This window comes from Rhinoderma darwinii, chromosome 2 (genome assembly GCF_050947455.1).
Source record: "Rhinoderma darwinii isolate aRhiDar2 chromosome 2, aRhiDar2.hap1, whole genome shotgun sequence".
Classification (NCBI taxonomy): domain Eukaryota; kingdom Metazoa; phylum Chordata; class Amphibia; order Anura; family Rhinodermatidae; genus Rhinoderma; species Rhinoderma darwinii.
The window spans coordinates 42,993,778-43,065,866 of record NC_134688.1 but is presented as its reverse complement, the minus strand read 5'-3'; the positions used below and the strand labels follow the sequence as shown (position 1 = coordinate 43,065,866).

Sequence of the window (72,089 nt, the reverse complement as noted above, 5' to 3'; positions counted from 1 at the left end):
AAACAGACAAGGGTACACAGAAGAGGGAAAAGGGGCAGTTGCCCACGGCAACACCGTGAGCAACAAGAGTGGTGAACGAGCCGAGTCAAACCAGGAGTGTACGAGGTACCAAACGCAGAGCAGGAGAGTAGTGAACAAGCCGAGTCAAACCAGGAGTGTACGAGGTACCAAACGCAGAGCAGGAGAGTAGTCAGTAAGCCAGGGTCAATATGAAGCAGGGTCAAATAGTTCAAGAAGCTGCAGCAGGGCCAGGAAACAAAATGAGAAGAATCACAAGCAAGGAGGAACAGGAAAGGCAGGTATAAATAGACAGAGGGCGGGAGCTAGCTCCGTCTGGCAAGGCTGTGATAGGCTCTCCCACTCCTAAGCCTGCCATCCTGAGTCGTGGAAGATGGAGTCAGTCTCAGAGACGTAGATTCAGGTGCAGACTGATTACCTATGGGAGTTAACCCCGAAGCTGTGCCTGGCAGATCCTTTACAGCAATACTGAACATTCTAAGTGAATAATACATTTGCATAGACTTTAATGCCATTGTAGGCATAGTAAAAATTAGTTGAGAATTATTTTTTAGTTGCGTAGATGACTATTTAGACAGGTGTAAATATTTAAATTGTGAGCTTATTGTAGGGGCCTTGATCTGTGATACACACCATGCTTGGCTTGCACCCCTTCCCAGTAACATTAAAGAGGAACCCGATAATCACAATGTTTCGACTATCATTCAGACTTCCATCCAGTACTGATCATCACTATACAAGATAATTAGGAGTTATATTTTGAGGTATCACCCTGTAGCTGGAATATGTTAGCCACAAAAGTCAAATTGATCTTGATATTCTTATTCAGGCTACATATTTCCCTATATCCATTTCAGCATAAAAAAAAGATGCTATCCTATATACATGGATCAACCATAAATTAAAACCACTGACCGGTAAAGTGAATAACATTGATTATCTGGTCACAAGGCCTGTCAAGGGGTGGGATATAATAGGCAGCAAGTTAACAGTCTTGAAGTTCACGTATTGGAAGCTAGAAAAATAGGCAATAGTAAATTGTTATCGCTAAACAACTGTGTCAGAGCATCTCCTAAACAGCAGGTCTTGTGGGGTGTTCCCAGTATGAAGTGGTCAGCATCTACTAAAAGTGGTCCAAATTAAGACAACCTGTGAACCGGCGACTGGGACATGGGCGCCCAAGGCTCATCAATGCGCATGGGCAGCAAAGGCTACCCCATCTGGTCCAATCCCACAGAAAAGCTACTGTAGTACAAATTGCTGGAAAGGTTACTGCTGGCTATGATATAAAGGTGTCAGAACACACAGAGCATCGCAGATTGCTGCGTATGGAGATGCGTAGACGCAATGCAGTCACAGTGCCCTTGCTAACCCCTTTCCATTGTCAAAAGCAACTACAATGGGCACATGAGCATCAGAACTGGATCATGGAGCAATGGGAGGAGGTGACCTGGTCTGATGAATCAGTTTTCTTTTACATCATGTGGACGGCCGGGTGTGTGTCCATTGCTTACCTGGGGAATAGATGGCACCAGGATTCACTATGTGAAGAAGGCAAGCCGGCGGTGGCAGTGTGATGCTTTGGGCAATGTTCTGCTGGAAACCTTGGGTCCTGACATTCAAGTGGATGTTACTTTGTCATGTACCCCCTATATAAACATTATTGCAGACCCCTTTAAAGTAACGGTATACTTAATGGCAGTGGCCTCTTTCAGCAGGATAATGCATCATGCCACAGACTGCAAAAATTGCTCAAGAATGTTTTGAGGAACATGACAAAAAGCATCTGTGGGATGTGCTGGAAAAACAAGTCTGATCAATGGAGGTCGCACCTCATAGGACTTAAAGGATCTGCTGCAAACGTCTTGGCACCAGATACCACCGGATACCAGCTCTTCTGGAGGTCTTGATGGGTCAGAGCTGTTTTGGTGGCCTGAGGGGGAACTACTGTGCACAATATATAGGTAGGTGGTTTTAATGTTATGACTGATCAATGTATGCTAAACAACATGATATCCCAATGATGCCTAGTAGATATAGTATTTCTGGTTATAATTCAATTATCGTGTCATCATAAACCTGGATACCTAATGGACAGTCCTCAAAACAAAGGCCAAAGATTAAGAGTTTTTGAGCAAAAACATTTGTAATGCCTTTGAATTATTCCATTAGTATAGACCCCTAATAGACCCTTTCATGTGACCAAATCTTCTTCCGTTTCATTATATTTTTCTATTGCATGATTTCGGTGATGGCATCTATTTATCTTGTTGCTTGTCAATTTCTTCTTTTCAGAACTTCTCATCCAAATAAAATTGCATTTTCCCATGAGCTTGGTTTTCTCATAACATGCCTAAAATATATTTATTCATTGAAGCTATATATTATGTGCTTATGCAAACACACCACATAGCCAAAAGTATATGAACACCCCTTCTTGGACACTTTTTGGGTTCAAGCATACAGCCATACAATCTCCATAGACAAATATTAGTACAGTTGATGGTACTAAAGAGCTAAGTAACGTTCAAGGTGGCAAATAATAGAATGATAAGCTTGCCATAAGTTGGCTTGTCAAATATCTGTCTACTGTATGTGTTATTATTGTGAAGTTGTGGAAATATAGAAGCAGAGATGCAAAAGTTCTACCACAAAGCAGTAGGCTGTATGAGGTTACAGAAAGGCACTCACATGTTTTGTAGTGTGTAGATCATAAAGATCATAGGCAACTTCCTACTCACAATTTACAAAGTACCTCTGGAAGGATATTAAAGAATTTGTACATAAGCCTGAGATCCCCATGCAGAATGCCAAGTGTAGGCTGGAGTGTTGTAAAGTACAACACCAGTGGACTATGGAGAAGGGATAATGTTTAAAAGTGATTAATCACCCTTCTTCATCACGTAGTGTGCTAAATTATAGAAAGTGGGTGAATGCCACAAAAACACTAAACACTTCCTGCTGGTGCCAACTGTTAAGTTAGGTGGTGGAAAAATAATCGTTTTGGGCTGTTTGTCAAGGCTCCTTAGAGAAAGGGGTATGATGCAGCATACGACTGTCAAAGAATCACTACTTGAGCAATTACCCAGAGTGAAAGTTTATGGAATTGCTATACGAGCAATTCCTCAAAGGCAGATGGAGACTGTCTGGATCGACAAGTAAATCAGCTACCTCCAGTCCGTCACCATTCTGGTCAGCAGAGTCTAAGGTTACTCTATGGTCTTCACCAGAGCCCGCCGCAAGGCAGGTTGGTTTTGGCCGCATAGAACCCAGGTTGCTTTTACAGAATAAGGTATTGGACAGGAGGTGCACTTGCAGGCAATACTAGAATGGATAACCAGGAAGCCAGATGGGTAATAAACAAGCAAACCAGTTCAAACCAGGAGAGACTAAAAGTCCAAATTGAAAACAGAAGTCTACCAGGAGTTGCAGAAGTCGAAACCAGCTGTGAGCAGAATATGCAAATAAGTGAGCAGAGGGTAAATCCAAAGACAAAGCTGAAGTCCAGTTCAAAGAGTCCAAATAGTCAAGGTAATACAGGGTGTAACCAGTAGCTTGATCAGACATATGCATTCACAAGAAAATCACAAGCAAGAAACTGAACATTCTCCAATACCCCACCCTTGGCCCTGATAGGTTGGAGACAGAGAAAAAAGAGTGGCTCTGCATTTAAAAAAAGGGCCATCCAGAAGCTTGGCTAGTAGTCCTGACAACCTAAAAGTGACGGACGTTTCCTAACAATGACGCTGTAATTGGTGACTGTGTGCTTTAACAGTGTGGCGAGAAAGATCTTTGGCCTTTTAGCGCTAGAAGTGCACCCATAAAAAATAATTTGGCAAGATTATTGTGGAATAACATAACTGCTCATCCGAGTCCTGAAGACCTCTATGATGCTCTGGGTGGTTGAGTGGACCTACATTTTCTTAAACCACGGTCCAAAATCAATTGAAAAACCTTCTCAGAAGAGTGGAGATCTGTTCTTGCAGTAAAGGGGGAGCCAACTCTATATTAAAGACCACACTTTTGGGATTAGATGTTTAAAAAATGGATGTGCTGATTGGTTGTCGACATACTTTTTCGCTTGACACCTTTGCCTTTAAACCATGAACCCAAAGCAGTGTTATAACAGTAGGATTGAAGAAGTTACATCACAACCGTTGCATAAGGAAATAATTACTCTAGATGGAGCTATCTAACTGTACAAAAGAATACAGATCATCTCATCTGGCTGCACGTGAAGTAGTCGGCTGTTAAGGTTGTGGAGGTCACATACAGTATTTGCACTAGGGTCCAGGAGCATGTCAATGTGCCAAGATAATGTACAAGCCACCATTCTGTCAACACAATCCATGTAATGGTCAATGAGAGACTTTTAAACCCCGAAATAAACAATATTTTGTGACAGAGACGCATATGTAATATTAAAAGCAAGACTAGGACCAGTGTCCCTGACCTGCAAGAGACAGGGATCTGAGTTTTTGCTTTACAAAAAAAGGAACGTCGCTGCATATCGAATTTGTATTGCAAAAGTCCCGGAAAGTTTTACACAGCGGCAAACACCATTTGTGCGGAGAGATTAATTTTGGTGGAACGGTGGAATGAGTCAGTACCCATTGTAATCAGGTAGCAGTAACGTGTGACCTTCAAGAGCTGGAGAAGGAACTGGAACAGGATTAATGCTAAGTGTGTCCTGCACAGGGAGGCCACAATTATAGATTCACTGGCACTCGTTCAGACACGCACAATTTATTCTGTCATTTGTCATCCCAGGGCTGGGACGTTGTAATGTAGATTCAGGGATGTTTTCCGACAATGGAAATTCCTCAAGTGCTATTTACACAGAGCATTGGTAAACATTGTTTAATAAGCGTTTGTGGACATCCAGTCATCCTATGCTCGCTGCTAAAAAGACATTTGTCCTCATTCAGCAAACACTGTACACAGCGGCCAACTCTGGGATTTTAGAATTTGGGATATAAGTATCTTTGGCAGTGCTCGGATTTACCAGCAGTTTTTTATTCTTTTTTTTACCAACATTTTTTTTTCTAGTTTCCCAATGCTATTTAAAGGGGCCCTTTAAATTACGGCCACTATATCATGTGCTAATAAAGCTTAGCTACCGGGTGACACTATAAATTCTGAATACCCTATAAATGCTGATGAGAAACTGGCAAAATCAATCTTGCTTCATACATTAAGGACAAATTCAGACGAATGTGTGGAAACTCGGACGTGAAAAACTATCGTTTTTCACGTCTGAGTTGCCCCCGTGCGGGTCCCGTTTTCACGGATCCCCAGAGACTTGAGTCTATCGAGGGATCTATGAAAACTGAACAAAATTGGACATGTTCTATTTTTCAACGTGTGAATGGCCCCATTGAAATACATGCACGGCTGTTGTTCTGCTGTGGGGGCGCTGCAGGGAAATTGAGCACTTACTGCCAAGTTTCCCCACAGATTACAGCTGATCGCTGGGGTCAAAGCAGCCAGACCCACCTGTGATCAACCTATTGTCTGGAGGGATTGTCCAAAACAGACAAATAGTGGTCAGAGACTTCTGTTTCCGACTCCGACCACTGCATTTCTTCTGACGCCCAGAGGCAGCTGGAACAACTGATCAGTGCTGGTGTGGTTCCGGGTGTATAAAAACTCGTCCCCAGCCTGGATGACCCCTTTAAGTATTTTGGCCCGTTTAACCGAAAATTTGCATATTTACTATAACTATGTCTATGGTGACAAAAGTTTCGACCATTGGAGATGTTTTGCCAAGGTTCACAAAATTCATATGTGCTACGCATTATGGGGCAGATTTATTAGCCACTCTACGACAGATTTGTGGCGTAGAAAAGTTACTTCTAGCACAAAAACTTCTTGAAGCTGACAAGAAGGAGCAGGAGACTTGGAGCATCAGAGGAGGCAACAAAGCCCCGGAGAAGAGTTCAAAATATTTTTTTCATACATTTGAAAAGGATTTGTGAAATAAACCTTGAAATGCTAGACAACTTGAAGTAGCAGACTGCAGATAGATCTAGCCCGCTGTGCATGTACAATGTGTTCATTAACAGACCACTTCCTAAAAGACGTAGTACATTCAGTCTAAGGCCGGATTTACACGAGCGTGTGCGTTTTGCGCGCGCAAAAGGTACTTAACAGCTCCGTGTGTCATCACCATATGATGCGCAGCTGCGTGATTTTCGCGCAGCCACCATCATTATGACACTCCGTTTGGATGTTTGTAAACAGAAAAGCACGTGGTGCTTTTCTGTTTTCATTCATAGTTTTACTGCTCTTGCGCGAATCACACGCGTCACATGAAAGTGCTTCCGTGTGGTGCGCGTGATTTTCACGCACCCATTGACTTCAATGGGTGCGTGATGCGCGAACAACGCACAAATATAGAACATGTCGTGCGTTTCACGCAGCGGACACACGGACACACGCTGCATGAAAATCACGGACTGTCTACACGGCACCATAGACTATTATAGGTCCGTGCGAGGCGCATGAAAATCACGCGCGTTGCACAGACGTATTACACGTTCGTCTAAATAAGCCCTAAGGCAAATATATGGGCACCTCTTGTCAAATTACAAGCTCTATTGCTTTATGAAGGGTGTGGCAAAAACACTGCAGTTTAAAAAAAAAAAAACACGTAAACATTTTTAGCAAAATCGGCACATGTGAATACATCCTTAGTGAAAAAATTGTTAATACATCCTGTACAGGTAACAAAATAAAAGATTATATTTCTGCAAATTTGAATGTGCTGCATTACGCTTTATAGTCTTTTTTTTTTGTTAAGGTGCTTAAAGAGGTATTCCGACCACTAACAGGATACATTATAAATGTCTGATATGGGGGGTTCTACCGCTGGGTTGTGCAAAATAGGCAATGACGCTGCTTTCTCCATAATAGTTTATAACGTTACTGAAACAGCTGCGCCACAAGACTTGATATGTGGGTCCCCCATAAATGTCCCTAGTTAGATCACCCCTTCAATTTAAATTTTATGTAATTTTAAAGTATTTCCCACACAATTGAATGTCTACATTCTGTTATATCGTGCAACATATTTAATATATACCTCCAATTATATACAAAAACTTTTATAGTGCAGAATTTTTGTAAAAAATTTTCTTTATAACTTGTAAAGCAACTTCAGCTTCTAAATAGAAGCATGGACCAGCCGCGGTCAGTGCTGTGAGCTGCTCATATCTAAGAGATAGAACGTCCTGCCCTGTCTCCTAGGCTCTTGTCTCCAGTACGGAAGCCACACTGTACATACATCGCTGGCTCCCGTACTGGAGACAGAAGTCTAGGAGACGAGCAGGACGCTCTGTATTCTGCTGCACAGTTATGAGCAGCCCGAAACACGGACCACGACCAGTCTGTACTGCTATTTAAAAGCTGCATCCACTAAACAAGAAAAATAATTTTGTCAAAATTTTGCACCATAATCGTTTTTCAATATAATTGCAGGTACACTTTAAGAAAAATCACTCTCTTATGTACTAGTTATGGCGCCCCCTGGTGTTCCTTTGATTACAGTCTTAGTGCTGGTGAGAAGTAGCCGCTTCTAATGTGCTCATTCTTATTGGCTGGCACAATAGCAGGTGTCACTCTGCTGCTTTTGTACAAAAGGATCCAGGCAGTGGGACTGACCTACTGAGCATGTGTGACCACCGATGCTGAGCACTTTAGGTGGACATTCTGAGAAGGCAACACCAGGGGGTGCAATAATAAATATGTAACAGCAATACAGGAGTGTTTTTTTTCAAAAGGATTGCTATTTAAAAAAAAATATTCTTTGAGTCATTTTAAGAGAGAAATGTAATATTTAACTGAACACAGTCCCATTAAAGGAGTTGTCCCAAGGTAGACCTCTGTCACATACACTACAGTTCAAAAGTTTGTGGTCACCCAGACAATTTTGTGTTTTCCATGAAAACTCACACTTATATTTATCAAATGAGTTGCAAAATGACTAGAAAATATAGTCAAGACATTGACAAGGTTAGAAATAATGATTTTTATTTTAAATAATAATTTTCTCCTTCAAACTTTGCTTTCGTCTTGGAATGCTCCATTTGCAGCAATTACAGCATTGCAGACCTTTGGCATTCTAGCTGTTAATTTGCTGAGAAATTTCACCCCATGCTTCCAGAAGCCCCTCCCACAAGTTGGTTTGGCTTGATGGGCACTTCTTGCGTACCATACGGTCAAGCTGCTCCCACAACAGCTCTATGGGGTTGAGATCTGGTGACTGCGCTGGCCACTCCATTACAGATAGAATACCAGCTGCCTGCTTCTTCCCTAAATAGTTCTTGCATAATTTGGAGGTGTGCTTTGGGTCATTGTCCTTTTGTAGGATGAAATTTGCTCCAATCAAGCGCTGTCCACAGCGTATGGCATGGCGATGCAAAATGGAGTGATAGCCTTCCTTATTCAAAATCCCTTTTACCTTGTACAAATCCCCCACTTTACCAGCACCAAAGCAACCCCAGACCATCACATTACCTCCACCATGCTTGACAGATGGCGTCAGGCACTCTTCCAGCATCTTTTCAGTTGTTCTGCGTCTCACAAATGTTGTTCTGTGTGATCCAAACACCTCAAACTTCGATTCGTCTGTCCATAACACTTTTTTCCAATCTTCCTCTGTCCAATGTCTGTGTGCTTTTGCCCATATTAATCTTTTCCTTTTATTAGCCAGTCTCAGATATGGCTTTTTCTTTGCCACTCTGCCCTGAAGGCCAGCATCCCGGAGTCGCCTCTTCACTGTAGACGTTGACACTGGCGTTTTGCGGGTACTATTTAATGAAGCTGCCAGTTGAGGATCTGTGAGGCGTCTATTTCTCAAACTAGAGACTCTAATGTACTTGTCTTGTTGCTCAGTTGTGCAGCGGGGCCTCCCACTTCTCTTTCTACTCTGGTTAGAGCCTGTGTGTGCTGTCCTCTGAAGGGAGTAGTATACACCGTTGTAGGAAATCTTCAGTTTCTTGGCAATTTCTCGCATGGAATAGCCTTCATTTCTAAGAACAAGAATAGACTGTCGAGTTTCACATGAAAGCTCTCTTTTTCTAGCCATTTGGAGAGTTTAATCGAACCCACAAATGTAATACTCCAGATTCTCAACTAGCTCAAGGTCAGTTTTATAGCTCCTCTAAACAGCAAAACTGTTTACAGCGGTGCTAACATAATTGCAAAAGGGGTTTCAAGTGTTTTCTAATCATCCATTAGCCTTCTAGCACAGTTAGCAAACACAATGTACCATTAGAACACTGGAGTGATGGTTGCTGGAAATGGGCCTCTATACACCTATGTAGATATTGCATTAAAAACCAGACGTTTGCAGCTAGAATACTCATTTACCACATTAACAATGTATAGAGTGTATTTCTGATTAATTTTATGTTATCTTCATTGAAAAAAACTGTGATTTTCATTCAAAAATAAGGAAATTTCTAAGTGACCCTAAACTTTTGAACGGTCGTGTATATCCACAGGGCAGATAATAAATGTCCGATCGCTGAGACACTCACCACTGCTCTCTTCTCACTGCACCCCTATTAGGAGGAGCTTGAATGGAGTGGCGGTCGATCATGCATCCTGCTGCTCTATTCACTGACTATGGGGCTGACAGAAACAGCCGAGCGCTGTACCCGGCTGTCTCCATCAGTCCCATAGACTTTGAATGGAGCAGCCCGAGCTGGCTCGTCCACCGCTCCATTCAAAGTTATCCTGACTGCAGTCATGCAGTGAGGAGGAACTGAGGGGGATCAGGACCCCCATTCTAATGATCGGCGGGGGTCCCATTGATCAGAAATTTATCATCTACTCTGTGGATAGGTGATAACTATAAGACTTGGCACAACTCTTCCTTATTCACTGAAGAGTTTGTGTTAACTTTTTAACTAGAGAATTATCAGAGCATGTGTAAAGGATTTGCCAGACACAGCTTCTGTGTCGACGCCCGTGGGCAATCAGTCTGCACCTGCTCCTATGTCTGTGAGACTGACTCCATCTTCCACCACTCAGGATGGCAGGCTTAGGAGTGGGAGAGCCTATCACAGCCTGGCCAGACGGAGCTAGCTCCCACCCACTGTCTATTTATACCTGCCTTTCCTGTTCCTCCTTGCCTGTGATTCTTCTATGCTTGTTTCCTGGCTTGCTGCTGCTGCTGCTTGTACTACTCATCCTCTGCTTGTTATTGACCTTGGCTTTCTGACCACTCTCCTGCTCAGCGTTTTGTACCTCGTTCTCTCCTGATTTGACTCGGCTCGTTCACTACTCTTGTTGCTCACGGTGTATCCGTGGGTAGCTGCCCCGTTTCCCTAGCTTCTGTGTACCCTTGTCTGTTTGTCTGTCTTGCACTTACTGAGCATAGGGACCGTCGCCCAGTTGTACCCCGTCCCTTAGGACGGGTCGTTGCAAGTAGGCAGGGACTGAGTGGCGGGTAGATTAGGGCTCACCTGTCTGTCTCCCCACCCTGTCATTACATAATCACAGGCCCATATACCTAGTCTACCCTGGTCCCTGACACATCTATGGACCCCCTTGAGACCCTGGCTCAGCAGATGCAGGGCCTCTCCCTACAGGTCCAGGCCCTGGCTCAGAGAGACAACCTACGTGATGCTTCCCTGGTAGTGCCCCCCACCTCACCTCTTGAACCCCACCTCAAGTTGCCTGACCGGTTCTCAGGGGACCGGAAGACTTTTTTCTCCTTTCGGGAGAGTTGTAGGCTCTATTTTCGCTTAAAGCCCCACTCCTCAGGTTCTGAGAGCCAGCAGGTGGGTATAATTATGTCCCGGCTCCAGGACCGGCCCCAAGAATGGGCCTTCTCCTTGGCTCCTGACGCCCCTGAACTTTCCTCCGTTGATCTTTTCTTTTCTGCTCTCGGGCTCATTTATGACGAGACTGACAAGACTGCCTTTGCCGAGCGTCAGCTGGTGACCTTACGTCAGGGTAAGAGACCTGTAGAGGAGTATTGTTCTGACTTTAGGAAGTGGAGTGTAGCTTCTCGGTGGAATGACCCTGCCTTGAGGTGCCAGTTTAGATTGGGTCTGTCGAACGCCCTGAAAGACCTGCTAGTTAGCTATCCCTCTGCTGACTCCCTAGATCAGGTTATGGCTTTAGCGGTACGACTTGACCGACGTCTCAGGGAATGACGTCTTGAACGTTTTTGTGTCTTCTCCTCTGACTCCCCCATGATGCCTCCCGAGGTTCCGTTGCTTCGTTCTTCCACGGAAGACTCGGATGTACCTATGCGACTTGGGGCCTCCGTGTCCCCCCAACAACGTAGAGAGTTCCGCAGGAAGAATGGTCTCTGCTTCTACTGTGGGGATGACAAGCATCAAGTGAACAACTGTCCTAGGCATAAGAATTAGCAGCCGGAAAACTTCCGCGCCTAAGTGATCATCGGGGAGGTCACTTGGGCGCACAGGTATTTCCCGTAAAGATGAAACCTAATAAAATCTTGCTTCCCTTTCAGGTCTCTTTTGGTGGTAGGTCTGCTACCGGCAGTGCCTTCGTGGATTCAGGGTCTTCTGCTAATATTATGCCTGTGGAATTTGCTATGTCTCTAGCTATGCCATTGATTTATTTGCCTAAACCTGTCCCGGTAGTGGGTATCGACTCCACTCCCCTTGCTAATGGTTATTTTACACAGCATACCCCTGTTTTTAAACTCCTTGTTGGCTCCATGCATTTGGAGCAGTGCTCTGTACTGGTGATGCACGGATTATTGTCCGATTTGGTTTTAAGCCTTCCCTGGTTGCAATTGCATAATCCCACGTTTAACTGGAATACTGGGGATCTTACCAAATGGGGTAATGAATGCTTGACGTCATGTTTTTCTGTTAATTCTATTTCTCTCCCTGAGGAGGTGAACACTCTACCTGAGTTTGTTCAGGACTTCGCTGATGTTTTCTCTAAAGAGGCCTCCGAAGTGTTACCTCCTCATAGAGAATACGATTGCGCAATCGATTTGGTACCAGGAGCTAAGCTCCCTAAGGGTAGGATATTCAATCTCTCTTGTCCCGAACGTGAAGCCATGAGAGAGTATATCCAGGAATGCCTGGTCAAAGGTTACATTCGCCCCTCTACTTCTCCGGTAGGTGCTGGCTTCTTCTTCGTAGGGAAGAAGGATGGTAGTCTTAGGCCGTGCATCGACTACCGGAACTTGAATAAGGTCACTGTAAGGAACCAGTACCCCCTTCCTTTGATTCCTGATCTCTTCAATCAGGTTCAGGGGGCCCAATGGTTCTCTAAGTTTGATCTACGGGGGGCGTATAACCTTATCCGCATCAAAGAGGGGGATGAGTGGAAGACTGGGTTTAACATGCCCGAAGGTCATTTCGAATACCTCGTCATGCCCTTTGGGTTGTGTAATGCTCCCGCGGTCTTCCAGAATTTCATAAATGAGATTCTAAGAGACTACCTGGGGGTATTTCTTGTAGTGTACCTTGATGACATACTTGTGTTTTCCAAGGACTGGTCCTCCCACATTGAGCATGTCAGGAAGGTGCTCCAGGTCCTTCGGGAAAACAAACTGTTTGCTAAGACCGAAAAATGTGTGTTTGGGGTGCAAGAGATACAATTTTTGGGTCAAATCCTCACTCCTAATGAATTCCGCATGGACCCCGCAAAGGTCCAGGCTGTGGCGGAATTGGTCCAACCTGCCTCCCTGAAGGCGTTACAGTGCTTCCTGGGATTCACTAATTATTACAGGAGATTTATTGCTAACTTCTCGGTCATCGCTAAGCCTCCTACGGATCTCACTGGCAAAGGTGCTGATCTCCTCCACTGCCCTACTGAGGCTGTCCAGGCTTTTGAGGTCCTTAAGAAGTGCTTTATCTCGGCCCCAGTGCTGGCTCAGCCCAACCAAATGGAGCCATTCATCGTGGAGGTTGACGCCTCCGAGGTGGGAGTGGGTGCTGTCTTGTCCCAGGGTACCAGGTCCCTCACCCATCTCCGTCCCTGTGCCTACTTCTCCAGGAAGTTTTCGCCCACTGAGAGTAACTATGATATTGGCAACTGCGAACTCTTAGCCATTAAATGGGCATTTGAAGAGTGGCGCCACTTCCTGGAGGGGGCTAGGCACCAGGTAACGGTCCTTACCGACCACAAGAATCTGGTTTTCCTAGAATCTGCCCGGAGGCTAAACCCGAGACAAGCTCGATGGGCGTTATTTTTTACCAGATTCAATTTTTTGGTTACCTATAGGGCTGGGTCTAAAAATATTAAGGCTGATGCACTGTCGCGTAGCTTCATGGCCAGCCCTCCTTCGGAGGAAGATCCTGCTTGTATTTTGCCTCCAGGTATAATCATTTCCTCTATTGATTCTGATTTAGTCTCCGAAATTGCGGCTGATCAAGGTTCAGCTCCGGGAACCTTCCTGAAAACAAGCTGTTTGTTCCCCTGCAACTCCGGCTAAGGGTACTCTGCACTATCTGGCCATCCAGGCATCCTGGGTACCAAGCAACTCATTGCCAGAAACTATTGGTGGCCTGGGTTGCTTAAAGACGTTAAGGCCTACGTCGCCGCTTGTGAGGTTTGTGCTAGGTCCAAGACTCCCAGGTCCCGACCAGCGGGCTTACTATGTTCTTTGCCCATTCCCCAGAGACCTTGGACCCATATCTCCATGGATTTTATCACCGATTTGCCTCCATCTCAAGGCAAGTCGGTGGTGTGGGTTGTAGTAGACTGCTTCAGTAAGATGTGCCACTTTGTGCCCCTCAAGAAACTACCCAATGCTAAGACGTTAGCTACCTTGTTTGTCAAACACATCCTGCGTCTCCATGGGGTTCCTGTCAATATTGTTTCTGACAGAGGGGTACAATTTGTTTCATTGTTTTGGAGAGCCTTCTGTAAAAAGTTGGAGATTGATCTGTCCTTCTCCTCGGCTTTCCATCCTGAAACTAATGGCCAAACGGAGAGGACTAATCAGTCTCTAGAACAATATTTAAGGTGTTTTATCTCTGACTATCAACATGATTGGGTCTCATTCATTCCCCTCGCCGAATTTTCCCTTAATAACCGGGTCAGTAACTCGTCAGGGGTCTCCCCCTTTTTCTGTAATTTGGGGTTTAATCCACGGTTCTCCTCCGTTTCACCTGGTAGTTCCAACAATCCCGAGGTAGATGTCGTTCATCAGGAACTGTGCACAGTCTGGGCCCAGGTTCAGAAGAATCTAGAGGCGTCCCAGAGCATACAAAAGACTCAGGCAGATAGTAGACGTTCTGCTAACCCCTTGTTTGTGGTCGGGGATCTGGTGTGGCTATCTTCTAAAAATTTGCGCCTTAAAGTCCCGTCCAAGAAGTTTGCTCCCCGGTTTATAGGGCCGTACAAGTTCATAGAAGTCATTAACCCTGTCTCCTTCCGACTGGAGTTGCCCCCTACTTTTTGTGTGCACGACGTCTTTCATGCCTCCCTCCTTAAACGCTGCTCCCCGTCCTTGGCTGCCTCGAGGAAACCTCCGGTCCCTGTTCTCACCCCTGAGGGGGTAGAATTCGAGGTAGCCAAGATTGTGGACAGCAGGATGGTCCAAGGCTCCCTCCAGTACCTGGTCCATTTGGAGAGGATACAGGCCTGAGGAGAGGACTTGGGTACCCGCCTGGGATGTTCACGCTGGGGCATTGCTCAGGAGGTTCCACCTTTGTTTCCCCAATAAACCAGGTCTACCTAGAAAGGGTCCGGTGGCCCCTCATAAAAGGGGGGGTACTGTAAAGGATTTGCCAGACACAGCTTCTGTGTCGACGCCCGTGGGCAATCAGTCTGCACCTGCTCCTATGTCTGTGAGACTTACTCCATCTTCCACCACTCAGGATGGCAGGCTTAGGAGTGGGAGAGCCTATCACAGCTTGGCCAGACGGAGCTAGCTCCCGCCCACTGTCTATTTATACCTGCCTTTCCTGTTCCTCCTTGCCTGTGATTCTTCTATGCTTGTTTCCTGGCTTGCTGCTGCTGCTGCTTGTACTACTCATCCTCTGCTTGTTATTGACCTTGGCTTTCTGACCACTCTCCTGCTCAGCGTTTTGTACCTCGTTCTCTCCTGATTTGACTCGGCTCGTTCACTACTCTTGTTGCTCACGGTGTCTCCGTGGGCAGCTGCCCCGTTTCCCTAGCTTCTGTGTACCCTTGTTTGTTTGTCTGTCTTGCACTTACTGAGCGTAGGGACCATCGCCCAGTTGTACCCCGTCGCTTAGGACGGGTCGTTGCAAGTAGGCAGGGACTGAGTGGCGGGTAGATTAGGGCTCACCTGTCTGTCTCCCCACCCTGTCATTACAGCATGTCATTTTGTATAGGGGGCCCAAACTTTTACATAAAAATGTTTATCTTCTAAAGGGGTTGTCCACGAACACACAACTAATGACCTATCCACAGGATAGGTCATCAGTATATGATCAGCGGGGGTCTGACAACCGGACCCCGCACCGATCAGCTGCACCGGCTGCCTCCAGGCAACGGATGTCCATGCCAGAAGCAGCTCCTATTCAAGCTAATAGTATCAGAGTTGCTGTTCTGCAGCATGGCCGCTATACAATGTACGGAGCCATCTGCTCTCGGCTCCAACTACTGCATACCCTTCATAACATCTGGCGCCCGGAGGCAGCCGTAGCAGCTGATCAGTGCGGGGTCTGGATGTCGGACCCCCAAACATCATATACTGATGACCTATCCTGTGAATAGGTCATCAGTTGTCCGTGCATGGACAACCCCTTTAATACTAAATGCAACACTAGTGCCTACAGTCTATGTGCAGTGCTGCTGAATATGTTAGTGCCATATAAATAATGGAATACCATATCTAAAGTATACAGTGGAAGCTGATGACAGATGGCAATAGTGGCTGTAGCTACCCCATCTGAATACTTGTATGTATTGCTGGTCCTCTGCTCATAGGGGGTCGGTGGAATCCATACTTTGATGTAATTCATCTGAAGTCATAGTGTGGAATGTGGAAGGACATGCGGCATCAGTTTGTATATTTATTTTAGTTTTCGTCTGGAGTCACGCCGTGTTTAGAAAGCAGTATTTCATGCGAAGGTATAAAACATCAGATATATTCTGAATCACACAAGCAGGTGAAAGCTGCTTACAAGTAAATCCGCAGGCTCCATCTACCGACTGATTCCAGATTGTGTATTTATTCTGATTGGGCAGTATTAACACAAACATATGGATATACAGAATATTTAGTTTGAATTCTCCTTTGCTTTCTATAGTGCCAATATATTCTGCAGCGCTAAATACAAATCTATTGTTTTATTCTATTTGTGCATTAGATAAATGTGTGAGAGTTTCCTTTTACCCATGAAACAGTTTCATAAATCTGGAATCTTGCACATAAATTAACTAATACAGGTAGCTAAATGAAATGTACATACAGCCTCAGCTTTGAGGATGGCTTAGCAGGTGGAATGGAATTTTTTCCTGGTAACCAACACCCTTTTAGACCCCATCCCCTTGACTGTAAAATCGGACCCATTCATTTCTATGGCCGACGAACAACTTCCTGTATATTTACGGGAATGTGTCCGTGCCGTAGAAACCTGCCGTAAAAAAATAGGACATGTCCTATTTTTTTATTTTACGGACCGTACTCCCATACTTTATAATGGGAGCACGGACAGCAAATGCCTGTAATTACGGACCGTGACTAGGGGCACGGTCGTGTGCATGGGGCCTTCGGGTATATGGATGTCGTAGAGTAGGGTTCCCCGCTCAGGACACCCCTCTATGAGTCAGAGCAGAGAGTCGCTTTGTAAGAGCAGCTGCTACTCTGCCGGACTCCAGCCGTGAAGGTAAATTTATGGACAGTCATTCATATGAATGGCCGCCGTGCAATACTACTTTTCCCCTACAGTGGGCATTGCAGGGATATTGCCTGGCTGACTACGCCTTCCTCTGGCTGGGTGCAGTTTTTCTAATTTAGTCAATTGGCAATCAGCTGATCGCTACGGGTCCGGCTTCTGAAAGCCCCAGCGTACAGCTGATATTGCCTAGGGGAAATACAGCTAGCCATGAAAGTAGTATTACATTACAACCATGTAATACATTGACAGTTCTAGTCCGCCATAGACGCAGCTCTCTGCTCTTATCATGAGTGGATGAGTGGTAAGCAGCGGGCTCCCTCTATGATATTCATATGACCCAATAGGACATATGGAAAGGGGTTGTCATCGTAAAGCAACCCCATTATATAAATTCTGCTGTGGATTGCTCAACACTGCCCTCTGTCACATCAGTTGGTACTACATAACATACTTTCACATATGTAAAACGTAACTATAGAGGACATATCAGTCATTACTATCATTATAATTTTCGGTTGTATTCACACATTGCGGTCATATTGGGTTTTTCTCTGCAAATTCCACAAAACCGCAGCAAAAAAACGTGATATGACCATAATGTGTGAATACAGCATTGGATATAAATGGGGCTGTAGTTTTGTGTGGAGCTGCTATATAGAGATCAGTGTGTGTATGGTGATTGTGGTTCAGTTGTATAATAGTTACTATTTATACCCAATATCTTACTGCTACTAATCCGCATCGTAAGGAAGTACATGTCCGGAGGGAAACAACTTGAAGATGATCAAATGAAGCGGCGGCGTAGGTGGCCGATTAACCCAGTGTATATAATGAGAGTAGTTTACAGGTCATGAAACCTGATACACTACACCCTGTGAAAGAAATAAAGTTACGTGATATTAGGATGTTGGGGCGGATGTACGGTAGTTTATATGTATATTTCTATTACATTCTAGATAAACAGAACATTCTAGTTACATATACCCACATCTCCTACAACTTCTTTCCCCATCGCATTAAAGATAGCCGTGATGTCCGTGATGGGAAACGGTTCTATTGTCTCCCCAAGATAAGCTTCATCAGAGGTGTCTGATGGCCAATATGGCAAAAATAACTGTGGGCTCAAAAATTGTTTAGCCAAGAGTTATCTCAAGTCTGTGGCCAACCTAAAGGGGTTGTCCAGTCTAGTTGGCTTCTCAGCATGAAGCCAAGCCAGTATTTAAATAATCGCCATGTTCCCTAACTTCTGGTGACAACTTCAGCTCATAGGAGGAGATTTAAAGCAGGGACCCACCTTTATGATGTCCATTTACCCAATTAGGGCATTTAGTAAGAGGTCGCCCAGATGGGACAGCCTCTTCAAGCTGCGTTTACACACACAACGTTGGGCCCAACTTAGTCTGATTGGACCAATCCGACAAATGTCAATCTAAATTGGTTTAAAGAGGCTCTGTCACCAGATTTTGCAACTCCTATCTGCTATTGCAGCAGATCGGCGCTGCAATGTAGATAAGAGTAACGTTTTTATTTTTTTAAAACGAGCATTTTTGGCCAAGTTATGACCGTTTTTGTATTTATGCAAATGAGGCTTGCTAAAGTCCAACTGGGCGTGTTTAAAGTAAAAGTCCAACTGGGCGTGTATTATGTGTGTTACATCTGGGGGTGTTTACTACTTTTACTAGCTGGGCGTTCTGACGAGAAGTATCATCCACTTCTCTTCAGAACGCCCAGCTTCTGGCAGTGCAGACACAGAGCGTGTTCTCGAGTGATCACGCTGTGACGTCACTCACTTCCTGCCCCAGGTCCTGCATCGTGTCGGACGAGCGAGGACACATCGGCACCAGAGGCTACAGTTGATTCTGCAGCAGCATCGGCGTTTGCAGCTAAGTCGATGTAGCTACTTACCTGCAAACGCTGATGCTGCTGCAGAATCAACTGTAGCCTCTGGTGCCGATGTGTCCTCGCTCGTCCGACACGATGCAGGACCTGGAGCAGGAAGTGAGTGACGTCACAGCGTGATCTCTCGAGAACACGCTGTGTGTCTGCACTGCCAGAAGCTGGGTGTTAACGAACAGAAGTGGATGATGCTGATTCGTCAGCATCATACACTCCCATTCCTAACGCCCAGCTAGTAAAAGAAGTAAAAACGGCCGGATGTACACACATAATACACGCCCAGTTGTACTTTTACTGTAAACACGCCCAGTTGTACTTTTGCAAGCCTCATTTGCATAAATACAAAAATTGACATAACTTGGCCAAAAATGCTCGTTTTTTAAAAATAAAAACGTTACTCTTATCTACATTGCAGCGCCGATCTGCTGCAATAGCAGATAGGGGTTGCAAAATCTGGTGACAGAGCCTCTTTAAACAATCAATTAATCTTAATGATATATGTATCACCTGTCAGAAGATTTGTATGGCTTTTTGCATGACAATCTATTTTATCTTGACAAGCGTTAGGGTTTATTCAAACGTGGTGGTCATATCTCGGTCTTCCTTAATACAGTCTCTCTGTCCTCTCCTCTTGATAACTTACGGAGTATGAAATAGGGGGCAGATGGAAGGTGGCATTGACTACAGGATCAGACTACATACATGGTTTGTTTGTAGTCTGTAACCATGGAGACATATCTGTATAGGAGCTGTACACACAAAATGGTAAGATATTTTTAATCAAGACTATTTACAAAGTCGTGTATTTATTTTTTTGTTAAATAAGAGTGATCATTTTCAGCTGTGACATTTATAAAGTATGAACATATCTAACAATATAGGTTATAATGGAATGTTTCCTGAACTTCTAATGTCTTTTCCATTGAACCCTATGAGGTCTTCTGATCATGATTTGGTTGTAGGGCCCTTGTGTCTCATTGCTGTATTGCATCACACATGGGCAGATTCTCCTGTCAGAGCAATTATGTTGTTCAGGTGATAAATATTATCAGACTTAGTGCCAGACAGTCCTGCATAGCTGAATACACAAGTCACGGGAAACAATTTGTATAATATAAATAGTTACTACCACAAAACAAAATGAAAATTATATGTATCTTATAGATCTACCAACCAAAGAACAATGCCGATCTCTTCCAGGGGGTTCTTCTGAAATAAATATCATGTTAGGGCAGTATGTTTGTCTAACATTAGGTTGTTTTCTTCCTCCACGTGATCTATAAAGTAATAATGCAGAGTAACAGATTCAGTGCTAGAGCCCTGGTGTTAAAGCCATACAACCCCTAATTACTGATGACATCACTTGCTGTCATAGATGATGTCATGAAGTAGTGAGATCTACATGCACAATAATAATAATAATGAAGTATTAATGTAATGTACTCACCTTGCGGCGGTACAGCGCTGTCTCCCTGCCAGCAGCTGCCACCATTAGTCTCTTGGCAGAGCTGGCCAATAGGCGCTCTATCTAACACCCCTGCTCGCTGGCATCAGTGCCTGTTATTATTTGATTTGGCCTCGGCGCCAGTTATAAGTGTTTGTTCCCTGACCTGGTTTTGCTATATGCTGATCTTGAACTTTAATGTTGTGATCTGTTTCTGTCCCTGGCTACTCTCTTGGAAAATTCCCTGTACCCAGAGGCGTAACTTCACACTCCTGGGCCCCAATGCAAAATCTATAACAGGGCCCCCACCTACTATATATTATTTACATTACTGGTGTGTTTTTATGCGGCTTTCAAGCCCCCTTAGGCTCCAGGGCCTGGGTGCGACTGCTACCTCTGCACCCCCTACAGCTACGCCCCTGCCTGTACCGCATACTCGGCTCTACTACATCACCATTACCAAATCCTGGATTGCCTGACTAACTTCCTAACTACGGGCTACAGTACCCCGCACACCAATTCTGCTACATCACCGTTACCAAACCCTGGATTGCCTGATAACCCTCCTGACTACTGCTTCAGTACCACGTACATAGCTCTGCTACATTCCCTATACCGTGCCCCCAACTTCTTGACTCTCGGTATGCGTTATAGACTTTTAATGCTGTTACCCCAAGCAGCCAAATCTCCAACCTCCAGATTGTTTGGTTTCCTTTCTACTGACATTATTCAGAGAATCAACCACTGGACAAGTTAGGCACCAAAGTCCTGGAGCCAGCAGAGTACCTCGACCCTGACCGAGGTCATGGGGACAGGGGGGTGAATAAGGGTGAATTGTGCCACCCTGTTGGTTCTTTCGCTGAGTATCGTAGGAACCAGACTGTAAGCATTCATTTATAAAGCGGCTCTCCAAAATCCCAGCACCCCTTCACACAGTAAGGGAGTTCAATGATAAAATACTGGCTGCCTACAGTCACCACTAGGGGGAGCACACTGCATATGGATTAATACAGCTACTATTGAACTGACTGCTGGTAAAAAATACATTTTTGTGAAGAAAGTTTAGTGCCAGGCCCCCTTCCCACCATGGCAGTGGCGTGGTCTGTGTCTATGGTAGGTAAATCCTGAATTTCGATAATGAGACGACTCTGTGTATTGCGATGACATCATTGTACAATTATCACAGCAGCCGCCATTCAGTTACATTACCGAGGAACTTCAGTATCTGTAGGATTTCCTTTGTCTGTTTACGTATTTCACTGAAGGAAGGGCTAGCAAGGCTGCAAAGTTTTACTTTTATTATTTTTGAGTTTTATAATGACTTTGTTATTAGGCTATTGAAAACTGGATAGACTTGCTTAGACACGGTAATAATTGCATTGGCTTCCAGCAGAACTGGGTGTGTGCTACACTCACAAGCGACTATAAGTCAGCATGTATTGAGCCTGGTGAAAAAAATATTCATAAAAAATTTTTAATATCCCTGATTTATAAATATGTTGTGGTCACATTCATATACAGGCTGGAATGAACCTTGTTGCATATAGTAAAAACTGATACACTGTGTTATGCCAAGCGCAGGGCCTACGGGGCATCCTAGTGGGGGGCAGTGCATTACACTAGGATGTTCGTTGCACAGGGTTTTGCCCCAAGGGGTATTTCACTTTAAGGGACCCTATTTATTAGCAGAACGGGAGGCCCCTCCCCCTCATAAAAAAATATGACGTATTAAAGTTAAAAAAAACTGGTGTAAAAAAAGCTGCGCCATAGTCTAAAAGAAACGTACTACCATAAAGCAAAAATATAGTTTGTTTTTTTGTTTTTTTAAAAAAGGCAAAATCTGTGTTAATACATTTGGGTTTTGCTGCGACAGGGAGTGGCAGTTCATATAAATATTTTATGGAAAATGACATGGTGATGCCTAATAAAAATGTGGCTTTATTGGCCGTGTTCTTCCCTAATGAATCAGTGGGAAATATAACAACACAAAAACATCAGGTTTCATGCTTGTTGGGGCCTGTTCACATCACCGTCGATGTGGGCTATAGATTCCGTCCAAATGACGGAACCCTGTCACAACGGTGACAGACAGAAACCTAGCTAATGGTTTCCGTCACCATTGAAGGGAAACGGAAGTTAAGGTTTTTGTTTGACTTTCCGCTGAGGGGTTAACCCGAAGGAAACCTCTGACGGAACCCCTCAGCGGAAACGAAGGGTGATGTGAACACAGCCTTAAACTTTACAACTCGCTGCTGTAGTAAAAAAACAAAAAAACGTGGGTGCAAAACAAAAATGTAAAATATTTATCCACAAATATGCAATAGGGGCCACCGTTATGGATACATTAATATTACACATTATTTTCAGCTTAAAGAGGCTCTGTCACCAGATTTTCAAACCCCTATCTCCTATTGCAGCAGATCGGCGCTGCAATGTAGATAACAGTAACGTTTTTCTTTTTCAAAAACGAGCATTTTTGGCCAAGTTATGAGCATTTTTATATTTATGCAAATGAGCCTTTCTTATGGCCAACTGGGCGTTTTTAATCTTATTTCCAACTGGGCGTGTATTATGTGTGTACATCTGGGTGTGTTTACTTATTTTACTAGCTGGGCATTGTGAATAGAAGTGTATGATGCTGACGAATCAGCATCATCCACTTCTCTTCGTTACCAGCCAGCTTCTGGCAGTGCACAGACACACAGCGTGTTCTCGCGAGATCACGCTGTGACGTCACTCACTCCCTCCCACAGGAACTTCATCGCGTCGGACTCGTGAGGACACGCTGTGTGTCTCTGAACTGCCAGAAGCTGGGTGGTAACGAAGAGAAGTGGATGATGCTGATTCGTCAGCATCATACACTTCCATTCACAACGCCCAGCTAGTAAAACAAGTAAACACACCCAGATGTAACACACACAATACACGCCCAGTTGGAAATAAGAGAAAACACGCCCAGTTGTCCATAAGAAAGGCTCATTTTCATAAATATAAAAATGCTCATAACTTGGCCAAAAATGCTCGTTTTTGAAAAAGAAAAACGTTCCTGTTATCTACATTGCAGCGCCGATCAGCTGCAATAGGAGATAGGAGTTTTAAAATCTGGTGACAGAGCCTCTTTAAAGAGGCTCTGTCACCAGATTCTTGAATCCCTATCTCCTATTGCATGTGATCGGCGCTGCAATGTAGAGAACAGTAACGTTTTTTTGTTTTTTTTTAAACGTTCATTTTTGGCCAAGTTATGAGCTATTTTATATTTATGCAAATGAGCTTTGAAATGGACAATTGGGCGGTTTTTTTTCGTTATGTCCAACTAGGCGTGTATTGTGTTTTTAACTGGGCGTGTTTACGTGTATGACGCTGACCAATCAGTGACCAGTCAGCATCATACACTTCTCTCCATTCATTTACACAGCAGCGATGTGCAGCCACATAAACAGAGATTAACGTTACTGCAGTGTCCTGATAATGAATACACATGAAATCCAGCCTGGACGTCATGTGTATTCACAATCCTGACACTTCTGACTCTTTTCTGTGAGATTCCAGCAAGCCACGCGTAATCTCGCGAGATTACGGAGGTAAACGACATTTTGTTTCCCTTGCTGGAAATCTCAAAGAAAAGAGTCAGAAGTGTCAGGATTGTGAATACACATGACGTCCAGGCTGGATGATGATGTGTATTCATTATCAGGACACTGCAGTAACGTTAATCTCTGTTTATGTGGCTGCACATCGCTGCTGTGTAAATGAATGGAGAGGAGTGTATGACGCTGACTGGTCACTGATTGGTCAGCGTCATACACGTAAACACGCCCAGTTAAAAACACAATACACGCCCAGTTGGACATAACGGAAAAAAAACGCCCAGTTGTCCATTTCAAAGCTCATTTGCATATATATATAAAATAGCTCATAACTTGGCCAAAAATGAACGTTTTTAAAAAAAACAAAACGTTACTGTTCTCTACATTGCAGCGCCGATCACATGCAATAGGAGATAGGGATTTGAGAATCTGGTGACAGGTTGTGATTCACTAGTTTATTATTTCTTAATGTGTAAAGGTGCCCGGATTGCTCCAAGGCGAACAATGAATGAGACGTTGCTAAACTTTTGTCAACGGTACAATGAATTCTAAAGTTTTATATTTCCTCTTCAAAAAGGAAAACCAAATATCTGGTAACATGTTATCCAGAAAGGTCTGAAGCAGTAAATTGTTCCCGATTGTTGATTTGGGCACACACACAGGGCACATTCAGTCAGCGTATTTTTGTCCTGCATGACATCCGCAAATATGTTGCCCAAAACGGTAGGGGATCATATTGAAGGACAGTAATAGAGGTGAGCAATTACTCTATCCATAGAATAATATGAGCAAATGTGTAAATTGTTGAAACTCAAATGAAGTGAAGTAATGGTTTCCCTGACCCTACTTGGCAAAAATATATATAGATGTAAAATATGTGGTGTAGAGCTGGTCATAATTCTAATGATTTATCCCTGATACGATAAGCATTTTCTTTTTGCGTTCAGAATACTTGTCGGGAAAGGGACGTACTCGAAGGATAATAAAGGAAATGCTCAATCATAACTTTACCAATGATCACTGTAACTTACGATCCCATCCATTTTTTTTATTTTTTTATTTCTTTAAGTAAAAACTGATAGGACAGATGACGTCCATGGGATCAGTTTTTCCATGCATCATCCCATTCTCTTAAATGTAACAAAAAAACAATGGATGAAAAAAAATAGTTAGTCAATGAGAGATTTTTTATTCAGCCATTCTTTTTTACACTGAAGTCGGTTATACTATGGATGGAAAAAAATGATGGGATGAATGTCAACTTGTCCTAGTAACGTCAATGCCACAGATGGAAAAAAAAAAGAGTACATCCTTTCCACTGACCGACACAGCATGCTTCTTTGTTTTGTTTGAAGTAAACGGATGGAGACGACTGAGTTTCTGGACATAATAGTGCCAAAAATGACCGATGGGAAAACAATCACATGGATTTATTTTAACTTTAACCAGTAGTTGCCTGTTGTACCAATTAGACATTTTCATGGAAAACAATGTCACAAGTGACAGCAACACAATGTGAATTGTTACATGTGGTTTTCATAACTTCGTATGGTACCAGAATATTGACCCATGTTTACCATCAGTCTCTTGTTTCGGCAATGTGTGGCACAAATGCATGACTCTACAGAGGATCATAATCAACAACAAGCAAATGACCCTATAACTGGGTACAGTATATGAGTGCTTCAGCCTATAGTAAATTATTAAAAACCTTCAGCGGAGTACCAAAGTACTATTGATTTGTCATAAGTCAAGTATTCCAGATATTTCTACCACTAGGTATTATTTTTGTCTTTATGTCTTAAAGGGATTCTCCGTTTCGGACAATCCCTACTTGTTAGAAGGGTCCATTGACAATAGGCTGATCACAAAGTGTCCCTCTGCTAGAACCCCGAGCGATCAGCTGTGATCTGTGGGAAAATCTGGTAGTAAGTGTTTAATTTCCCTGCAGCTCCACCACAGGGGAAATTAAGTATTACATAGTACCAATTCGAATCAATGGGTTGCCTGTATAATACAGGACAGAACAGGTCCTCTAAAGGGAAATATGCTCTAATAGGAAGCCAAATGACCAATTTAAGATGTCTTGGACAAACATGAAGACAACATACAAGTCTCTATGCGGTTGTGTCCTAGTCAATGATCAAACACATGGCCCGAGTACTCCAAGGCTACAGAACTAACCACCATGCAATTAGGATAAACCTTGCCTGTGTATGGCATATCGGACGATCTACGAGGATAATTTCTATGTCTCTTCTTGACCAGGCCCTATGACGTATTCCGTTTAAGAAAGAGAAGCGCTAAAAAACATAACCATCCATTAAAAAGATGAAACGCTGATGACAATATTTACTTACTAATATGTGGAATGGCCCGTAATTCTACATGTGTACATACGGCAAGTTTATACGAATTTGCCAATTTTACAAGAAGTGGGTTTCATTAATAGCCGAAGCCGAGATATCTAGGTGCATGTGCTTTCTTTAATTATTTTCTACATTTTATGACTGTACAGCAGACAATCAGGGATTAATGCTTCATACTTTGATCACTGTTGTCTGTAGGTGACAGTCGATGCAAATCATTATCTCTAAAAGGCGGATCAAGCCATTAATTTGTCGTATTGGAATTTATTGTACGTGTAGATTATCTTTGTATGACTGGTTTATACTGTATAATATATCTGCAAAGGTGCAGGTTGAAGCTCTTGGGATTTGGTGACACTACCAAACAGCCAATGATGTCATGCACCACTGTATGTCACGATCTTATGATGAATTTGATTTGTATAAAAATATAGTTCTTTATAAAAATCTAGCGTGAATATATCATAGGGTAGTATCACTGTTATGCCTCTATCACACCGCACTGCGATGTATGCTATACACAGGACACTCTTTTGGCCTTCGTTGGGCTAATGGAGCCCTACGGACATGTTTAACGTGTACGTCCTGACGTTCATGTTAAAAGTAGGGCTAAAATGCATTTGAAAGGGGCCTTATATTGCTACTCCTCTGTTCTGAGTACTTATAACACTGCTGCTCTCTTATGCTGCAAAGGAGCCTTTGGGCCCCCTTCCCCTCTCGGGGTATAGGGCCCAATTGTGATAAAGCATATGTCCCCCCTTTTTCAGCCTACAAGATAATCAGGTCTAGATTAAGTAGGTGACTTATAAATGAGTGCAATGCAGGGGTATAAACCATAAATGCATATCTTGGGACAGAGTTGTATTGCAAGATTTTAGACTTTTTTGAGATTGCCAATGAAATCGTTAAAGGATATGTCCAACTTTGAAACCAGATCTTTTTTAAATTTGTTTGTTACAATGTATCTAAAATGAAGCAACTTTGCCTAAATTGATTTAAAAAAAAGAATATTTTTTTGTGTCTACAGTCCCTATGAAGGCTAATGTGTCTTTATGGTCACAGACTACAAACAAACCCTTTGTTGTCTGATTCTGCAGTCATCATGCCATGTGTTTAGTGCGGTTCTTTTTTGCCGAAAATCGCTACTAAATTTGTGTAAATAAATTTGTACCAAAAAAAGGGCGCAACTTAGGGAAGAATTTTGGTGCAACAATAAAAGTACATCTGCCCCATTGTTTATACATTGTTTTGTATATCATGATCAGTCAAATGAGACAAAGCTAATTTACTACCACAAGGTTTCAATGGAGAGAGCTATCAGCAATGTCATGCCCATGGCCGCGGGCCGTCAGGCACACTCACCTCCTGACGCTCGCAGCCATGGATCTGCGAGCGCTGGCCCCAGTTTCCTCCTCTAAGACGCCACCGCTCACTTCCGCTCACCTCGGCCGGGTCCCGTAGGGTGCGCGCGCACGCTCGTGCCCGCTCTTAAAGGGGCAGCGCGCACACCGGACTTTCATGTTTAATTAGCCCATAGCACCCTGGACTATAAGAAGGGCTCGTCCCCTTCCTCCCACTCCTGAGCATTGTTGTCATACCCTAAGTTTGTCTATGCAAATGGTCTCCTAGTGTTTCCCAGTTCCCAGTGTTTCCTGCTCCTGTATCCCGTGCTATCCTGGTTAAGTGCCGTGCTGAGCTGAAGTCGTGCTGTGCTGTATACCATGCCTGTCCTGCTTCACCACGCCTGATGTCTACCTGCTGCCTAGTCCCAGCCGAGCCTGCCTTGCTACTGTCCGAGCTGCCACAAGTACCCTATACGAACTATAGACTGTAACCTGCGCCCTGTTGGCCAGCTGCCATACCACCAAGGCGGTACGGCCCAGTAGGTCCACGAACCCAATGTGACAAGCAACCACAGTCAACTCTCCATTTTTTTCAATGGGGAAAATCGACCGCTGATGGGGCCCCTCTTCTCAAATAGATAAGAGTCCCAAAAGTGGGACATGCACCTATCAGGCATTTAAGGAATATCTTGTGGACAAGCCACAAATGCCCAGGATGGGAGTACCATTTTTAATCAATATTCAGTGTAGTCTGAACTGGCCATACACATTCGAAGTATTGCGTCTGAACCCGGCAATATCGGCGGGACTGGCTGTCGATCAAATCTGTATGGCGGGGTCCCGACTCTCCCTCGACGGCAGGTGTCAGGGGAGAAAAGGATAGGGCATGTTATTTCAACATGCTGGATACTTTTCTTTGTTCGTAGATAAGCCGCTGTCAGGCGAGTCCGGCAGCGGCTTTCTCCCTTCCCACTATTGAAAACATATGCACGCTCGGCCGAGAGCACATGAGTATGGAGGATTCGGTACAAACGTTTTGCCGACAGCTATCTAAAGTGTATGGCCAGCTTAAGAATTGCTGATATTTATATGAACATCTACTGTATTATTGCCATCAATTCTACAGTTTAAGGCGATAGCGAACCAAGATCTGGTCTAAAATAAGGACAAAATCCAAAACTAAAATGCAATGACTGAATAAGGATCAAAACTTGGGAGGTTTACTTATCTCTACTTGGAACTAAAATGTTTTATGTGGTGTATTAAAACAAATTACTATGGTTAAAAGAGTTGGGCCTGAGTTAAAAGGAATATTAGAAATATTTGGGAGAATGCATTTAAGAAACCACTGATGTTTTGATAAATATATGCTGTCATAACTGTTTAACCCCTTAATGACCGCCCACCGTCTTTTGACGGCAGGCGGTGCCGGTGCTTCGTCTACAGCGACTTCTTTTGGTGTCGCTGTAGAAGAGGCTGATGAGCGCTCATCCTCTAAGCAGGAGCTGTAACTTACGGCATGACCACGGCATGATCAAAGGGACCTCCCCTCTTTGATCTTGTCATCGGAAACCCGGTGACGTGATCAAAAACAAAAAACCTACACATATTCGGTAACTGCACGACCGCAATAACCTGAAGAATTAATTTAACAGGTGTGAAACGTGTACAGGATAAAAAATAAAGAAGAAAATGAAGCCAAGAATCGCTTTTTCCTATATTCACGCTGTAAAAATATTTTTTTCTACCCCTAGCTGTGAATAAATACACCAAACTATTTCTCCCACATAAAACAAGGCCTCATACGCTACGTCAATGAAAAAATAAAAGTTATGGCTGCTGAAATGTAGCTGGTCATTAAGGGGTTAAGTAAGGTAATATACTTGTGTTCTACCTGATAATCGTGAAGCTTATAGTATGCAAAAGTATTCAACCCCCCATGTTTACATCGCGTTTGTTGGCCTACATTCAGCATATACAATAGTGTGAAGTTCCCGAAATATATGTTAAATGTAGGCTGTGACAGATGTCTAACAGTGGCATCCATCAACCATACGCTATAATGGCATCCATTTAACCCTTTCAGGACAATACTAATTTTCATTTTTATGCTTTTGTCTTTTCCTCCCTGCCTTCAAATGTCATATCTCTTTTTTTTTTTCATTGACACAGTAGTTGTACTTTCCAATAGCACTATTTAATATTATGTGCGATGTACTGGGAAGCTGGAAAAAAATTCAGAATGGGATGGAATTGGAAAAAAACAGCAGTTCCTGTATTTTCTTATAGGTTTCTGTTTTACGGTGTTTAATATACAGTGAAAATGACATGTTACCTTTATTCTATGGGTCAGTAAGATCACCGTGATACCAAATTTATATAGTTTTAGTACTTTTAAAAAAATGTTTGAAAGAAACAACAAATTTTTCGCCATAGTGTGACCTCCATAACTTTTTTATATTGCTGTGTACAGAGCTGTGTAAGGCGTCTTTTTGTGCGTGGAAAGATGTCGTTTTTATTAATACCATTTGGGGGGCATGTCTAGAATTTCAATAACTTTTTATTACATTTTTTGCGGAGGTTTAAGTGGCAAACAATTATGACCTTTTTTCCCTCTACGACGTTCACCATATTGGATAAATATTTTTATAGTTTGGCCATTTTGGGACGCGGTATACCTAATGTGTTTGTTTATTTTTGTTTATTTATTTTTATATGTGGTCTAGGGAAAGGGGGATGATTTGAATTTTTATAATTAAAAAAAAAAAACATTTACATTTTTTAAAAACTTTTATTTATTCCCCTTAGAGGGCTTGAACCTGCGGTCATTAGATCGCTTATGCCATAATCTGCAATATCGCAGTCTATCGCACATTTAGTGCATTGCTATTGAGAACTGCCATGGGCAGATCACAATAGCAATCTTCCTGTAGCAGGGTTAGTAGAGTTCTCAAGACTCCCAGCTCCTAGAGAAACACACCGGCTCCTGCGATCTCGGTGACCGGCCCCGAAACAAATGGCTCAGTAAAACCCCTCAGATGCCGGTGGTCACATCTGACACCAGGGGTTAAATACTTGCAATCAGACATTTTTCTGATCCCAAGCATTGCCGCTGGGTCCCTGCTGTGCGACGGACCCGTCGGTTATGGCGCCCGATTTGCTTCTGAGCGGGCGTAATTTTTAAAAACCCTTTCCTGACGTAAATAGGCATATTAGCGACGGGAAAGGCTTAATATATGCATTATTAAAAGCTATTGAAAATCTCATGACATATACCTTAAATGTATATCGCACAGGATCCCGTTGTCCCGTAGCTACTTCATACTTTCACACAAACTATACTGACGTATACCAGCCCGACGGAGGCCAAAATTACACCCCTGTTCAGCCTGTACGTCAGGAGCTTTCTCGGCGTATATGCTAAACGTAGGGCAAAATCGTAATGTGAATAGGGCCTAACCTATATTATTCATTAGTAAAGCAGGTTTAAGTACTCGGCTGAAATGTTTTCTTTTGCAATGAAAGCCCTCCGGGGGAGTTTGTTCTCACATGAATCTTAGTATCAAATTTAGACAACACAAATAATTCTTTTTGAGGCACGTAAAAAATGTTCATGACAAATATTTCACTGGAGAAGACAGATCGAAGTATTTGGTTTTTTCAGGCTATGTACACATGGGCGCCAGAGGCTCTATCAAGAGCCTCCTTTACAGATTCTGTCATTTTTGATGGGACAATTAGTGCTGCCTGCACAACGGAAACCTTGGTGGAACCCAACGCACCCGATTTTAAGTCAATGGGGTCCACTGGGTGTGCGTCGTGCGACGGTTCTATCACAGCGTTGGGGCTTCCATTACAAACGGAAGCCACAATGCAGATCTAACAGAGCGTAATATATAACTTTTGGTCAGTTTTAAGAAAACATTCACAAATAAGCAAAGCGTGCAATTTATCTATTTTAGATATGAACCAAGAAGAAAGTAACACTTCCTTTCTGGCACTCGCTAAAGCACCCCCTCCCAGTATGGCAACCTGCTGCCGGGTGGGAAAACCTATACTGGTGTATTGGCATCATTTATTTATTACTGGAACTATTATGATTATAATGGGGTCTCAGGTTTCCATAGTTTTTTTTTTAGTTTTTTTTTATAGGAAATAATATTGCGACAGACTATGCCATTCTGGAAACTTGATAGTGTTAGCAGAGCCTTAGGCTATGTTCACACTGAGTTTTTTGATGAATTTTTTGACGCGGAAACCGCGCCGCAAAACTCGTCAAAAACGGCCCGAAATTACCTCCCATTGATTATAATGGGAGGCGGAGGCGTCTTTTTCCCGCGAGGGGTAAAACCGTCTCGAGGGAGAAAGAAGGGACATGCCCTATCTTCAGGTGTATACGCCTCTGACCTCGCATTGACATCAATGGGAGGCAGAGAAATCGTATTTTGCGGCGTTTTATGCCTGCGGCGCTCAATGGCTGCGGGAGAAAAAACGCTGCGAAAATCGGCGTGCAGGGAGAGGAAAATCTGCCTCAAACTACCAAACTGAATTTTTAGGCATAAATTCCGCCTGCAAAAAACTCTGTGTGAACATAGCCTTACAGATACATGATAATAATAATAATAATAATAATAATAATATTTATATAGCGCCAACATATTCCATGTTCCTGTACAGACAATATCAGACATTATATAGTGACAAAACTAATGAACAATTAAAACAAGAGGAGTGACGACCCTGCTCGCAAGAGCTTACAATCTATGAGGAAATAGAGGAGACATAAAATGTAAAAAGTGCTTGTTCAGTACAATGGTCCGGCCATCTTTTATACACATGGGGTGGTAACATAAAGCTGCATGAGCCGGTCACCAGCCAGTATCCGTGTATGACAGACCTGCTGAATCAGGGGGTCAGATTCTGAGGACTAATGTAATAGTGGGGACAAGGAAAGGAATCAGATTAGGGAATGTTATAGACTTGTCGAAAAAGATCTCTTTTCAGGGCACGCTTAAAACTGTGGATATTGGAAATTAATCTGATTGTCTGGGGTGGCGGATTACAGAGAACTGGTGCAGCACGAGAAAAGTCCTGGAGACATGAGGTTTGGATTATAGCGGATGTTAATCTGAGGTCGTTGGCAGAACGTAAGGCGCGACTAGGGTGGTAGACAGAGATGAGGGAGGAGATGTAAGGAGGTGCAGCACTGCGGAGAGGTTTGTGGGGGAGAGGAATAAGTTTGAATTTTATTCTGAAGGGGATGGACAACCAGTGCAGTGATTGGCACAGGGTAGAGGCGTTGGTGTAGCGGTTGGTCATAAAGATGAGCCTGGCTGCTGCATGAAGGATAGATTGGAGAGAGGAGAGTTTAGTGAGGGGAAGACCGACTAGTAATGAGTTACAGAAGTCAAGACGAGAGTGAATCAGAGCAACAATGAGAGTTTTGGCGGTTTCCACAGTAAGAAAAGGGCGAATTCTGGAGATGTTTTTGAGATGCAGGTGACATGAGCATGTAAGTGATCGAATATAAGGAGTAGAGGAAAGATCTGAGTCAAACATAACGCCAAGACACATGATCCTACTATACCATCTGTAAAATGCAGTCCATTAGCCCGTCCTTGAAGGTCCCAGCTTCCTGGAGGGTGCATTTATTTTTTACTTAAAGAGGCTAAACGGTTTTGACAACCCCTTCCCTTATGTCAGATTTCCTGACGAGTTAAACGTGGGGGATCCCACTCCCAGAAACATCCATGATCAACTGTTTTCACTGGGTAAAGCCATCAGAAAATCCTAATTTCCCCTGAAGCTGGGCTGAAATCAATGGACCGTATGTAGAATGCACGGACGAGCTGGATCCCTTCAGAGGAAGCGCTCTAGTAGGTGGGAGTCTATTTTATGGCGCAGAATATTGGAGTAAATGTAAACCAGCCATGAGGTGACACAAAGAATAGAAATGTGTCTAAGGCATCACGCACACAACTGTTTCCATTTTGCGGACCACAATACATGGATCCTAGTGGCTTCCATGTGCTGTCAGTTTTTTTTTGCAGATCCCTTACACTAGAATGGGTGAGAAACACGGACAAGAATAGTTTGCAGAATGTTCTATAGTTTGCGGAATGGACACATGAATCCGCAAAAAAAACAGATGTGTGCATGGCCCCATAAAAATAACTGGAAAAAACAATGGTCGTGTACATGAGCCCTTGGTATTAGATTGGGTTCTGGAAATTCTATATTTGGGTGAATAATTGACCACTAACTTATTGGTTTGCATTTAGTAGTAAATTTGGGATCATGTGGGCATGATGAGTACGATGTAATAAGTCAGCAAGGATTATTTACTGTTCACTTTATGGGTCTATAGTGTCGTGGAAGTCAATGGCTCAAAATATATTAGACTGAAATTTAGATGAGTGTTCCAACAGATACTCACGCCAGGAACTTTATCCAGCATCCTAATCAGGATATTTCATACCGATATATATCGAGAGAGGAGGAAAAAAACACAGACGCTGCTGAAATGCTCAAAATACTCCTCTGAAGGTTTATTTCCAAACTCCACTATAATAATATCATTCAAATGGGGTGTAGACTTGAGGTTAACCAATCAGATGCAATGTGACAATAATTCTTATTCAGCCAATAGCAGACCATAAGATACATCCCAGATACATCATTATAATTCTTCACACATCAGGTTTGCAGGTGGCCTTATTTCTCTTGGCAAGAATGTTCCTGTAAGATGGGGGAGGCTCTCCCACACACATACTTGCCACCCTCCCATCTCACTCCCTGTGCCTTCTCTGCAAGCTTCGTTTGGGAACCAAGGTCAAAGATAAAACATACCAATTCAACATTACTTGCGTTAAAGGAACAATGACTTTCTTATTCACTACAAAAGAACCAAGATGGGAACTCCAGACAAGATGGCTGCTGCACGAAACTAAATCATTTAAACATTATCATCACTTTCACATAATACATATCTTAGTAATTCGGCCTCCTGCTTGATAATTCATAATGTAATTTCATACAGAGAATATAAGCAAATAAACCATCCTTCACAATAGTATGAGATGTGGGGGGGAGGGGTACAATATGTTGTCACCCTTCTACAGGCCGTCTGGTGTCTGGGGCCACACCACAGTTAGTAGCAATACCATGAGTGGTTTCCCAGCTCTCTCCTGCTTCTTCCTGCCCCGGAACTGGGACAAGGGCAAAGGTTTCAGACTCCACTTCCTACTGCAGCAATGATCAGGAGTTTGCTTGTTAACCCTTTTGGTGCTAGGAGCCGACTTCTTGTTTGGTCATGATTTACAGCGCTAGCTGGGATTGTCGCAAATTGATTATAAGCGCCAAGGAGGTTTTTATTTGAAATATTATCCTTATAATGAAATTACAAGATACAGGAGTTGCTGAGTGCAGAGTAAACTATCTATTATCCTCATTTTACTAGCGCAAACAACTTCAAAACAAAGCCATTTGTCACTGCTGAGAGCTTTTATGGCCAGACCGTCATTGAACTGAGTAAGTGCTTGTCTTGAACACCGTTCTCTCTGGAAAACAGATATTTTTTAGTCGTTTCTTTGTTTTTTGTTTTTTTCGCTCAATTTTCATTGGTTGCAGTAGGGTGTATTCAACCATGACCTCCTCAAGTATGAGGATCCATCAGTAGATCTAGATAAATAATCTTCTATGATGTATAACGGGTAAATGTACTATGGACGTAAATGTGAAACGAACCCAGGCACATCTTTCTTGATTAAACATAGACATAAAGGGAAGCTCCCCTTTTATGCAAATTTATAACCTCACAACGACAACCCCTTTTGCAAATCAAGCTGGCCCAGCGATCAGTTGATTGCCGCCAGAGCAGATTCAGAAACCTTTGGGCATCAGCTGTGTTCTGGCCTGCCAGACATGACACTAATGAAGGGAAAAGGTAGCTTTACATGGCAGCCATGGTCTGAGAAGTGTCTCGAGTGCAGAATGTCCTTTAAAGGCCATATAGAAAAAAAGTTGTCTCATTAGCACCCTATAAAAAAGCAGAGATAAAGATAATCTCATCTGACAGATTAAATTAGAGGCATCTATTAGATGCCCTCATAAAAATAAACCAGTGGGTGCTGTTACACCCAGTCAAACACCCCGCAAACTCCCAATAGGGGAATTCACTATTCTTGGAGCCGCATGGTCTGAACCCTCTACTTCTTAACACTTGCCGGCGGTGTGGGAATGCGGTTGGCTCCCTGAAGCACATTTTATGGGATTGCTCTCTTATCAAAACTTTATAGGACCAAATCCATGATTTACATCATATGTTATTCGAGTGACAATTTCAGTAAAATCCTCTTACATACATATCGACTGCTGTACCAAAATGGGTAAGAATGGTTCCAGGCTGCTCCTTCACATCCTGACAGCAGCTAAATGTTTGATAGCTTTTGGAAACAGTCTCTTCCTCCCTCTAAAGAATCGTTACGTGAGGATAAAATATATTAGACGAGTGGAACACATTACAGCCGCTCTACAACATAAATTTGAATATTTTCATGAAATGTAATCCCCTTAGGATGCCTGCTGGGTCCCTTTAAAGAGGCTCTGTCACCAGATTATAAGTGCCCTATCTCCTACATAATCTGATCAGCGCTGTAATGTAGATAACAGTGGTTTTTATTTTGAAAAACGATCATTTTTGAGCAAGTTATGAGCAATTTTAGATTTATGCCAATTTGTATCTTAATTCCCAAATGGGCGTTTTTTACTTTTGACTAAGTGGGCGTTGTAAAGAGAAGTGTATGACGCTGATCAATCAGTCACCAATAAGCGTCATACACTTCTCATTGTTCCACAATCACTCTGTGCAGTGAAAGAAGTTGGGCTGGAACAATGAGAAGTGTATGACGCTGATTGGTCACTGATTGGTCAGTCTCATACACTTTTCTTTACAACGTCCACTTGGTCAAAAGTTAAAAAACGCCCAGTTGGGCATTAAGAAACTAATTAGCATAAATCTAAAATTGTTCATAACTTGCTCAAAAATGATCGGATTTCAAAATAAAAACCACTGTTATCTACATTACAGCGCCGATCAGACTATGTAGGAGATAAGGCACTTATAATCTGGTGATGGAGCCTCTTTAAATCTGTTTTGTGTGTATTTACCCATTACCCCTTCCCTAATCCCCCATTTTTCCTTCCTATCATCTATGTTTTGTTGGTGTCTTGAATGTTTTTCCATCCATCAAACAAAGTGACACATATGCGGTTAGACTATAATAGAAGAGTTTTTATTAAAGGGATATTTTAACCAAGGATATGCCAAAAATGACCTACACCCATCTCCAGAATGGCAGTCCCCTGCCCTGCCCGTTGAGTTGGCCGCTGGCTTCCAAATCCAGGTCAGAGAATCAATAGAGAAGTGACCGGGATTTAGTGAAGCAGCCAAGCTGACTGTTCCTGGCGGTTTCCATAACTCCTATTCACTTCTATGGGAGTTATGAAAATTGACAGCCACTTCTCAATTGATTATCCGCTCAGATGCACCAGATGGGTCAGGGGACCCCTGTTTTGCAGATAGGTGCCATATTATGTGCCATAAATGTCTAAGATGGGAAAACCCCTTTATCTTTCTATGCATGATTCTCCTCTTAGGCTGGGTTCACACGACCACATTAACGTCCGTAATGGATGGACGTATTTCGGCCGGAAGTCCCGGACCGAACTCAGTGCAGGGAGCCGGGCTCCTAGCTTCATAGTTATGTACGATGCTAGGAGTCCCTGCCTCTCCGTGGAACTACTGTCCCGTACTGAAAACATGATTACAGTACGGGACAGTTGTCCTGCAGAGAGGCAGGGACTCCTAGCATCGTACATAACTATGAAGCTAGGAGCAGGGCTCCCTGCACTGAGATCGGTCCGGGACTTCCGGCCGAAATACGTCCGTCCATTACGGACGTTAATGTGGTTGTGTGAACCCAGCCTTACAGATCCTTCTAAAGTTATACTGGTCATGATATGATTCATATGATTCTTCTTTTTTTCTTTATTTGATTGCCAGTTTGTTTTGTAATTTTTTGATTTCTACTAAATTTTAATAAAAAAGACAGACGTGTATATATACATTTACAGAATATATAGGATAAGGGTGGTGGAACCGTTCATGGGATCAATCTTACTGTTTAACACACTACACTTAGCCCTTTCTGCCCCCCTGGAATCCAGAGTTTGAGTTGATAATTTGGGTATGAGTGGCATTGATATGAGAATAAGTTTTCTTATCTGCCCTAGTCCTATCTTGCGCAAACCACCAGCAGAAATTTTCTGCTACGTGGGGATACGGCTTAAAGAAATTATGTGTATGATATCAGAGAGATAGTCGCGGTCGGATAACGTTATATTGGGAGTTGCTGTGTGAAAGTAGCTCCAAAAGTAGATATTCACTTTACACATGCCTCATATAGTACATATTATGTAACGTTTTCTACACATGGTATTTTGGAGTTCCTTCTGCATGGTACATAACTAATACCATCTACAACAGATGTATCCAGATCTGATCACTCATCCCATACATTATTATCATGTCGGCAGTGCGTCTCCCTGTTTACACAGGTAGATGTGCTGCCAACATCAATAATACTTTACTTTTTTAAAACCATACGATCAGCAGATGAACGAGAGTTTGCTCGTTCATCTGCTGATCGCTGCCCTGTTTATACAGGGCAATTATCGGGAATGAGCGTTCTATGAACGATCGTCTGCCTGATAATTGGCCCGTGTAAAAGGGCCTTTAGTCTTGTTGTGTAGATGTTTCCCAATGTTCATATTCCCATTTGGATCCCCAGTCCAGCATCACATCTGGTATTTCATCCTTGTCCCTTCCTTAAAGGAGATCTTTACATCTACAGCAGGAGTGTCAGCTCCGAGCTGTGCATGTGACGTTGCCAAACATCTGGTCGAACAGGTTTCTTTCTCCTGCGTCTAGAGACTGTCTAATTATTCTAATAGACATGCAGCATTGGGAGGTAGATCTCCTCTTTCTACGGGTGATTGAGAAACATTCTCTTGGTATTTTGTTTCAGCAAACTTAAGAGTTGGAAAAGAGATGTGAAATGGCTGCATGCTGTGTCTGGAGAGTGGTTCGAGGAGATCCAGAAGAAGAAGTTTAAGGATGATCGAGACGTGAGGAGCCTAGTGAGGCCAACTCTGAACCATCGTCTGAAGAAGAAAACCCCTAAAGGCGGTGAGTCAGTAAACTTTGAAGTAGAAGGAGGTGGGATGTCTGTCAACAACAATGTAAAAAATGAGTTTCACTTATTTAAATAGCAGTAAAATACAAAGTAGACGTGTAATGATTGACAGAAAGATTGAAAGGCTCTCAGAACTGACCAAAAAGTAACAGTCTGTGGGTAAAAAACATTGACCTTAGGCCATAAGCTCTTCTGAAACCTACTTCATTAATAAAACTGGACTTGCAAAGTGGCCATATATGATGTCTGTTTTTTTTTAAGGAGGGATAAAAATTGGTAAATGCCCCCTGGCACGGTCTTGTTTTTATATGGCTGGCACTTTGTCAGGAGCTACCTCATTGCTTTGAATAATTAACTCTACATTGCAAAAAGTTTCTAAGCTTTGATCAAGTAGTATGATGGTAACTGTAACAGTATTTTAATACAAGCTCGCTATCAAGTTTCCTGTAGTGACCTATTTTTGGAAATATAACTCTTCATTAATGGTACTATAGGTACGGCGGGATTTACTTGGAGTAATAAAGTCTCCAGTCAGATTGACTTCCCAATTATTATCATGATGTTAGCCTGAGCTTTGCATTTACCTGTAGAGATATTTTGTACCAGTATATTGTGAAAGTTACGAGTAAACCAAGTCTTACCCAGTTTTGCCTGAATAAACTCCGCCCGCTTTAGAAATAGGAAGATGGATAATATGGATAGATAGATAGATAGATTGTTGGGTTGCTGTCTACCCCATAGCCATTCCAGTTCTTAAAATTGAAAACTGAAAGATTAAGCTTGGCAAAAATGCTACATTAAGATTTAAAAAACTGAGAAATTGATACAGATTTAATTTGAAGCCTGCAGTACAGAATAACTGTAGACTGTCTGAAGGAGAAGACCACCAGTGGCTGGCAGTACAATCCTTCCAATAGTGTGGTCATATGCCTATTAGTGTGTGCCAGAGACATGGCCTAATAGATTGCCTGTCAGTTTTACACTGACAGGCAATGATGCTTTGGTATACTAAGTATACCAAAGCATTATATATCAGAAGCATATATAGCTCAGAAGATCACATGGTAAAGTCACCTAGTGGGACTAAAAAAATTAATTAGTAACAGTTAAATGAAGTTTTTGGAAAAAAAAAAAAAAGGAACAGTAAAAATAAAATAAAAACATTTTTTCGTTAAAAAGTGGTTTGATTTCATGAAAGTGTAACAAAACCTTGAAAAGTACACATATATGGTATCGCCGCGATCGGATCGACATGAAAAATAAAGTTAAAACAATAATTCAACAATAATGGTGAATGTCGTGCAGAAAAAAAATCCAAAAAATAATGGCGAAATCACTTTTTTTCCCATGTACCCCAGAATAGTAACGATGAAAACTACACCTCATCCCGCAAAAAACAAGCCCTCATATGGCGATATCAACAGAAAAATAATAAAGTTATGTCTCTTGGAATGTGGTGATTCAAAAATTTATTATTTTTGTTTAAAAGGTTTTTTATTGTGCAAACGTAGCAAAACATAAAAAAAACTCTACATATGTGGTATTGCCGTAATTGTACCGACCCATAGAATAAAGATAACATGTTATTTATGACGCATAGTGAACGGCGTAAATTTAAAACGTGAAAAACAATGCTGGAACATCGGTTTTTTTGAGATTCCCTCCCCAAAAGAAAGTTAATAAAAGTTGATCAATATAATATATGCACCCAAAAAAATGGTGTCATTGAAAAAAACAAATCGTCCTGCAAAAAACATGCCCTCATACGGCTATGTCGACGGAAAAATAAAAAAGTTCTAACTCTTGGAATGTGAAGATGAGAAAAATAAAAAAGAATGCTCGGTCATTAAGGCCAAAATAGGCCAGGTCGTTAAGGGGTTAATACTAACCCATTCAAAGTGAGTGACATGATTTTCTATGACCTATTTTTATTTCTGGTTGTTATTATTGTCTCTTATGTACACAGTCTAGAATGGTCTCGTAATTGTGTCTCAGAATGTGCAGAGTGAATTTCTTTCCCTGGGGCAGTTATATATTGTGTACGGCACATTGAGGAACCTGATGTTTTTTGTATCTATGACTATGTAGTGTTTAGTGTTGATTAGAGGTAATATATCATCTGCACATAATATAATTGTATTTTGCATTTACATACAGACAGAGATTGCAGGAGTGGTTTCCTGATGGTTTGTATGTGGCAATTACCCTAAGGGCTCATTCAGACGTGTAACTCGTTTGTGTGACCGCCGTTAAAACAACGACCGTCACATGGACTCATGTATTTCAATGGGGCCGTTCACACGGCCGTTGGTTCAACGGAGCGTGTAAAGGGTCCGTGGAAAAATAGGACATTCCCTATTTTCTTGCATTTTTACTCATCCCTCCATAGACTCTAGACTATGAGGGATCCGTTCGTTTTTCAGGTCTGAGGTTGGACACGCTTGTCTGACTGAATGTGGCAGTCTGATGTGCACTTGTGCAGGACGCCTTATCACGGATTCCTCATAGTCTAGAGCAGGGGTCTCAAACTCGGCTGGGTAAGTGGGCTACATATAGAAAAAATGGGAAGTTGACGGGCCGCATTACTTTCAAATTTGATTCAGTACAAAATTATTGTTAATCAGTTAGTTATTTGATCTACTATAACACTATATTACTATAATAATAATACTACATTACTATAATAATACCACTCGGTTTAAAATTTGAGATATTTCTCCAAGTGCTTATTTCAACAATCCAGTTTTCCAGTTTAAGTGTCGCTAAATGCAGTCCAGCGGCTCAGTTCGCAGTGTTTGGCAGACACACATGTCAAGATTGGGCAGCCACTTTTTAGATCGTGCCACAGTGCCCTCGGTAGATGCTGCCGCAGTGCCCTCTGTGGATGCTGCCGCAGTGCCCTCCGTGGATGCTGCCGCTGTGCCCTCTGTGGATACTGCCGCATTGCCCTCTGTGGATACTGCCACAGTGCCCTCTGTAGATGCTGCCACAGTGCCCTCTGTAGATGCTGCCACAGAGTCCTCTGTAGATGCTGCCACAGTGCCCTCTGTAGATGCTGCCAGTGCCCTCTGTAGATGCTGCCACAGTGCCCTCTGTAGATGCTGCCACAGTGCCCTCTGTAGATAATGCCACAGTGCCCTCTGTAGATAATGCAACACACCCCTAGATAATGCCACAGTGCCCTCTGTAGATAATGCCACAGTGCCCTCTGTAGATAATGAAACACACCCCTAGATAATGCCACAGTGCCCTCTGTAGATAATGCCACAGTGCCCTCTGTAGATAATGCAACACACCCCTAGATAATGCCACAGTGCCCTCTGTAGATAATGCCACAGTGCCCTCTGTAGATAATGCAACACACCCCTAGATAATGCCACAGTGTCCTCTGTACATGCTGCCACAGTGCCCTCTGCAGATGCCTCCACAGTGTCCTCTGTAGATGCTGCCACAGTTCCCTCTGTAGATGCTGCCACAGTGCCCTCTGTAGATAATGCCACAGTGCCCTCTGTAGATGCTGCCACAGTGCCCTCTGTAGATGCTGCCACAGTGCCCTCTGTAGATGCTGCCACAGTGCCCTCTGTAGATGCTGCCACAGTGCCCTCTGTAGATGCTGCCACAGTGCCCTCTGTAGATAATGTCACAGTGCCCTCTGTAGATGATGTCACAGTGCCCTCGGTAGATGCTGCCACAGTGCCCTCTGTAGATGCTGCCACAGTGCACTCTGTAGATGCTGCCACAGTGCACTCTGTAGATGATGCCAGTGCCCTCTGTAGATGCTGCCACAGTGTCCTCTGTAGATGCTGCCACAGTGCCCTCTGTAGATGCTGCCACAGTGCCCTCTGTAGATGCTGCCACAGTGCCCTCTGTAGATGCTGCCACAGTGCCCTCCGTAGATGCTGCCACAGTGCCCTCCGTAGATGCTGCCACAGTGCCCTCCATAGATGCTGCCACAGTGCCCTCCGCAGATGCTGCCACAGTGCCCTTTGCAGATGCTACCACAGTGATGTCAGGGGCTTGCCCAGAGCCGGAGTCCCGGAGCAAAGCCGCTTCTAGCACTCTGCCTGGGATTCCAGCTCTGCTTCTGACATCACTGTCCATATATGGACAGAGATGTCAGGGGCAACCCCAGAGCTGGAGTCCCGGGCAGAGCACTAGTAGGCTCTTCCTGGGACTCCAGCTGTGCTCCTGACATCACTGGGACTCCTGCTCTGGGGAAGCCCCTGACATCATTGTCGATGTATGGACAGCGATGTCAGAGGCTTCCCCAGAGTCCCAGAGCAGAGACTATACTAGCGCTCTGCCCGGGTCTCCGGCTCTGGGGAAGACCCTGACACACTGTCCATATATATGGACAGTGATGTCAGGTAATTCCACAGAGTCCCGGAGCAGAGCCTATACTAGCGCTCTGCCTTGGACTCTGCTCTGGGGAAGACCCTGACACACTGTCCATATATGGACAGCGATGTCAGGGAATTCCACAGAGTCCCGGAGCAGAGCCGATACTAGCGCTCTGCCCGGGACTCCGCTCTGGGGAAGACCCTGACACACTGTCCATATATGGACAGCGATGTCAGGGAATTCCACAGAGTCCCGGAGCAGAGCCGATACTAGCACTCTGCCTGGGATTCCAGCTCTGCTTCTGACATAACTGTCCATATATGGACAGAGATGTCAGGGGCAACCCCAGAGCTGGAGTCCCGGGCAGAGCACTAGTAGGCTCTTCCTGGGACTCCAGCTGTGCTCCTGACATCACTGGGACTCCTGCTCTGGGGAAGCCCCTGACATCATTGTCGATGTATGGACAGCGATGTCAGAGGCTTCCCCAGAGTCCCGGAGCAGAGCCTGTACTAGCGTTCTGCCCTGGACTCCGCTCTGGGGAAGACCCTGACACACTGTCCATATAGAGTCCCGGAGCAGAGCCTATACTAGTGCTCTGTACGGGACTCCGGCTCTGGGGAAGCCCCAGACATCGTATGTCCAAACATGGACATCGATGTCAGGGAATTCCACAGAGTCCCGGAGCAGAGCCGATACTAGCGCTCTGCCTGGGACTCCGCTCTGGGGAAGACCCTGACACACTGTCCATATATGGACAGCGATGTCAGGGAATTCCACAGAGTCCCGGAGCAGAGCCGATACTAGCGCTCTGCATGGGACTTCGCTCTGGGGAAGACCCTGACACACTGTCCATATATGGACAGCGATGTCAGTGAATTCCAGAGTCCCGGAGCAGAGCCTGTACTAGCGCTCTGCACGGGACTCTGGCTCTGGGGAAGCCCCAGACATCGCTGTTCATATGTGGACAGCGATGTCAGGGAATTCCAGAGTCTCGGAGCAGAGCCTATGCTAGCGGCTCTGTGTCCCGCGGGCCGCAGATGACAGCCCCAGGGGCCGCATGCGGCCCGCGGGCTGCGTGCTTGAGACCCCTGGTCTAGAGTCTATCGAGATATGTGTTAAAACGCAAGAAAATAGGACATGTTTTATCCCTACATGGACCCTTCACACGACATTCTGTTTTTTGATGATGTGTGTATTTACACGTGCCGGTTTTGCAGTGTTTTTTTGGCTCGATTTGTACAAACTTGGAGTAAATGTTTTTAGCGGCTATGTAGAGTAAAACCGTGCCAATTAAGCACATACTGCGCCATTAAGGTTCTCCCTTTGTGGAAATGCACATCATACAGAAAACAGAGTGTCTGGTTTAATTGGTTAAGGGCAACGCGTGCCTCCATGTGATATGGATCCTGAATACTGCCATGTTTAAGAGGCCTTACTGTGAGCCTAATGAAAGATAATTACTGACTGGGTGATGGTGTTTCATGTAAGAATGTGTCCACACAGGGCGGATCCGCTGTAGAGAAATCCCAGCACATCCACAATGAAATTCACTTGGAAAATCTGTATCATGCACCAGATTTTGATGTGGATTTCCCCGATTCTACCAGGGCCATTTTAACACATTGGTGGGCCCAGTACAAAGATGTCATGAGAGGGCTCACATTATCTTTCCTGTAAGAGGTAAAATAATGCCCCCATAGTGCAAAAAACATAATGTAATTCGCCCATAATGCCCCACATACGTATAAAGCCCCCATAGTGCCACACACACACACACACACACACACACACACACACACAGAATCATGCCCCCAACCAGTGTAATGCCCCCCACAGTGTTTGAAGCCCCATAGTGCCAAAACACAGTTTTATGCCTTGATAGTGTCCCCACACAGTATAATGCCGCCATAGTGCCTCTCCACACAGTATAATGCCCACCACACATAGTATAATGTCCCTTTGGTGCCTCCTAAAAATAATAAAATAAATACTCACCTAGCCCCGTTCCCACGACGAATGGAGGAGATCCCTCTTCAGGTCTCCTCCGGTCTGTGCTGTGTATGGCTCGGCGCAGACAGGCACGATGACGTCCCTGCGTTGCGCATGTCTGCACCAAACTGCTCATGGCAGGTGTCACAGGGAAAACAGTGTATTCTCAGTGCCACATTTTATTGAGAATGGCGGTGCACGGAGCTGGTTGCTTCCATCTTCACCAACTCTTCAGCTGTATCCACGTCCTGAGAAGGCGTATTCAGTTGTAAATGGTGCCACTGCCATATGGTGCCACTGCCATATGAGCCCAGTGCAAGTGCACCGTTTTCCCTATGGTTAAAGCAGTCCTGGTTTGTAAAGGCAAAAGGGAAAGCCACAGTAAAATCTGCATCATAATCTGCCACCATTCTACAGCAGTATACAGCATTCAATACGCAGCCAAGCTTTAAAATGTGCTGATTTTTTTTTCCCCACGAAGATTAAGCACGATGACTTTTTTTTTCTATTGCATTCACCTACCATCCCCAAAAAAGAATAATAATTAAACACTAACTTGTATGTACCCCAAAATCTTGTCCTGCAAATAAACAAGACCCCAGTCAGTGACATCAATAAAAATCTAAAATAGTTATGGAATGTAGCGAGGCAAAAAAAAGGTTTTTCATTGTGTACTGAAAAGCTGTATACATTTTCAATATACTTTCTATATCGATTCCTCATGGTTTTCAAGATCTTTCCTTCCTGTCATTTGATAGGAACTTCCATTGTTGTGATCCCAGCACCTGTGTGTCCATCACATGACCAGGACATAATTTTATCTACTGAAAGTAAACAATGAATGTTACCATTGAATAACAGCAAGCAGAGATCTTAAAAACCATGAGGAATCGATATATAGAAAACATATTGGAAAATTGTATAAGTTTTGATCATACAAAGATCAACCTTTTGTTTGCTAACACCGTCATGTTCCCTTATTGTGGTAAACACTGGAGCAGGAACGTGTAAAAGTAGTCTTGCACCTCCTCATTAAAATAATTATAAAGTCCACTACCTCTACAACAATGCCTGTAAGGTAGAAAAAGGGTGATCCAGCCGACTCGCTACACCGTACCAAGAAAATAAATGATCACACACTGAGAAATTTTCTTCATTCCTCAGAATAAGTTCTGGTAGATCCTGACTCGTCAGGGGGAACTACAAGTATCAGCATGTACTAGAACTTGTTCTTAGCAATAAAAAATATTTCACCATGTGCGATTAAAGGGATTTTCCAGCCCCTAAAAATTGATGGACTATCCTCAGGATAGGCCATCAATAGCTGATGGGTCGGGGTCCGGCTGTCGGGACCCCCGCCGATCAGCTGTTTTGAAGGGGCTGCAGCGCTCATACGAGCCTTGCTTTCCCTTTATTTCCCTTACTTGCTCACACTGTGATCCGCCGACACAGCAGCAGCGGCGGTTCACACTACTGCATTCTCCCATTAAAGTCAATGGAAGAAAAGGCTGCAATACTGGTGAGTCGCCGCTTCTTCCGTGTCGACGATACTGGGGATAGGCCATCAATTTTTAGGGGCTGGAAATCCCCTTTAAGATCTATATTTTTTCATGTTCTCGGTGCCAGTGCAGTCAGTTGGCTTGATCCATTGTTTTTGTATTTTAGGCTCTGTTCTCACTGGTGTTATTACTTTCAGGTATTTTTGACAGCAAGAATAGTGCTGTCTGCAATGCTGTTCTTGCTTTTAAAAACACTAAACCCCGACAGAAACCTGATGGACACCATTAAAATAAATGGGTTCTGTATGGTATCCATCCAAAATCTGATCTAGCATAGCTTTCATGGCTCCTTTATTACCGGAACAGCCATGACGCTTGTGTGAATAGGCACTATTTGTAGCATTAGTGGGCTTTATCATTACCTTTATTCATGACTTATTCTTTTCTAACTCTATCAACCTCTTGGCTATTACAGAAACATGGCTACACCTGTCTGACACTGCTTCCCCTGCTGCTCTATCTTATGGTGGTCTCCACTTCTCTCATGCCCCCAGACCTGAGAACAGGCAGGGTGGAGGAGTAGGTATACTTCTTTCCCCACACTGCACTTTTCAGGTCATTCCCCGGTCCCCCCGCTCACATTTCCCTCTTTTGAAGTCCACACCCTGAGACGCTTTCACCCTCCAAGTGGCAGTTGTCTACCGCCCCCTGGGCTCACCCCGCCAATTCCTGGATCATTTTGCTGCCTGGCTTCCACAATTTCTATCCTCTGAAACACCCACTCTCATCATGGGTGACTTCAACATCCCCATTGATAACCCAATCTCCTCATCTGCCTCCCAGTTTCTATCTTTAACCTCGTCCCTAGGTCTGTCACAACTTACTAACTCTCCTACACATGAAGACGGGCATTCGTTTGACCTGGTCTTCTGCCGTCTCTGCTCAGTTTCTGACTTTATTAACTCTCCTCTCCCGCTCTCTGACCACAACCTTCTCTCCTTTACTATCAAATATTCTCTACCTTTTCAGGTCATGCCTACCTGTCAGACATACAGAAATCTACATGCCATTAACACTCAGAAACTCATAGACAGTCTGCAGTCATCATTGTCCCCTATCTCTTCCTTCTCCTGTCCCAGACTAGCCGCCAAAAATGACAATAACTATCTCAAAAATGCATTGGATGAAGCAGCCCCCCTCTATACTCCGAACCACCCGACAAAGACGACGACAACCCTGGCACACGCATCAATCCCGCTTTCTTCAGCGGTGCTCGAGATGTGCCGAACGACTGTGGAGAAAATCGCATTTGGCTGCAGATTTCCTCCATTACAAATTTATGCTCAAAACTTACAACTCTGCCCTTCACCGCGCCAAACAAGTCTATTTCACTTCTCTCATCTCCACACTATCTAATAATCCAAAACGCCTATTTGATACTTTTCACTCCCTCCTTAGTCCTAAAGTGCAGATGCCAATCACAGATCTCAGTGCTGAAGACCTGGCCACTTATTTCAAAGTTGAAATTGACAACATCCGGCATGATATTATCTCCCAGTCCCCTAGTAACATCGATCCCCCTTCCCTCCCGCACTCCCTCTTCTTCACTTTCAGCATTTGACCCATTAACAGAAGAAGTCTCTAGGCTCCTCTCTTCTTCTCCTCCTACTACCTGTCCTAGTGATCATATCCCCTCACACCTCCTCCAGTCCCTCTCCCCGGCTGTCACTAGTCACCTGACTAAAATATTTAACCTCTCTCTTTCCTCTGGTATCTTTCCCTCCTCTTTTAAGCATGCTATTATAATCCCATTACTGAAAAAACCAACTCTTGACCCATCCCGCGCTGCCAACTACCGACCAGTCTCTAATCTGTCCTTCATCTCCAAACTTCTGGAACGCTTGGTCTACTCTCGCCTTATCCGCTATCTCTCTGCTAACTCCATTATAGACCCCTTACAATCTGGTTTCCGCACTCTACACTCCACAGAAACTGCCCTTACTAAAGTCTTAAATGATTTCTTGGTGGCTAAATCGGACGGTAAATCCTCTCTCCTGATTCTTCTGGATCTCTCTGCAACCTTTGACACTGTAGACCACAAACTCCTACTTACTCCACTCTATTGGCCTCAAGGACGCTGCTCTCTCTTGGTTTTCCTCCTATCTCTCTGACCGCTCGTTCAGTGTGTCATTTGCTGGTTCTACTTCTCCTCTTCCCCATGCTATTCCTCAGGGATCAGTCCTAGGTCCGCTCCTCTTTTCTCTCTACAACAGCCCCTATTGGACAAACCATCAGCAGATTTGGCTTCCAGTACCATCTCTACGCTGATGACACCCAATTATATGCCTCTTCCAATGACATCACCGCCGCTCTAATACAAAACACCAGTGATTGTCTGTCCGCTGCTTCTAACATCATGTCCTCTCTCTATCTGAAACCGAATCTTTCTAAAACTGAGCTCCTTGTGTTCCCACCATCTACTAACCTCCCTAAACCTGATGTCTCCATCTCTGTGTGTGGTACTACCATAACTCCTAAGCAGCACGCCCGCTGTCTCGGGGTTATTTTTTACTCAGATCTTTCCTTTACTCCTCACATTCAATCACTTTCACGCTCCTGTAATTTTCACCTCAAAAGCATCTCCAGAATCCGCCCTTTTCTTACGGAGGAAACAGCCAAAACTCTCATTGTTGCTCTGATTCACTCTCGTCTTGACTACTGTAACTCATTACTAGTCGGTCTTCCCCTCACCAAACTCTCCCCTCTCCAATCTATCCTCAATGCAGCAGCCAGGCTCATCTTTATGACCAACCGCTACACAAACGCCTCTAATCTGTGCCAGTCACTGCACTGGTTGCCCATCCCCTTCAGAATAAAATTCAAACTTATTACTCTCACCCACAAAGCTCTCCACAGTGCTGCACCTCCTTACATCTCCTCCCTCATCTCTGTCCACCACCCTACTCGGGCTCTACGTTCTGCCAACGATTTTAGATAAAAATCCTCCATAATCAGAACCTCCCACTCCCGTCTCCAAGATTTTTCTCGTGCTGCACCAGACCTCTGGAATGCACTACCCCAGACAATCAGATTAATTCCCAATATCCACAGGTTTTAAACATTCCCTAATCTGACTACTTTCCATGGCCCCCCTTTTAGATTAGTCATCAGAATTAGATTCCCTCACACTCCTTCACTCCATGTCCGTCATACACGGATACTGGCTGGTGACCGGCTCATGCAGCTTTATGTTACCACCCCATGTGTATAAAAATGGCTGGACTATTGTACAGAACAAACAGTGTTACACTTTGTGTCTCCCTTATTTCCTCATAGATTGTAAGCTCTTGCGAGCAGGGTCCTCACTCCTCTGGTTTGAATTGTAAATTAACTGTCACTAGGTTATGTCTGATTTTGTTTGTTTCATGTTCCCTCTAAATTGTAAAGTGCTGCGTAATATGTTGGCGCTATATAAATAAAGATTATTATTATTACTCCCGGAGCGAGTTTTAGATTTTAGTAGCCAATCAATGAAAACCTCATATACTTCAATAGACCAAATCAAAAAGTTCAACGTGAAATTTTTGATGGCCGGAACAGTAGCCAATCCAATGTCTGTGCCTTTCTGATGGTCCATATCGGGCGAGAGATGAATCGGATAATCTGCCGGGTATTTATTTCCTGGTGATAAGCATTGACAGGTGTCTGGGAGCCGCTTATCCCATCTCCCTACTAGAATTTATGTTTTTCATGCATGTATATGCTACAGATATTATAAGGAGTTATTTAACATGACCTTAGTTATAAATCATATTTCCTCGCATGCCTGTGCTATAAAGTGAATTTCTTGCATGTTGGGCATATTACAGTAAGTTATACCGTCATGTGTTACGCGAACCAAAAATACTTTATTATAGCCAAGTACCAGATGTCTACTGATAACCATTAGCTACGTGGGATAGTCCAGTGCTTTCTGCTTAGTGACGATATTAGTGAAGAATCTTTACATTCACACCCCGTTCCCCAGACACAGCACATTTATTATGTGTTCTTGTTACTGCGGTGTATCTAAGCTGCAGTGTGTGTGCTGCCGTCACGGAGCAGCGTGCTAACAATAGACACATACTTTGCACTTTGAACCTGTGAATTCTGATTTTGATATGAGAAGTACTGTTGTGCGCTACACCTCGCCAGTCTATACAGGAGACAAGGTGTACCAGCACCTTTTGATCACAGTGGATTATGCACCTTTTTGAAAAAAAAAGTTTAACACTTGGGAAGCAAGGATTTTTATCATTTTAACCATATCACTACCAGAGAGTCGATAGTCCTGACGAGGTCCGCCAATTGAATATGCGTCTTCCTGCATGGTAAAATGGTAAACATGTCTTCTTTGCTTCCAGAGACTGAATCCTCTAGAATGACAACATCTAGAAACTTTCAGTCCCAAAAGAACGCTGGACCATCTTTCCTCGGGCTTCGCTCTCCTTTATCTTCTTTGTTCTCCTTCAGGAAATCTGCAAAGCAAAATCTAAAACTGCCAACTCAGCAGGAAAGGTAATGGTTTGTTTTATTTTTATATATTAATCTTTTACCCAACTTGTAAGTTTATAGCTAGTTGTGTGATCTGTCATATGTGATATAATGTTTTCTTATAACCCTGCCCATACAATGATAAAGAGTGACGAACGGGCAAAATGCCCGTAAGGAACCATAAGGCCTCATTCACACGGCAGGGTTTCCCGGCCGGGTGCCGGCCGTTCATAAATCGGCCGGCACCCGGCTGCATTAGGAATAATAGACCCCTAATGGGGCTATTCACACGACCGATTTTTTGACGGCCGGGAAAACCGCCCGTCAAAAAATAGGACATGCTCTATTTTCGCCCGGCTCCCATAGAAGTCTATGGGGCCGGGTAATACCCGGCCATCACCGGGATGTGTCCCGAGTGACGGCCGGGTTTTCCGGCTCTTGCGCTCTATCTCCTCCTCCTCACAGCGCAGAGTGCATGTGAGGAGGAGGAGTTGATGCCATTCTGACGAATGGCATCGCTGTACACGGTGTGGCAGGGCCGGGGTGTACAGCAGGTGGAAGGGAGCGCTGCGCTGGCTCCCTTCTCCTGCTTGTTTTAAAAGCGCCCTGGCCCGGCGACACCTTTGATGGCGCCGCTAGCAGCTGCTGCTGCTGCTGCTGCTACTACTGTAGCGACGCCACTATAGCAGAGCGGGGAGGTATCTCCCCGCTCTGCTATGTGCTAGCCGCACTTTAGCTCCTTGAAGGAGCGGAATCCCCGTGTGTTCGGGGATTCCGCTCCTGGACAGAGCGCTTGATGTCTCTGTCCATATCTGGGCAGTGACATCAGGGGAAACTCCTGAAGCGGAATCCCCGAACATATGGGGATTCCCCTTCAGGAGTTGCCGCTGATGTCACTGTCCGGATCTGCCCGGCCCGGCACGGATGCATAACTTTATGCAAACCGGCCGGGCAGAATGGCCGATTTTACCGGCCGGCACTCGGGCTCGGACGCGACCCGGTCGTGTGAATCCCGCCTAAGGAGGGACATGTGGCCCCCAGGAAGAAAGGGGCTGTAGTGGGGAATCTTAGATAGTTCGGTACGAATAGGGATAATGCAGGTTTAAGTTGTTTTTTTTGCTTTGTCCAAAATGGAGCTGGCCACATGGCTTGTGGTGTCAGGTAGTCTAAGGGGGAGGAACAATAGGGGATGGTTTTGGACCTGAAGGTTGGTGTAAGGTAATTGGGTGAGGAAATTAGGGAGTACATTTATTTGGGTAAGGGGATTAGTGTAGGAAGATTTAAGGCAGGTAATGTGAGGAACAGCAGGCAAATTTTGTTTCTATTTACAGGGAAAAACAAGACCCACACACCCAGCTCTTATTATAAGTTTTGTTGTAATGTTCTGTGTTGTAAGGAGGGATTGCGGCACTTCACACACATGGAGTCGGTATTTATGGGCCACGGCGAGATAACCACGAGCTACACAGCAGGGTTTCTTGTCTGTGGGGGGGGACATAAGCTAGACAGCTGGTACCCGGTTCGGACGGACTTGAGCTACTACAAAGGTTGGTCATAGTAGCCAGCGGTTGCTCGGGGGAGCCAGTGGAGCTCCACGTGCACTGCTGGCTCCTAGTCCTTAGGAGGGCCATGGCAGGCGGGCCCCGACCCATCACGTAAGGTGCCGCAATTGGTCGGCTTCACCCAACTGAACTGTATAATGTGTTTTAAATAAAGAGTGGCTAGTGCCACAAATTTATTTGCCATAATATTGTTCTTGTGTGGTTATTTGTGTTAGATGATTGGGGGTTTAACATGTGCACTCCTTATGGTGATATACATGGTACAGTGTTGAGCCCATTCTTCTTGGCTTGTTGTTTGCACATACAAAAAACATGCTGTATTATCTATTTGATGTTAACTAAGGGAAGGAGTGGACCCCATAGCGGTGCCTACTAGCCCGAGGACAGAAAATTGTCTCACTAGTTCAGTGTTAGTGAAACATGGCCCCATGGCAGTCTTTAGTGTAATTATTTCCAGCAGGTGCCCCATTATTGATGTACAACAGAGATATGGATGAGATAACATGCCAGCTAAGAGGCAAAATTGGAAAATGTAACTGTACAGCAGTCCACGTGGCTACATTTTCCAGGACATTATTTGCGCACATATTAGAGTACATATAATGCAATCCCTAACTTACCTCGTCCAACTACTTTGCCACAAACAGCAGCATGTACTGATAAATGAAAGAAGTTGTCTGGTTTAGAAAACCCTTTTCAAAAATAACCTATTAGGGAATTCTGAGTTATAGAGGGGGTTCCTCATTTCAGGACCCTCATCTATTAGCCAAATGGAGTGACAGAATTTTAGTTACAGCCCGTTAAACCAAACTTTGGGGGTGGAACGTGTCACTTTTACGGTCCTGCTATATTGAACGCCTGGGTGATGCAGCAAAAGGAGACCCGTGTCTGTTAGTTAATGGTTCTCCTCCAATCAACATCACTGACAGAAAGGGGTCTAGTTTTTTTCTTGACCGCCCAGCCATCCATTCGCAGGGTGGTAGAAGCAGCATACACCACCCTCAAACTCTACCCACTTCTTTAACATCAACTAGATTTTACTATTGACATTGCATTGGTATAATGACTTCTGAACAGTTCTGACTATACAGTATATAGGTCAGAGAATCTCGTGATTAGGATGTTGTTATTATTACACGTGATTACATAAAGTGATCTATGACTACGACTCATGCGCTTAGGATGGTGTTGTGGACAACATTTTTATAACTGTTTGCATTCCCGCTCTGAGTTATAGCATGAGCAGACAATGAGTGCATCCATTTATATGACTACTTAATATCATTAAGAACCTGTTACTGTCAATAGCATATAATGGCAGGATGATTTTTCCTTAAGGAAAGTTGGTAGCGATTCTTTAATTGTGATTTGATATGAGATCATGGGCATATTTGTAATTCAAAAGATTGCCTGCTTTAGAGAACCCATTTTTAAATACCCTGTTAGGGAGGGGTTTCTATTCAGTACTTTCACCTTAGCCAGAGAGGACAGCAGCTACAAATAGCGTCTATCACTTAGGAGGACCCAGCATGACCATGCTATACACCGCCAGTCCATTGATTACAGTAAGAGCTGTGTAATGCTTCTTTTCCCCAATGGTGGCACTGTAGGAAAATTGGACACTTGTTGCCAGGTTACCCCACAGGTTATAGCTGATGGGTATCAGCAGCGGCACAACCTCTTATCAGCTTATCATTGGGGGACAACTCCTTTAATGTGTTAGGATGTTATCCCTGCATATGGTACCTACTTAGATAATATTTTATCATAATTTTATTGGTGCATTGCCACCTCCACATTTATGGTTGATGCTGCAGGAAGAGATAATGTATGATATAGTTTAAGTCCTGCCAGGCGTCTTTGCCCTCAGTTAGGCTATGTTCACACGGAGTATTTTGCAGGCAGAATTTCTGTTCAAAATTTCAGTTTGGAAGTTTGAGGCAGATTTTCCTCTCCCTGCACGCCGATTTTCGCTGCGTTTTTCGCCCGTGGCCATCGGATAGGGCATGTCGCTTCTTTCTCCCGCGAGCCGGTTTTACCGCTCGCGGGAGAAAGCCGCCCCCGCCTCCCATTGAAATCGACGGGAAGCATAGTCGGGCCATTTTTGACTAGCTTTTTGGCGCGGTTTCCACGTCAAAAAACTCGTCAAAATACTCAGTGTGAACATAGCCTTAAGTTGCAATTCTGTCGTGAGCTGAAGATCTTGGTAACCTGAGATAGACTGGTTGCTAGGGATTCACTGCCTGACAACCTGTAAGACCATATATCCTTAGTAACCAGACTGTCAGATATAATGCGACTTGAAGTTACTCTTATATTTTAATAGTTATGTTCAGACCTGATATTCTTTATCCTAATGTCAGCTCTGTAGGTTGTGCTAATGCCTGTATTAAACGTCAGTACAGTCTAGTGAATGGAGCGAGCAGGCAAAGGCTGGTGACACTAGTCACCGGTGACTGCCCCATGCTGCATCGAAAGGAAGAAGGTGAATTACGAAGGGTCACAAATGCCCAGCACATGGCTAGTTAGTATTACATCTGGGGCATACTATGGCTTTCCGGTCGTGGGCTAACCGGTCACTTTAATTCAGGACTGGTACTATGCTGGCAGCAGAGATGGTAAAAAGCAGCTTGGCAGCAGTTACACTGTCAGTGCCAGGCATAAATTGAAGTGGAGAACTTTAATGGTTATCCAAGTAACAAATAAAAAAAAATAAAAAAAGAAGGACAGCAGGTACGAAGAGGGTGCTAAAAACGAATTAATGTCGATTTCAATATATCAGGTTGCGTATAAATCTATACTCACTTATATGAGAAAAGCGTTCCCCTATGCTCTCCTCCCATACAGTAATGTTTGTCAAAAGAATCGAAACAAATTCTATACGTTTTTTTTTATTGCTTGGATTATTTATACGTCAAAAAGTTAAGTTGGTTCAGGTTTGGAGCGTAGCAGACGGAGAGTGGAATTTATAATCTGATAAATCAGTTAAAGGGTTGTACCAGAATAAAAAATGATCACCTTTCCACAGGTGATAATTTTCTGATTGCTGGGGCCCCCATAGATTGTGAGAACGGGGGTCCCGAACCCCCTGTTTCTCTTCACTGCTAGATCTCAATGAGGAAGACATTGAATGGAGCGGCGGTTGAGCATGGTTGCTGCCGCTTAATTCAAAGTCTTTCGGAATGACGGAAACAGCCAAGTACAATGATCGGCTGTTTCAGTCATTCTCAACAACATTGAATAGAGCGGCGAGCACATTCTCGACCGCAGCTCCATTCAAGCTCCCTCTTACTGCGGGGGTTGCCGTGAGGAGGATCAGGAGAATCCCAGCGTTGGAGACCCCAGAGATCAGAAAATGATCACCTATCTTGTGGATAGGTGATAATTTTTGATTTTGGTAATACCCCTTTAATGAAGTAGTCACTCACAGAGAGTAAGTGAATTATCATGGATGAAAAAATTAGCTATCCTGTTATATTATTTAATAATTTTAGGTCATTGTTTGCTCTTTAATCGTTAGGAATATAGAAAAGCAAATACTATAAGGGATATATTGTGAATAATCTGTTTTATTGGTAGTTCAGAAACAAACATTGTACCTGCTTTGTCTTTGCTTTGCGACAGATCGTCAGATGCGGTGTAATTGTATGTTAGAAGCTATTTTTAATTGTTTGACTTGCACTGGCTAAAACCAAGTATTTTCATTTTACACTACATAAAATGTTCATGAAATTAGTTGTTTTTACACTTTTAGGGTCAGTTCAGTTTATACTGCAGATTTTCTGCAACGGAATTAGTTGTGGAAAATCCTCAGCAAATACAGTAGCAGCAAAGTGGATGAGATAAAGCAAATCTTATCCACACGCTGCGTAAATACGGAGCGGAAAAAACTCTCAGAAATTGCCCTGCGGTGCAGAATTTTATTCCGCAGCATGTCAATTATATTTGCGCAAACGCTGTTTTTTTGTTGCAGGTTTTCACCATTGAATTCAGTGGGAAGTAAAACCCGCAACAAATAGCAGTTGTTGTGTTTGTTATGGCGGGTTTGCAGCGATTCTGCCGTAAAAAACCCAACTCAGAAAAAATAAAATCTTATATTTAGCCAGGAGTCTGTGTTTCTTCCTCCAGGACGGCCTCCCGGGATGACATAAAGTCATCCCAAGAGGCCGGCCTGGATGAAGTCAGAGGGCCGGCTTGCTGGCATGATGCTTCAGCCCATGTCACTGCCGCTGTAGACAATCACAGGCTGCAGGGATGAAACGTAGCAGGCCGGTTAAGTGCTGCCATTTTTCATAGCGGACATTCGGGGCGAAAAACTGCACCACAGTTCCCTGCGGTGCACGGTGCGGATACGCTGCGTGCTTTTACGAAGCGTATCCGCCCCGTGTGAACTCAGCCTTATAGTACAGCTGTGGTTTCTAGTGTCACAGTTTATATTGTTCATATAAAAACACATGACTTCTTAAGAAGTGTATGTTTACTTTTCATTTTTATTTTATGTCTAGATATAAATTACATACAATGTTTAGTGACATGCCAAACACTTAGCTACAAATATTATGCACTGTTTTGTACTGGCTTATACAAATCTGTCACCTCCGAAACCCCCCTAAACTACAGTTCAAAAGACACTTATTCCAAATCTGCAATTTTTATCTTTCTACTCATTTGCTGTCCCCTGCTGTAAGCTCGCAAGCGGGTAGTGCGCTGCATGTGGATGACAAGTCTAGTAGTCCTCTCAATTACATTGCCGAGCTTAGTAGTCCTCTCTATGCATCGGCATGCAATGCACTACCCGTTTGCGAACTTACAGCAGAGGAATGCAAGTGAGTCGAAAGATAAAAATTTCAGATCCGTAATCAGTGTCTTTCAAGCTATTTGCGGATTACTGTCGTTTACGGGGCGATATGGAAAAGAGGGAGGGCAGTAAAACATAACCTTTTATCTCGGTCATGCAAGTTGCATGACCAAGAAAACATTGTTTAATTCCCCTGGTGCTGAGCTCTGCTCTGAGCGACGACTCTAGTGGCCAATCTGGAGACCACTAGATTTGACGCAAAGGGGCGGGGCTGACAACGTGCAGCGAACAGAGCAAAGGAGCACTTGCACATCCAGTTCCCAAATCAGTGGCACTGCGGCGCCGGGGGAATTGAACATTGCTTGCATGACTTGGGAACAATTCACTTCTATTGACCATGGACACCTTCCCGTATTTTTGCGGGAAGGTGTCCAGGTTGTAGAAAGCCTCCGCATAAGAGAATACATGTCCTATCTTTTGCTTTTTACGGTCTGTGCTCTTATACTTTGTATGGGAGCACGTTCCGAAAATGCGGGTGGCTGTCAGCTGCAATCAGCGGCCGGCTGTGCCTGCAATCACGGGCAGTGGTTACGGTCACGGCCGTGTACATGGGGTCTTAGACAAAAGGTACAATTACAATGCACTCCCCTATATTGTGCTGTCAGCAGTTTTGAAGCCTAAAAATGCTGACACATTCCCCTTAAACAACATTCACATAAAAATGTTGGTTGCTGCTTGGAATCTGACAGCATTGCTGACAGACACACCCCTAACAGCCAAGCAGAAGTTCTATCTATTTTATGATTATGTGATAGACTACTGGACACACTGCATGGTGTAAGAATTACATTTCCAATCAGGAGGCCACTAGAGCAGTCACTCAGGGAAGGAGCAAGGCTGGCAGTGTGCAGTGCAGGAGCACATCAAGTGCTCGCCTTACTGGTACTTCCGATCGCGGTCGTGGAAATTAAAAATTGTTTTCTTTTTGAGGCCTCATAACGGGTGACCGATTCCTTTAAGGGAAACCATTAGAGTTTTTTATTAACAACAATTGTTGTTATGAGGGCCCATTATTGGTTTCCTTCTATGAAAAATGTTCATTTATGACCAGCTTTAAAGGCATGTTACTGTTGGAACTAGAATTACTATTGTAATAAGTCCTTAGATAGACTTTCAGATTCCCTAATATTGATTATGCTTGTTAGGCACCTCAACTAATTTTACCTGTTACCTAGCAACAGGTACCGCAACCACTGGGTGACTACACTGGAGCTCCACGTTACTATTCTGCAGCACTAGTGGTGCATATTAATGATGTGCTAGATGTTACACTATAGTGAAGGGGATTTTATGAAATCTCAGTCGCACAATACTGTTGAAAGCTGGGGGTTTAAGAGTCTGTTTTATTTTTTTCCTGTTTAGGAGGCATTATTTGCACAGTTTTCCCATTCACTTTATAGGGGAAAATCTATTACTGTTTTAATATATGGTACGATGATTGTGGTGTTTACATGCTATACTGTAAATAAATAGTTTACCTAGAAATGTTTATTTTCTAAAACTGCGGCAAAAATCTATTGAAAGCTTCATGTATACAGCCTAATACTGGTTTACGAAGCAATGTACTTACAAAGTTACACAAAAAGCCTTTACACCTATGGGGTTGAATTGCAATATGGGGTTCAATGTTGGGCATAAGCTTTTAAGTGGTTGTCGGCACGGGATAGTTTTTCACACTGATGACTTATCCACAGAATAGGTTGAACAGTATATGATCAGTGGGGGTCCGACAGCTGGACCCCACATTGATTAGTTGCTCCGGCTGCCTCGAGCACCGAATGTCAAGCAGTGTTCGGTGCTGGAAGCAGAGGGCTCCGGTCACAGTATAGCGGCCGTGCTGGGTTACTGCAGCTCTGCTTCTATTCACTTGAATAGGAGTAGACCTGCAGTACTGCAGCATGGCCGCAATACTGTGACCGGAGCCATTTGCTTCCGGCATGGACATCTGGTGCCTGGAGGCAGCCGAAGCAGCTAATCGGTGAAAGGTATGGGTGTCGGACCCCCACCGATCATATACTGATGACCTATCCTGTGGATAGGTCATCAGTAGGAAAACCCACCCTGTGCCCGGATAACCCCTTTAAGTAGCCTTTGATGCTATTTTCTTGAAGAGGATTGTCAGGGTAGATCCATTCCGGTGTCTGTGGTATGGACATTAGATTGTCTGCTCTACTGGGTAGGGATTGTTATATCTATAGTACTGTGTAATGTGTCAGCCCTAGTAAAGTTTAATGCATTATAATAGCATTTATATTTTATAATATTCAAATCGGGCAATTGCAGGTACAAAAAAAAAAGTGTAAACCATAAATAGAAATATGTAATAGAAATTAAGCGTATTTCCAGAAAATGTAACACTAGTTACACAACCAAGTAAGAGTGCATTTACACAAAGCCATTATCATCCAGATCTGAGCATTTTTAATTGCCCCATATAACCAAGCGTAGTGATTATTCAACTAGTGCAGGGTCTGGGGGTGGGGGGGGGGGGTAATTTCACTGTATAGTTAGATAGAAATCTAATTGTGCTCCCACAACATAAGGAAATTTAATTAAAGGTTTCACTGAAATGACAACTGAGTAAAAAGATATCTTTAATAGTAACTAGTTTAAAAACAGGGGTAGTACACCACTGTGACATAAGCCCCACCGTGAAAGTTAAAAAATGTATTAAACAAAAACACTGAGTTATTATGATACCTATATCTCTGTGTTTAAACGATATTGGTAGGAATCAGCATAGACCCAGGGCACAACAGTAGTACAATCCCTAATCGAAGCATAGGTGTCCGACAGACTCGGAACTCCTAACGCTGGGTGTAACACAATATAATTGTCCCCAATGCACACATTCCATAAACATAAAACGACCCTACGCGTTTCAGATACTCATCCTCAGGGGTCCGTATCTTGGTAACTCTGGCCTCATCACCAGCGATATTAATATTCAACAGCGGATATTCCGCTGTGCGTCACGGGAAGATGCACGTATCGATGTCAACGGCATACTTCATTAAAGGCGCTAGGTTACTATAAACGCTAAACTCCACCCATCGTATCTGGCGGCAACACATGAATTGACCAATCACGGCACCCTCTCGATTCGTGACACCTGCCCATGTGACCCCCCGCCGTCAGCTGACAGCCAGGGGTCATCATCGGCCGCATCATACCGAACGCGCAGGCGCAGTGAAAGCCAAGGACACATCGCCCAGACTGCCGAACACGAGGAGGTAAGCGCTAAAGGATAATATATCAACTAGTGCAGGGTCTGGGGGTGGGGGGGGGGTGCATGACACGAGGATTCTCTCTTTAATGCTCTTTAAATTCTTGTTTCATGCACCACCCCCTCATGCCCTGCACCAGGAATACCACAGTGTATTAATTTAACCAGCGTATTTTTTTAACAAAACGGGACGTTCTTCCTTATTGGTAGAGATTAGCGCATGTTTTTGCCCAATATAAGTTTCACCGCCCATTAGGACGCATTGGCGAATCTATGAGAATAATAGGTGAATTTATTCTCCCATTGATTTCTATGGACCCGAAAAACAGGCTACCAGTGTTTCAAAGGTGGGGTCTGACCTCTGAGATCGTCATCGATCAGCACCTCCTGCAGCGACTCTCCTGTATAGGCGGCTGTGCCTGGCACTGCAGCTCGTCCCAATGACTCGAGCTGCAGTACCAGACACAGCTGCCCACATGGACGAGAGGCTGTGCCTATGTAGAAAATAAGGGGGATGCAGGATTCACATGAGCGCCGCAGCCCCTTCATTACATTGATCAAGGTTAGACCACATCAATCAAAAATTGATAACCTTTTCTAAGGATAGGCAGAGGAGCCCTTTAAATTTCAATTCCTTAAAAACATATGATAGCAAACATTACTGTGCGGACATGATATGGTTAAATGTAGGCATGGTCAGCATTAACAAGTATGCACTCAGGCCTCGCCCTGCATCTAATGACTGTTTTTTGTTTCGGGTGCCTGCGTTGCTTGGTGACAATAAACCACTGGGCTAGGATCTTGTTCCTGACATTTCCACACATGGCGATCAATTAATATTAGAGCAAGTAAGAACCTGATCGCTGACATGACTGACAGCTTAGACGCCTCACTGCCTTACCCTCAAGAGCTACTCAATTATTGCTTCTCAAACAAAAAAGTTCAGGAGTGCTGGAAGGCAGGGTAGGGTAGGACGCCCATCATGAAGAACTTTGATTTTATGTCTGTGATTTGGCTTCATTTCCTCTCTATTTGGAATAGTTTATAGATTTACAGAAGACGTACTGTCCTTATATTGAAATCTTCTGCCTGCTGACAACACACAATGCCAAGGTGACACTGCCAGATACTGGATACTATGCTGGAACTTTTTCGTTTATTTAGCCATTTGCAGTTAATGGATGACTGCATTACTATAAAAATCACTTCTTCTGGTCCCTGAGGGGCTCTTTGGAGAGCGGGGTAAAACTTGAAAGTGCAATGTCCAGATTACAGAAGATGACAGACACAGTTGAGGTGGGTCTACCATTGAAGGTTGTTTCATATATATATATATATATATATATATATATATATATATATATATATACACACATACACACACACACACACACACACACACACGTGTGTGTGTGTGTATATATGTATGTATATATATATATACATATACACACACACGTGTGTGTGTGTGTGTGTGTGTGTGTGTGTGTGTGTGTGTGTGTGTGTGTGTGTGTGTGTGTATATATATATATATATATGCCAAAAAATCGGAGTTATTTCATGATATATGTTTATACCATTTGGAGCTGCATTTTTCTGGTGCCGAGCTACAAATTCACTACATAGACATATAGACAGTGTTAAAATGTGCACACGTACTTTAGGGCAGATTGATGGGTTCCTTGTGTTGTAACATATTATTATAGACCATGTCCTTTTTTTTTCCATAATGTTCCGTATGTTTTCGTGTTTTTTTAATTTATTTATTAAAATTGTGCAATTTTTCCACTTTAATAATAATGCTTCATTCTTCTCCTCAGACATGGCATATTTTCTATCAGTGGCCAGATACCCCCAAACACAGAGGTGAAGAAAAAGGTAAGTACATTTTTTGCAAAAATATTTAGTATGTAAAAAGGCAAATTATCATATGGGGGTGTCCAGCTCCAGCCAAAGGGCTTCTTTACTCGGCTGTATTTGAGGTCCATGTTTTCTCCCATGTTTTTTTTGTTGCCAAAAATGGGAAGGGATATGTGCAGGTTCCACTCCTATATTAGGCAAAAATAAAATGAAACACGGAAACACAGACCTAAAATTATCATATTACAGTATCACAATGTTTCAGCAGACGTGATTTATGAATCAAAGTTATTACCCACGTCAACATAGTGCCCTGTCCTTATATTTTTTTTAAAAAGCCTTTCTGCTTTGGATTTTGTGGGAATTTATTATTCTTTCTACGCCATTTTTCAAATAAAGCATTTACGGCATTTTACTCAAAGTGGGCGGGGCTTAGTGTAAGGCAGAATGGCCCTCCGTGGCCCGATAAATTTACGCCAGAAACTGACGCAAATTATAGCGGAAATCTACTTCATCTTGAAGATTTTACTTTCTGGCACACAGATGGCCAGAGATACGCCGTTTTAATAAATTAGGTGCATTTTACTCTAACATTCTTTAGATTAGGACTGGCGTATGAATCGCCAGTCTTAATAAATTGTCCGCTGTTTTCCTTTTTCATCCCAAACTTCAAAAAAAAACTAGTAAGTAAATCAGATTTTACTGTTGGCCAAAAACGTGAATTTATTTTTCCAATTTTTTTTTTTTACATAGAGACAGAAGAAAACACTGGTTATGTAAAGGGGGTTTCCAAGCATATTGGTACCCATAGGGGAGGCAGTATAATGCCCCCTCTCCCCATTATATTAACTGTCCAAGAAATGACAATAACCTTTTTTGAGATGAGGTGGTTTGAGATGGTGTAGGGATTTAATAGAGGTGGTTTAGGGTAGAATTTAGGGCAGAATTCTCAATAGGGGTTGGATCTCCTTTTTATCTGATACAGAGCCAGAGCCAGATCCCCTGCTTCCCTTCACACTTCCAGTTAAATGATAATATTCTGTTTGCCTGCAGCCGCCACTAGGGGGCGCTCACCGCATAGAGCGTTATACAGCTCCCGTTGAGCACAATAATGGATATTGTCATTTTTTACCCCACTGAGGCAGATATTGTTGCCGTAGCTACTCAGCAATTACCTGTATGGGCTGTATTTGGTCTTTTCTTATTCATGTATTTATTTTTGTCCATTCACAATGTTCCATTAATTGCTGAGATACTATGGCAAGAATGACAAACACGGCTGCACATCCAAATGACAATTTTGCAAAAAGTGCATCACAACACAATGAAATAGAAAAATGACAACATGTCCAAGTAACAACAAAAATGTTATTACAAATTTTTAAGACGGAGAGAAATAACCTGATTTTAGTGGTCGGTTATTTTTGTTAAAATATTTTCTTGCTTTTCTTTATACAGTTTGAGATTTACCACTCGGCACGGAGTGTGAAACAGATTGCCAGTTTTTTTGAAGCACAACATAACCATGCAAGAGAGAATGACTCCACAAAGGCCACCACACAGCTCGAGAAGGAAGTCATCCAAGGTTAGCATTTCTGTAAAGATTGACGTTAACACTCGGAAGCCATATTTCTGCTCATTGTAAAAATGTATGCCCCACTCCATCCAAGTATTTAAATATTTCCTTATCTTATCCTCCTTGTCCTCACTTTTTGTTTTTCCAAATTACTGTACAGCATTGCCTGTGCACTATAGACTGCAGAATATTATGAATGCAGCTCGCGAGTAAAATACAGGCTGCAATGCAGGAACAGCGCAAGATAAATAATGCAATGTATTTACAAAGTGACTCAACTTTTTATGTAGATGTACAGGGGTATATCTTAAAGAGAACCTTTCACCTGCCCATACATATGCAGCTGAGTGCAGAATATAAAAGGCAGGGCTGCAATAGCCATGGGGCACTTTAAATTTTTTTCCTACCCTCCTCGGTTATTTAGATAATCGGTGCCATTATATTTGGCGCCCGATATTTAAATAACCCCCTGAACTGTCAATGGGCATATCATGACAAGGGGGCGTGTTACTATGGCTGTGACACTGTCCAATCAGCTATGGACAGTGTTACAGCAAGAGCGAAAAGAGAGGAGTGTGTGTGCATGCGCGCTCTCCTCTCTCCAGCTCTTACACTCTGTAGCAGTGACACGCCCCCTTGCCGGTTCGGCAGAGAAGTACAAGACTGATCTCTCGCAAGAGATCACAGTCTTGTCCTTGTCTGCCGAGAGCTGAAGAGTGAGACCGCGCACACGCTCTTTCTCCTCGCTCTTGCTGTAACACTGTCCATAGCGGATTGGACAGTGTCACAGCCATAGTAACACGCCCCCTTGCCATTACACGACCCATTGACAGTTCAGGGGGTTATTTAAATATCGGGTGCCAAATATAACGGCACCGATATCTAAATAACAGAGGAGGGTAGAATTTTTTTAAAAGTGCCCCAGAGGTTTGTGCAGTCCTGCCCATTACATGCGGCACTCAGCTGCACACGTATGGGCAGGTGAAAGGTTCTCTTTAATCATTTATGGCATATTCACAGTGGTAATGTTGTTTTTATTTTTTTTCAGAATATTTGTAAAAGCCTAAGCAATGCAATGTGATCTGAGTGTAATTATTTTATATTTTAGTTTTAGGAGATCTGGATCAAAAACTTGACCAAGAACAGAGTCACAACCAAACCCTCAGGACTAGTAGACTTGCAAGCCACAAGCATGGAAGGCAATATAGCAAAGAAGGATCACTCCATAATCCATCAGAGCCTAAAAAAGTGTACAGCAGTTTACCTTCTCACGATGGAAGAACTGTGCCAATTGGGGAGACACATACAACGCATGCCACATACCAGCCTAAAAAATTTAATCAAATGTACTCAAACCGACAACGTCCAGTTTCCAAACCTGAGACTTCACTCTTTTCATCTGTGAGCAACACATCTCCAAGTTTATCATCTTGTTCTGGCTCATTTTCATCAAGTAGCTTGCAGCTGTCCTCTCCAGGCATAGACCTGGAAAGGACAAAACAGCACAAGTCAAAGAGGACACCTGTCACAGCTATCAAATGGAATAATGAGGACAGTGGTAGACCTTTAAGAACACAATCAGCTTGGGATCTTACAAATATTGGTAAATCCAGTCAACACAGCCGAGTATTTGATCTTTACAAGTACAAAAACGCACCAACCGTACCAGTGTCCTCTTCAAATGACTTCCATGAATTCAGCAATATCAACGACATAACAAGCACATCATCTATGAATATTGCAGAGAACAGATCCACCGGATATTACAAAACCGACTCTCCTGGCCAAAGTCCCGTAGTCAAATATCCCACACAGTCTGAAAGGTACTGGGAGCAGGGATATAAGGAAAATTCATTCAAGAACAATGAAATGAGTAACAGTCCTAATGACAATTTGAGTATTAGCAGTGACAAGGAAACAGAAGCTATGGAATTGGAAAGGGAAATATCTGTGAAAGTAAACATTCCAGTAGATCGTACATTACCATCTGAAATAAAGACTTTTCATGATCCTGATCCACCTGAAGTATCCTCTAGTCAAACATCAGAACCTGAGAACATGGATGTTGATGTTCCAAATGTCTTCCTTCAATCTAGAAATATTAATTCGTCCACGTCTGTTTATATTGGTCCAAGTACTCAACACGACAGTTTTCCACCAAAAACAGAAAGACCTGGATTAACACTCACTGATCATAATCGATCATTAGATGCCATGAAAAACTTCAGTTCATTTATGGATTTTAAATCTTCAAAAATCTGCGATCAGGAAAACACACTGGCTTACAAAACATCTGGTTTCTTTAGTAACACAACGGATGATGGTGGAAAATTTGCATGGATGAATAGGAGGAGGGGATCAAATGACAATAACGCAGGTTTCAGGTCCGATACACTGAAGTTTCAGAAAAGAAATGCATCCTCTCTCCCAGATTTAATTGACCAGGACAGTGAAATTTTGCCTAACGATGCTGATGTTACATCATTCAAAAACAGTTTAGAAAATGTTGGAGAACATGCCACCAATGTTCCTGAAACATATTCTTCTTCAAAAGTTTCTAATGAAACAAATGAAGTGTTAACATATGAGCAACCTTTTGTTCAAAAAACCATTCATCAACCCAAAAATTTGGGTTCAAGAACTTTCCAATATCTACAAACGCCATATACATCTTCATATGGCTCAGCCATAGATGGAACATTCAAAAACTATCCAGTGGTACCTTATCAGGAAGACAGATTGACAGAAAAGCAGTCAAATAACCACACAGAAGGTTTTATGTCTGAAACTCTAAAGTATAAGAAAAGGAACACATCATCTCTGCCAGATTTCATTTATCAAGATGGTGAACATGGTGAGAATAACCATAACTCTGCTGTTCTTGAAACAAATTCTTCAAGGATTCCTGATGAAAAGAAAGAAATGTACTTGGACAGTTGTGCAAGATATGGACAATCGTGTGTCCAAGATACCATTCAACAACCAAAAACGCCAAGTTCAAGAACTTCTCAGTCTTTACAAAAGCTGTCTACGTTTTCCTATGGTTCGGAATTGGATAGGTCATCGAAAAAGACGATTGACTCGAAAGTATCATATCAGACAGAAATAATGACCGAAAATAATAAAGTTAAAAACTTGTTACATTTAGCAGAGACTACTCCATTTTCTCATGTACATTCAAAGTTTAAGTCTGTACAATTTAACAGAAGTAAATACAATGGACAGCATGAATCTGACTCTAATAATAATACAAAAGAAAGAACGCAAACTTCTTTCGTATTAGATGATGGGTCAAAAATTGAAAGTGTGTGTATTCCCCCTAAACAAGATCATCACGAGACAAAGCTAGTGAAAGCCTCAAAATATGAAACACCTTCCAAGCCTAGCCTACCAGTACTTTATCGACAGGATGTTTCATTGACAAATCAAAACAGTGGTGAAGACATGCAAGTCGAACAGGGTTGTGAATTAGAAAGAAATCGAAATCAAAATTTGATTTATCAGTTTGATCAAGAAGCAAACAACGTTATAAAATCCACAAAACCACCCAGAGTCAGAGACACCCGAAGCCAAACTTTGAGGGAGCATTCAGAAGGGATCAACTTGAGTAGAGCTACGCACCTGCCTACCACAGAGATTAAGTCAACAAACCTACTAAAACAGCATTTACTTGTGGCACCGGAACCATTCAAAAGAAATGTCCATATTAGTGTAATCCCCAAGCAGGACTGGAAGCATTCTACAAGTTCTGAAGATGGGCAGAACCACCAAGAGTGTGAAAACATGACATCAATTATTGTTAAGAATCTTCCATCTGAAAATGAAGTATCCCAAGGAGGAGAATTTCACAAAACATACACCTGTCAAAGATTTGTTGAAAATACTGAAATTTATGAGAGTCTTACAGATTCTTCTTACCCAGAAGTAGATACAATTGAGTATCGCAAGGTTGTCTCAATCTATTATAGCCTTCCTCGCAAATTCTCAAAGAGGGTGTCTGACCTATCGAAAAACAACCTGAAAAATATTGATAAGACTCTTGAGCAAAACAGAGCACCCAGTGCACTCCTAGATAGAATAAGTAGGTGCCACAAAGAAGAACATGAACTCTATCACCAAAACTCGGACAAGACACCGACTTCCATTAGTGAAACTATACAAAATAAAGAAGTACACTCAGTAGATGAAGCTCCTTCTAATACACATCTCTTAAATTGCCAAATTATTCCTTTACAAACGAATCTCATGAAAAATAGCAGCAGGCCAAATTCTGGAGAAGAAATAATATCTAAAAGTGATGATTTGGTGAACAAGTTTGGTTCTTTACACATTTCGGAAAATGAAGACGACTATACAATGGAAGAACCAAAAAATACAAATAAGTACAGCCCTTCAAGATCTTCCCCCAGATCTGTTCCAACTACTTATTATTGTACTTTACCAAATAGAAAATCCAATCTCCAAGATCTAGAGAGAAATGTTCTGGAGAGAGACATTGCCATGGCACGGGACAGGTTTAATATATATTCAAGCAGCAAATACGCAACGCCTTCTCCTCCAGAATCCCAGGATGTTTTCACATCACCCACGTTCCCCTACGATAACCTCAACTATTCCTCTGGTTATGACTTCATGCATTTTCCGGAAGACAACAAAGAAGACTATAACATTAATAACGTTTATGATAGTGGTTTGTACAAGAAGAACTCCCTTGATCAAGGATTCATTTCAAGAGAAGACTTGCCTTCCATGTACAAATCAAAAAGTTTGAAAGATTTAAGTAAACGCAAGTCGTACAACACAGAAAACATCTCACCACACATGGAATATAACACCAGCCCAGAGACGGATTATAATTATCCAATATTTAGTAAAAACAATGATGTTTTAAACCGGACTCGGCCTTCATACTGCTCAGAGTTTGTCCAAAAGAAAATGAAGCCGATAAATGCAAAGAAGTTCAGCTTCTCCTTTGACCATTCAGGTCAAGAAGGTGTCAAGCCACGACGTACCGGTTCCTATGGTGATACTGTTAGGATATCTGATGGCGATTCACCATCTGTATGCTGTTCTCCGAATGACAACTATCCATCTCGTGTAAACAAACATTTCAACCAGGAAAGCCCTGTGGATTGCCGGAGTGATGTATATTCCAATTTGTATCGTTCGAAGAGCATGAAGATCTTAAACACAGAAGGCCAAGAGAAGTTTGTAGACCAGAAAAGAAAAAGTGAAGGAAGTTTTTCTTCGAAAAGCTACGGTGGAACTTTGAGGACTAAAAGCCCTTCTTCTGGTGATTCCTGGAACAGGAGACTTTCCGCTGAAATTTTAGATGAAAATGATAATTGGCCAATTTCTGAAGAAACCTATGAACGCAAACCTGTTTGTACTTCCAAGTCTCTTGATTATGGAATTTTTGGGAAGGAGCAACAAGAGGCCATTTTAAACAATGTAAAGCGGTCCCTCACTGAGGGCAGGCTCTGGAGGCCAAGTTTTCTCAAAAATCCAGGTTTCCTGAGAACTGAAGAATATTGTTCTTCTAAAGAAACAATTCCAGTAGGTCGGTCTCCTGATAATGATCCATCACAGGAACCATCTCTTAATATCTATGAGGATGTGCCTGTTGTTTCTTCATATTCAGATACTGACACAACCACAGATGATGAATATTACTTAGATGAAAATGACAAGGAGTCAGAACTGTGAGCTCTCCCAAAATAGTGACCAAGACAGTATTGCTATCTTTATTGACTAAATATGACTATGTTTGTCCGTCTTAATGCTGTCCATCATTTGGTAATTTAAGTGCAATATAAAGATTCCTGAGATCAGGAATAATACATGAAACAATGCAAAATGTTAAAGGGGACCTGTCAGCTCATCTGAAATGTCTGTTTTAGTAAATACTTGTATTCCCCATGAAAAAAAAAACTTATATAACATCTTTTCTTAGAACTCTGCTTTGTGCCGTTCCTGTGTTATTCCTCCTGAAAATGTATGAATAAATTGACTACTGGGTGTTACCATTCCTTTAGTCAATGGGGCGTGTCCCTACACAGTCTGATACTATCCAATCAGTGCTGACAGTGTCAATGTGTAGGGACACACCCTATTGATAAGGGAAATAGGAACACCTAGCTGTCAATTTCTTCATACAATTCCAGAAGGCATAACAGAGGGACGATACAATGCAGAGTTTTAAGAAAAGATTCTCCAGAATTATTTTTTTCATGGGGAATACAAGTATTACTAAAACAGATATGTCAGGAGAACTGACAGATCCTCTAAATGGATGCTTATTATGAAATGGAAATATTTCGGTATAACAGGAGACATTGGCTCTATTGGGATTTGGCTCCCAGATAATAATGTTGTTGCGTTCTATAATGAATACTGTGGGTAGATGTAATGTGCATCTTAGGCTATGTTCACATCTGCGTCATGGCTCCGTTCCGACGTTCCGTCTGAGCTTTCCGTCGGAATGGAGCCCTGACTGACACAAGCTGAAACCGTAGGTTTCCGTTTCCATCACCATTAATTTCAATGGTGACGGATCCGGTGCCAATGGTTTAAGTTTGTCTCCATTGTGCAAAGGTTCCGTCGTTTTGATGGGATGAATACCGTAGTAGACTGTTGAAATCAATGGTGATGGAAACGGAAACCTATGGTTTCAGTTTGTGTCAGTCAGGACTCCGTTCCGACGGAACGGAGCCCTGACGCAGATGTGAACGAAGCCTTACTGGCAAGAAATCTACAAAGGACAGTAGTTTGCAGTAATGTATTAATATTAAGTTGCCTGGTTATGCGATTATGTATTATTTACTTACAGAGAGAATGGTGGATCCTGTTTTGTTGTGGCGGCCATTTTTGTAAAACTAACAATAAGAAAGACATCCATATTGGTTGTCATTTCTGAATTATCCTCTCAGCAAAGGATGGTTATAAATATAACATGTGGACTAATTGACTGGTGATAGTCCGTTTCTCAGAAGCTAATTCTTAAAGGGGAAATCCAGTCTAAATGATCTTCTCATAGGTCATGAATATATGTGAAAGGATCACATTGATGAAGTCTGGTGATCTAATATAGAACGGACTTCCAAAAGAAATGGCTTTGTACATTGGAAATTGGACACAACAATCTGAGCTCGCTCTCACTGATGTATATGGGGCTGTGGCTAGAATGTGGTGTCAGATTTGCAGCGCCAAGCGTCTATAGAGGCCTTTTTCTTTCTGGAAACTAGTGGTGGTTCAAAATCAGGTTTCAGCAATGTGATCTTGTTTCATGTATCTTTGGCATATCAGAAGATAATTTTGACTGGATTTCCCCTTTAAGGCGTAATTACTGGATCTAAAAGAGAAGAATTGCACAGCGCGACATGATGCAGGTCACCGAAGGTGATAATGGTAGGAAAGAGTAGCAACTATGCTCACCTGGAGCGGATGTGCAATCTCAGGCTAAACACTGGCGTAGACAAGGCGGTAAATAACGATGACAGTTGCAGCTATTCCCCCTGCCGGTAAACACTACTGACTTTACTTAGGATGAATAATTGAAATTGGAAAAAAATTGGGAACTTGGTACCAGAGCTGCTGACAGGCAAGGACGAGTATGTTTGGTTGCAAAGAGATTTATTATGCTATGCGTTTCGATGCTGAACCAGCATATTCCACAGGCCTTATATTAAAACATATTGAAGGACAAAACAGTTTTAGTGAATACAGTAGCTAAAAGAGTAAAAAAAAAAAAAAATGGCCATGTGATGACATAAGATGAGATCATGGGGGTCAGAAATGATGGACAGAATCCCCAGCCAATGGAAATAGACAGAAAAAAATTATATATATATATATAGATGGTAATGATATAAATAATAATAGTAAAATACAAATATCATATAAACAATATATACTGT

At 43.0% G+C, this 72,089-nt stretch overlaps 1 protein-coding gene across 1 annotated transcript; it reads left to right on the top strand.

Moving 5' to 3' along the window:
* The first annotated feature begins 50,942 nt into the window (after positions 1-50,942).
* On the top strand, positions 50,943-69,953 carry EXPH5 (exophilin 5). Its single transcript, XM_075849989.1, has 4 exons — positions 50,943-51,115; positions 62,558-62,615; positions 64,056-64,182; positions 65,282-69,953. The coding sequence occupies exons 1-4, from the start codon at positions 50,943-50,945 to the stop codon at positions 69,877-69,879; spliced, it is 4,956 nt and encodes a 1,651-aa protein (XP_075706104.1). The 3' UTR covers positions 69,880-69,953.
* The last annotated feature ends 2,136 nt before the right edge of the window (positions 69,954-72,089 follow it).

Excerpts from the sequence above, each read along its gene's own strand:
- EXPH5 (XM_075849989.1), top strand. The coding sequence starts at position 50,943 with ATGTCTTCTTTGCTTCCAGAGACTGAATCCTCTAGAATGACAACATCT. Across the intron at positions 51,116-62,557 it reads CTGCCAACTCAGCAGGAAAG|ACATGGCATATTTTCTATCA; the intron begins GTAATGGTTTGT and ends TCTTCTCCTCAG. Across the intron at positions 62,616-64,055 it reads ACACAGAGGTGAAGAAAAAG|TTTGAGATTTACCACTCGGC; the intron begins GTAAGTACATTT and ends TTCTTTATACAG.